Raw genomic sequence first — 72,089 nt, 5'->3', positions numbered from 1 at the left:
TTTAATACAGCTTTTCAAAATTAAATAAGATATTTTGAATGAAGAAAGAAAAGGCAGTGGATGACTGATCAGCTACAATTTTCTAGATCTTAGAGATATGTAATATTTTGTGCTACAGATGGAATGAGAAAAGAGCAACATATGATAACTTAGAGAATATAAAGAAATGAAAAAGTGCTGAGAAAGCAAAAATGGCTATGCCAGGAAGGTTAAATATACAATGGTGTCTAGAAAGTAAGATTATTAATTCTCATAACTCTATGTTCTAGGATCCTCTGCATCTGCAAGTCCCCAATTTTAATGTACATATGAAACAACCAGGAATCTTGTTGAAATGCAGGTTTTGTATGATCTAAGACTCTGCATTTCTAGCAAGATCCCAGGTAATATCAATGCTACAGGCCTATAACCCACAGCTGAAATTGCAAAGTTTTACAGTGGTATCAGTTCAATTCAGTCGCTCAGTCATGTCTGACTCTGCGACCCCATGGACTGCAGCACACCAGGCCTCCCTGTCCATCTCTTTTGTTTCTTTAGGTAGATATACTCCTAAGTATTGTATTCTTTTTGTTGCAATGGTGAATGGTATTGTTTCCTTAATTTCTCTTTCTATTTTTTCATTGTTAGTATATAGGAATGCAAGAGATTTCTGTTGTTAATTTTATATCCTGCAACTTTACTATATTCATTGATTAGCTCTAGTACTTTTCTGGAAGAGTCTTCAGGGTTTTCTGTGTAGAGGATCATGTCATCTGCAAACAGTGAGAGTTTCACTTCTTTTCCAATCTGGATTCCTTTTACTTCCTTTTCTGCTCTGATTGCTGTGGCCAAAACTTCCAACACTATGTTGAATAGTAGTGGTGAGAGTGGGCACCCTTGTCTTGTTCCTGATTTTAGGGGAAATGCTTTCAATTTTTCACCATTGAGGGTGATGCTTGCTATGGGTTTGTCATATATAGCTTTTATTATGTTGAGGTATGTTCCTTCTATTCCTGCTTTCTGGAGAGTTTTAATCATAAATGAGTGTTGAATTTTGTCAAAGGCTTTCTCTGCATCTATTGAGATAATCATATGGGTTTTATCTTTCAATCTGTTAATGTGGTGTATTACATTGATTGATTTGCGGATATTAAAGAATCCTTGCATTCCTGGGATAAAACCCACTTGGTCATGGTGTATGATTTTTTAAATATGTTGTTGGATTCTGTTTGCTAGAATTTTGTTAAGGATTTTTGCATCTATCGTCATCAGTGATATTGGCCTGTAGTTTTCTTTTTTTGTGGCATCTTTGTCTGGTTTTGGAATTAGGGTGATGGTGGCCTCATAGAATGAGTTTGGAAGTTTACCTTCTTCTGCAATTTTCTGGAAGAGTTTGAGTAAGATAGGTGTTAGCTCTTCTCTAAATCTTTGGTAGAATTCAGCTGTGAAGCCATCTGGTCCTGGGCTTTTGTTTGCTGGAAGATTTCTGATTACAGTTTCGATTTCCGTGCTTGTGATGGGTCTGTTAAGATCTTCTATTTCTTCCTGGTTCAGTTTTGGAAAGTTATACTTTTCTAAGAATTTGTCCATTTCTTCCAGGTTGTCCATTTTATTGGCATAGAGCTGCTGGTACTAGTCTCTTATGATCCTTTGTATTTCAGTGTTGTCTGTTGTGATCTCTCCATTTTCTTTCTTTTTTTTTTTTTTTATCTCTCCATTTTCATTTCTAATTTTGTTGATTTGGTTCTTCTCCCTTTGTTTCTTGATGAGTCTGGCTAACGGTTTGTCAATTTTGTTTACCTTTTCAAAAAACCAGCTTTTAGCTTTGTTGATTTTTTCGATGGTCTCTTTTGTTTCTTTTGCATTTATTTCTGCCCTAAGTTTTAAGGTTTCTTTCCTTCTACTAACCCTGGGGTTCTTCATTTCTTCCTTCTCTAGTTGCTTTAGGTGTAGAGTTAGGTTAGTTATTTGACTTTTTTCTTGTTTCTTGAGGTGAGCTTGTAATGCTATGAACCTTCCCCTTAGCACTGCTTTTACAGTGTCCCATAAGTTTTGGGTTGTTGTGTTTTCATTTTCATTCGTTTCTATATCAAGAGCCCTTTTACTTCCTCCCTGCTTTCTGCCATAAGGGTGGTGTCATCTGCATATCTGAGGTTATTGATATTTCTCCCAGCAATCTTGATTCCAGCTTGTGCTTCATCCACCCCAGCAATTCTCATGATGTACTCTCCATATAAGTTAATAAGCACAGTGACAAAATACAGCCTTGACGTAGTCCTTTCCCTATTTGGAACCAGTCTGTTGTTCCATGTGCAGTTCTAACTGTTGCTTCCTGATCTGCATACAGATTTCTCAAGAGGCAGGTCAGGTGGTCTGGTATTCCCATCTCTTTCAGAATTTTCCACAGTTTATTGTTATCCACACAGTCAAAGGCTTTGGCATAGTCAATTACAATGGTGTATGCTACATCATTCATACCTCTGAACAAATTAACATAATTTGGGGTTTTTTGTTGTTGTTGTTTTGTCTTTTGGAAGATAGCTCACATGTGTGCTTGTGGCTTTAAGAGTTCTCAGCTTTTAATATTTGGCAGCACCATGATATGGTATGCTGGTATGCATAGGTCCTGAGTTGTGTCCATCTCTTTGCAACCCCATGGGCTGTAGCCTACCAGGCTTCTCTGTCCAAGGGATTTTCCAGGCAAGAATACTGGAGTGGGTTGCCATTTCCTTCTCCGGTGCGTGAAAGTGAAAAGTGAAAGTGAAGTTGCTCAGTCGTGTCAGGCTCAGCGACCCCATGGACTGCAGCCTACCAGGCTCCTCTGTCCATGGGATTTTCCAGGCAAGAGTACTGGAGTGGGGTGCCATTGCCTTCTCCGAGTACTAAGTGCATTTAGGAGCAATTCATACTTTGAAAAGAGGAAGAAAAAAGACAGTGGGGCAGATGAAAGGGGGGAGAGGAATATATGAAAAAAAGGGAAATCAGGTGATAAGAAACAATGGAGAATATAGCAAGCAAGACAAACATGAGTCTATGAGCACATGTCTTGCCCAAAAAATCTTGAGAAAGCAGCTTCTCTGAGATAACATCTCGATCAATTTCACTGGCAAGATGGTGAGTCTTTCAAGAAGTTCCAGGTAGTCAGCTAGAAGAGAAGGTAGTAAAAAAGAAATTAAGAAATGGAAGGAATGTGCTTTAATCTGAATTTAAATTTGTCTCCATCTCACTTTAAACAGTTAGCCTTTCTGGATCTCCTTTCATTTCAATTATGTTGCCCTGTAACTCTCTCATAAGAGCCTATTCTTTTCCTTCATGGCACTTAACTATAATATGAAATATGTTTGTCTTTCTACTTCTTCAGTATATCTCCCCTATATCTAAGCCTGCAGTCTTTATGACTAGGATTATTTTGTGTAATAGTATCTGTCTAGAACATGTACGTACTTAAATATTGAGTTTAAACAGTAGAAAGTGAACAGGCAGCCTTGAATTGTTAACTCATGGAAGGAGGAAACCATTGCATGAATTTCTTTACAATTCTCTTCAATGTTTAGAGCACAACTGTATTCTTGAAAGTAAGTTGCATTAGGGCAGAATCTCTGTTCTCTGCTTGAACCTAGCACCTAATGTAACTAGATGTGGATCTCATTCTAGGTGCTGAGTGAAGGTTGTTACAAGGAAATTGGACTTACAAGATAAAGTATACTCTACTCCCAGTTTTTACCTTATACATATACAGGGTCTCCACAGTGGTATACATTCTATAAAGATTGACGAATTAAATTCATGAAGGGCCTAAATGAACAATGTCTTCTGTAGATTTCAGATATGCTCTCTTAGGGAGGCCGTGTACCTGATCTACTGTCAGCTCCTCTGGTAGACACTGTGAGCTGTGGGGTCTGCCTGCTCCTCCTGCTAACAGAGCTCTGCTTTTTACAGAGTAGGAACAGGCCAGACAAAAGTGAAACACCAAAGCTGGCATAGACTCTTGGATCCCGACCTGCTGCATATTAGAGTTGTGGAAATGTTTAAAACTCCTGATATCTGCACCCTACTCTAGCCAAATAAATATGAATCTCTGAAGATGGGGCCCAGGTTCTTACAAGCCTCCCAAACCCTAATGGGCAGCATGCTTGGCCTGGTCTCAGCAGGCCATGACAATCCAGCTCTCCTTTGCCTATGTTTGATTGAGGAGTACATATTTGTGTAAACCCAGCTCTAGTCAGTGAGATCTAGAAGGAAGTCTGCTAAGAGATCTCGAGAGAGATTGTCCATCCTGAAAAAAAAAGAAAGTTCATAAGACATACAGGGTCTTTAGCCTTTATATCTTCTTCCTTCTTGGTATGTTGTGATAGGAGATGAGAGCCATGGCTGCTGTGATCATGAAGTAGGATTACCAGAGCCATCAAAGAAAAAGGTAAAGCATGCAATGATATATGTGTATTAAAACATGCAAGCATGTCAAAAAAATATGTATATAAACAGAGTAGGTGCAATTGTTTGAAAATTTAGGGTATTGAATGTAATTTCTTTAATGATTATCCATATGTTACTATTAATCTTTAGAGGTTTCTATTGAATTTTCATCACACAACCATGATCCTTATGGCTTTGCAGATGATTTTAAAATACGTGCAGAGAGATCTGAGAGTTGTTTGGAAGAAATTTTGTATTGTTTTGTTAGAATATATGCATTTGCTATAGTTTAAAAGAACGCTTTATCGTGGGTTGTTTTTCTGGACCAACAGCTCTTATCTTACCTCCCAGTCTTTGCCAAGCTGTAGCTAAGCCAACATTGATCCTCTGCAACTACTTTGAGGTCAGGTTGACCAGTCAATACTGTAGCACTTAGGGAAAGAGAACTTTCTAAAAGGATTTCTACGTAGTGGAATAATACAAAATTTAATCCAAAACACCACCTGCTTTCCTAAGGCAGTTTGTAGGCCCAACCTAAATTTAAATTTGAAAAAAAAAAAAAAATCTTGAAGTGGTTTGTATTAAAATTCACTCATTATAATTTTACTTCGCTTTTTTAAAGCCAAGTTTATTTAGCTACAGCTATAAATGAAATGAACTACATCTAACTTGTGTTCATAAAAATTCATTTCCATATTTGTTTATTCAGGAGGAATAATCTCCTGTAAGATTGCTCAAACCATAAAATTTATCACAGGGAACAGTTCTGAAAGTAGAAGAGAGCAGAGGAACAGCTAAGAGTATAATAGATGAATACTTTAACTTTTACTGATGGAGGCTGAAATTATGTGCCTCTTCCTAGGGCATCATCATTCTAAGAATTGTGATTTCTCTGCTTATTCTCTGGGTCCTTTGTCTTAATAATTTCCTGCCTCTTAGCCTTGTCTTTGTACCATAGATTGTCTTTTCTGCCTGAAAAATTATAGTATTGCATCAGGGGATATAAAATTAATCACAATAATCTAGACATGGATTGTGTCTCTTCCCATATCACAGTAGGATCATTTGGATCCTGAAAGATTATCCATCACAGTCCCCATGCTCTGCAAAGATTAGGCAGATGATTGGTCTAACTGGGCCAATCAGACTCTCCATCTCTGCCAGGAGTGTGAATCTTGGGCAGGCGACACTGCTTGAATGAAGGTACTTAGAGCTAAATCCTCCCTGTTTCACACCAGAAGAGAACACCCATAAATGTCTTCTATAAAGATCTCCAAAGTTGCCCTTGTTTGTGATCTTCCCAAGATGAAGTGCTTCTTTTTTCTTCTGATTTTGTGAATCACCCAATATTCTTCCCATATTGCAGTCGGGGAGTAGTAGGGAGCCCTTAAGTTAGTTGAAGTTAGTTTCTGTAGCTTGCAACCGAAGATCCCCAATTAATGCAAACTAAAATATGTTTATACACAGAATCAAATAAACTGTATAAGACAATAAATGGTATTTGCCAAATGAATGATACAGACAGTGTTGTAATAGCTCAGAGGAGTTAGATGTATCTGTAGTCTGATAAAGTCAAGGAATTGAGACATGCATCATTGAGTTGCTGCCACCCACCCATTGGGCAGCACCCGTGAAGATCAGTTAACAGTGTAACCTGAGCTGAGAGTTCAGACTCTGAAGTTAGCACAGGCCTCACACCCTGCCTCTCTCGGGCTGTCTGATCTTGTGCAGGTAAGTTAGTTCTGGGCCTCAGGATCCTAATTTGTAAAAGGGAAAGAGTAGTGCTTCTCTCATAGGTTCATTGTAAGGATTAAATCAGATGGTGTTTGTAAAATGTTTAGCACGGTGCTAATAAGCATTCAATTTTAAGAAGAAATGGATCAACGACGCATTTCTGAGCAACAGTTGAGCAATCAGACTCTGCTCTCCAGGGTGAGTGGATGAAATGGAGCAACATCCTTGGGCCGAAAGATGACAACACCTCACTGGGGTCCGTTCCTCACCCTGACCCAGTCACCCACCGGGCAGGCGCACCTGCGTTTTCCCAGGACAGAGGAAGTCTCTCCAGGCCTTTGTCTGCGAAGCCATTACCCACAAAGTCCTTAGAAACTTGCTAATGTTGTTTCATTAGCCTTTCCAAATCCTGTGAGGCAAAGCAGAGAAGAAGGCTTCAAGCCTCAACCAGCCTTCTGAGAAATGTTAATAAGGTTAATATCTTAGACATCTTCAACAAATTCTGCTAAATGACCTGGGAAAGAACCTCATTCACTGAACCTGAAAACTAGATATGAACTGGGTCCTGTTTCTTACTCATAACACCAGTAATCTATTCACTAGGTTGGTTTGTCTCATCCTTCATTTTAATCAGACTGCCAACGTTATGTCTTTTTTAATTTAGAATTATGTTACTAATTTTTAAAACATTGACAAATCCAAATGATCAATCAGCGCAGTTCATTTCACTTGAGCACATTAGATAGCAGAGTATGTATTGACTATGCTTTATAACATATCGAAAGTAAGCCGTGAAAATTTTGGGCGTTACTGCTACGAGATCAGATAGTCACGTAAAAACACAAAAGCCTTGATGAATTGCCTTATCATCCAAACTTCTTATTCCGTGATCCCCGGCGCGAGCTCGGGAGCTGCGGCCCCCAGGATCCCAGGCGCGGGCTCGTGAGCTGCGACCCCCGGGCTCCCGGGCGCAGGCTCGGGAGTGGCGGTTCCCAGGCTCCCGGGCGCGGGCTCGGGAGCTGCGGCCCCCGGGCTCCCAGGCTCCAAGGCGCAGTCTCGGGAGCTGCCGCACCCAGGTTCCCAGGCTCACAGGCTCTCAGGCGCGGGCTCGGGAGCTGCGGCCCCCAGCTCCCAGGCTCATAGGCGCCGGCTCGGGAGCTGCCGCCCTCAGGTTCTCATGCTCTCGGGCGCGGGCTCGGGAGCTGCGGCCCCCAAGCTCCCAGGCTCCAAGGGGCAGGCTCGGGAGCTGCGGCCCCCAGGCTCCCAGGCTCAAGGGCGCGGGCTCGGGAGCTGCGCCCCACGGGCCTCCGGGCGCGGGCTTGGAGCTCTTCCACCGGGCGCGGGCTCGGGAGCTGCGGGCCCCAGGCTCACAGGCTCCGAAAGGCAGGCTCGGAATCTGTGGCCCCCAGGCTCCCAGCTTCAAGGGCGCGGGCTCGGGAGCTGCGGACACCAGGCTCCCAGGCTCCAAGACGCGAGATAGGAAGCTACGGCTACCAGGCTCCGAGGGGCAGGCTCGGGAGCTGCCTCTCCCAGGTTCACAGGCTCGCAGGCGCAGGCTCGAGAGCTGCGGCCCCCAGGCTCCGAGGGGAAGGCTCGGGAGCTGCCTCCCCCAGGTTAACAGGCTCGCAGGCGCAGGATCAGGAGCTGCGATACCCAGGCTCCCAGGCTTGGAGGGGCAGGCTCGGGATCTGCGCCCCCAAGCACCCAGGTTAACGGGCCAGGGCTCGGGAATTGTGGACGCCAGGCTGCCAGGCGCGGGCTCGGGAGCTGGGACCCCAAGGCTCACAGGCTACCAGGCGCGGGCTCGGAAGCTGGGGTCCCAGGCTCACAGGCTACCAGGCGCGGGCTCGGGAGCTGGGACCCCAAGGCTCACAGGCTACCAGGCGCGGGCTCGGAAGCTGGGGCCCTTGACTCCCAGGCTCCCAGGCGAAGACAGGAGAGCTGCTGCAAACCAGTCTCCGGGCTCCCGGGCGTTTGCTCGGGAGCTGAGGGCCCCAGGCTCCCAGGCTCCCAGGCGCGGGCTCGGGTGCTGCGGACCCCAGGCTCCCAGGCGCGGGCTCGTGAGCTGCATCTCCCAGGCTCCGAGGGGCAGGCTCCGGAGCTGCCTCCCCCAGGTTCAAAGGCAACCAGGCGCGGGTTCGGGAGCTGCGGACCCCAGGCTCCCAGGCGCGGGCTGGTGAGCTGCATCTCCCAGGCTCCGAGGGGCAGGCTCGGGACCTGCCTCCCCCAGGTTCAAAGGCAACCAGGCGCGGGTTCGGAAGTTGGGGCCACCAGGATCACAGGCTACCAGGCGCGGGCTCGGGAGCTGGGGCCCCAGACTCCCAGGCTACCAGGCGAAGACACGAGAGCTGCTGTAAACCAGTCTCCGGGCTCCCGGGCGTTTGCTCGAGAGCTGAGGGCCCCAGGCTCCCAGGCGCGGGCTCGGGTGCTGTGGACCCCAGGCTCCCAGGCGCGGGCTCGTGAGCTGCATCTCCCAGGCTCCGAGGGGCAGGCTCGGGAGCTGCCTCCCCCAGGTTCAAAGGAAACCAGGCGCGTATTCGGGAGCTGGGGCCCCCAGGCTCACAGGCTCCCAGGCGCGGGCTCGGGAGCTGGGGCCCCAGACTCCCAGGCTCCCAGGCTCCCAGGCGCGGGCTCGGGAGCTGGGGCCAGAGACTCCCAGGCTCCCAGGCGAAGACACGAGAGCTGCTGTAAACCAGTCTCCGGGCTCCCGGGCGTTTGCTCGGGAGCTGAGGGCCCCAGGATCCAAGGCTGACAGGCTCCCAGGCGCGGGCTCGGGTGCTGCTGAAAACCAGTCTCCGGGCTCCGGGCGTTTGCTCGGGAGCTGGGGCCCCAGGCTCCCAGGCGAAGACACGAGAGCTGCTGTAAACCAGTCTCCGGGCTCCCTGGCGTTTGCTCGGGAGCTGAGGGCCCCAGGCTCCCAGGCTCCCAGGCGCGGGCTCGGGTGATGCGGAGCCCAGGCTCCCAGGCGCGGGCTCGTGAGCTGGGACCCCAAGGCTCACAGGCTCCCAGGCGCGGGCTCGGGAGCTGGGACCCCAAGGCTCACAGGCTACCAGGCGCGGGCTCGGGTGCTGCAGACCCCAGGCTCCCAGGTGCGTGCTCGTGAGCTGCATCTCCCAGGCTCCGAGGGGCAGGCTCGGGAGCTGCCTCCCCCAGGTTCAAAGGCAACCAGGCACGGGTTCGGGAGCTGGGGCCCACAGGCTCACAGGCTACCAGGCGCGGGCTCGGGAGCTGGGGCCCCAGACTCCCAGGCTCCCAGGCGAAGACACGAGAGCTGCCGTAAACCAGTCTCCGGGCTCCCGGGCGTTTGCTCGGGAGTTGAGAGCCCCAGGCTGCCAGGCTCCCAGGCTCCCAGGCGCGGGCTCGTGAGCTTCATCTCCCAGGCTGCGTGGGGCAGGCTCGGGAGCTGCCTCCCTCAGGTTCAAAGGCAACCAGGCGCGGGTTCGGGCTCTGGGGCCCCAGACCCCCAGGCTCCCAGGCGCAAACACGAGAGCTGCTGTAAACCAGTCTCCAGGCTCCCGGGCGTTTGCTCGGGAGCTGAGGGACCCAGCCTCCCAGGCTCCCAGGCTCCCAGGCTCCCAGGCGCGGGCTCGGGTGCTGCAGACCCCAGGCTCCCAGGCGCGGGCTCGGGTGCTGGGGACCCCAGGTTCGCAGGCGCGGGCACGTGAGCTGCATCTCCCAGGCTCCGAGGTGCAGGCTCGGGAGCTGCCTCCCCCAGGTTCAAAGGCAACCAGGCGCGGGCTCGGGAGCTGGGCCCCAGGCTCCCAGGCTCCCAGGCTCCAAGGCGCGGGCACGGGAGCTGGGGCCAGAGACTCCCAGGCTCCCATGCGAAGAAAAGAGAGCTGCTGTAAACCAGTCTCCGGGCTCCCTGGCGTTTGCTCGGGAACTGAGGGCCCCAGGATCCAAGGCTCCCAGGCTCCCAGGCGCGGGCTCGGGTGCTGCTGAAAACCAGTCTCCGGGCTCCCGGGCGTTTGCTCGGGAGCTGCGGGCCCCAGGCTCCCAGGCGAAGACACGAGAGCTGCTGTAAACCAGTCTACGGGCTCCCGGGCGTTTGCTCGGGAGCTGAGGGCCCCAGGCTCCCAGGCTCCCAGGCGCGGGCTCGGGTGCTGCGGACCCCATGCTCCCAGGCGCGGGCTCGGGTGCTGCAGACCCCAGGCTCCCAGGCGCGGGCTCGTGAGCTGGGACCCCAAGGCTCACAGGCTACCAGGCGCGGGCTCGGGAGCTGGGGCCACCAGGCTCACAGGCTACTAGGCGCGGGCTCGGGAGCTGCATCTCCCAGGCTGCGTGGGGCAGGCTCGGGAGCTGCCTCCCTCAGGTTCAAAGGCAACCAGGCGCGGGTTCGGGCTCTGGGGCCCCAGACCCCCAGGCTCCCAGGCGCAAACACGAGAGCTGCTGTAAACCAGTCTCCAGGCTCCCGGGCGTTTGCTCGGGAGCTGAGGGACCCAGCCTCCCAGGCTCCCAGGCTCCCAGGCTCCCAGGCTCCCAGGCGCGGGCTCGGGTGCTGCAGACCCCAGGCTCCCAGGCGCGGGCTCGGGTGCTGGGGACCCCAGGTTCGCAGGCGCGGGCACGTGAGCTGCATCTCCCAGGCTCCGAGGTGCAGGCTCGGGAGCTTCCTCCCCCAGGTTCAAAGGCAACCAGGCGCGGGCTCGTGAGCTGCATCTCCCAGGCTCCGAGAGGCATGTTCGGAGGCTGCCTCCCCCAGGTTCAAAGGCAACCCGGCGCGGGCTCGGGAGCTGGGGCCCCAGACTCCCAGGCTCCCAGGCGAAGACACGAGAGCTGCTGTAAACCTGTCTCCGGGCTCCCGGGCGTTTGCTCGTGAGCTGAGGGCCCCAGGCCCCCAGCCTCCCAGGCTGCCAGGCTTCCAGGCACGGGCTCGTGAGCTGCATCTCCCAGGCTCCCAGGGGCAGGCTCGACAGCTGCCTCCCCCAGGTTCAACGGCAACCAGGCGCGGGTTCGGGAGCTGGGGTCCCAGACTCCCAGGCTCCCAGGCGCATACACGAGAGCTGCTGTAAACCAGTTTCCAGGCTCCCGGGCGTTTGCTCGGGAGCTGAGGGACCCAGTCTCCCAGGCTCCCCGGCGCGGGCTCGTAAGCTGCATCTCCCAGGCTCCGAAGGGCAGGCTCGGGAACTGCCTCCCCCAGGTTCAAAGGCAACCACGCGCGTGTTCCGAAGCTGGGGCCCCCAAGCTCACAGGCTCCCAGGCGCGGGCTCCGGAGCTGGGGCTCCCAGGCTCACAGGCTACCAGGCGCGGGTTCGGGAGCTGTGGCCCCAGACTCCCAGGCTCCCAGGCGAAGACACGAGAGCTGCTGTAAACCATCTCCGGGCTCCCGGGCGTTTGCTCGGGAGCTGAGGGTCCCAGGCTCCCAGGCTCCCAGGCGAAGACTCGAGAGCTGCTTTAAACCAGTCTCCGGGCTCTCGGGCGTTTGCTCGGGAGCTGCGGTCCCCAGGCTCCCAGGCTCCCAGGCTCCCAGGCGCGGGCTCGGGTGCTGCGGACCCCAGGCTCCCAGGCGCGGGCTCGTGAGCTGCATCTCCCAGGCTCCGAGGGGCAGGCTCGGGAGCTGCCTCCCCCAGGTTCAAAAGCAACCAGGCGCGGGTTCGGGAGCTGGGGCCCCCAGGCTCACAGGCTACCAGGCGCGGGCTCGGGAGCTGGGGCCCCAGACTCCCAGGCTCCCAGGCGAAGACACGAGAGCTGCTGTAAACCAGTCTCCAGGCTCCCGGGCGTTTGCTCGGGAACTGAGGGCCCCAGGCTCCCAGGCTCCCAGGCGAAGACACGAGAGCTGCTGTAAACCAGTCTCCAGGCTCCCGGGCGTTTGCTCGGGAGCTGAGGGACCCAGGCTCCCAGGCTCCCAGGCTCCCAGGATCCCAGTCACGGGCTCGGGTGCTGCGGACCCCAGGCTCCCAGGCTTCCAGCGAAGACACGAGAGCTGCTGTAAACCAGTCTCCGGGCTCCCGGGCGTTTGCTCGTGAGCTGAGGGCCCAAGGCTCCGAGGCTCCGAGGCTCCCAGGCTCCCAGGCTCCCAGGCGCGGGCTCGGGTGCTGTGGACCCCAGGCTCCCAGGCGCGGACTAATGAGCTGCATCTCCCATGCTGCGAGGAGCAGGCAGGAAGCTGCCTCCCCCAGGTTCAAAGGCAACCAGGCGCGAGTTCGGGAGCTGGTGCCCTCAGCTCCCGAGCAAACGCCCGGGAGCCTGGAAACTGGTTTACAGCAGCTCTCGTGTCTGCGCCTGGGAGCCTGGGAGTCTGGGGCACCAGCTCCCGAACCCGCGCCTGGTTGCCTTTGATCCTGTGGTCGGCAGCTCCCGAGCCTGCCCCTCGGAGCCTGGGAGATGCAGCTCACGAGCCCGCGCCTGGGAGCCCGGGCGCCTGGGAGCCTGGGACCCTCAGTTCCCGAGCAAACGCCCGGGAGCCCGGAGACTGGTTTACAGCAGCTCTCGTGTCTTCGCCTGGGAGCCTGGGAGTCTGGGGCCCCAGCTCCCGAGCCCCCGCCTAGGAGCCTGTGAGCCTGGGGGCCCCAGCTCACGACCCCGCGCCTGGGAGCCTGGGGTGCGCAGCACACGAGCCCGCGCATGGGAGCCTGTGAGGCCCAGCTCCTGAGCCCGCGCCTGGGAGCCTGTGAGCCTTGGGGTCCCAGCTCACGAGCCCGCGCCTGGGAGCCTGGGGTGCGCACCACACGAGCACGCGCCTGGGAGCCTGTGAGTCTGGGGGCACAATCTCCCGAGAACGCACCTGTTAGCCTATTAGCCTTGGGGTCCCAGCTCACGAGCACGCGCTTGGGAACCTGGGGCACGCATCTCCCGAGCAAACGCCCGGGAGGCCGGATACTGGTTTTCAGCAGCTTTCGATCTTTGCCTGGGAGCCTGGGAGCCTGGGAGCCTGGGGTCCTCAGCACCCGAGCACGCGCCTGGGAGCCTGGGAGCCTGGGGCCCCCATCTCCCGAGCAAACGCCCTGGAGCCCGGAGACTGGTTTACAGCAGCTCTTGTGTCTTCGCCTGGGAGCCTGGGAGTCTGGGGCCCAAGCTCCCGATCCCGCGCCTTGTAGCCTGGGAGCCCCAGCTCCCGATCCCGCGCCTGGTAGCCTGTGAGCCAGGGGGCCCCAGCTCCCGAGCCCGCGCCTGGTAGCCTGTGAGCCCCAGCTCCCGAGCCCGCGCCTGGTAGCCTGTGAGCCTGGGGGCCCCAGCTCCCGAGCCCGCACCTGATTGCATTTGAACCTGGTGGAGGCATCTCCCGAGCCTGCCCCTCGGAGCCTGGGAGATGCAGCTCACGAGCCCGTGCCTGGGAGTCTGGGGTCCGCAGCACCCGAGCAAACGCCCGGGAGCCCGTAGACTGGTTTACAGCAGCTCTCGAGTCTTCGCCTGGGAGCCTGGGAGTCTGGGGCACCAGCTCCCGAGCCCGCGCCTGGTAGCCTGTGAGCCCCAGCTCCCGATCCCGCGCCTGGTAGCCTGTGAGCCTGGGGGCCCCAGCTCGCGAGCCCAGGGCTGGTAGCCTCGGAGCTTGGGGTCCGCAGCACCCGAGCCCGCGCCAGGGAGCCTGAGAGCCTGGGTGCATGGGAGCCTGGGGCACACAGCACTCGAGCCCGCGCCTGGGAGCCTGGGAGCCTGGGGTCCGCAGCACCCGAGGCCGCGCCAAAGAGCCTGGGAGCCTGGGACCCTGGGAGCCTGGGGCCCGCAGCTCCCGAGCAAACGCCTGGGAGCCCGGAGACTGGTTAACAGCAGCTCTCGAGTCTTCGCCTGGGAGCCTGGGAGTCTGGGGCCCCAGCACCCGAGCCCGCGCCTAGTAGCCTGTGAGCTCTAGCAACCGAGGCCGCGCCTGGTAGCCTGTGAGTCTGGGGGCCCCAGCTCCCAGCACGCGCCTGGTAGCCTGTGAGCCTGGGGACCCCAGCTTCCGAGGCCGCGCCTGGGAGCCTGGGAGGCTGGGAGACTGGGAGCCTGGGAGCCTGGGGCCGTCAGCTCCCGAGCAAACGCCCGGGAGCCCGGCGACTGGTTTACAGCAGCTCTCGGGTCTTCGCCTGGAAGCCTGGGAGCCTGGGGTCCGCAGCACCCGAGCCCGCGCTTGGGAGCCTGGGAGCCTAACCCTAACCCTAACCCTAACACAAACCCTAACCCTAACCCTAACCCTAACCCTAAACCCTAACCCTAACCCTAACCCTAACCCCTAACCCTAACCCTAACCCTAACCCTAACCCCAAACCCTAAACCCTAAACCTAACCCTAACCCTAACCCTAAACCCTAAACCCTAAACCCTAACCCTTAACCCTAAACCCTAACCCTTAACCCTAACCCTAAACCCTAACCCTAACCCCTAAACCCTAACCCTAACCCTAACCCTAACCCTTCCGCAGGTTCAACTACGGAAAACTTGTCATCTGATCTTTCTATAATTCAGGGATAAAACTATGACAACAGAAAGGAAAGATGACCTGACCTAGGATGGCCATGATATTCTATAGAACCAGGAAAAATTGGTTATAATTTAAAAAAATTTTTTTTCTTGGAAACTGTAAAGCTGGTTCTTTTGCATATGCAATTAAAAACAATTACCTTGTTAAAAAGGCCTGCCTAGGGTAAAGCTTGAAGTTAACCCTTTCCTTGAGAAACACTGCCCACTTTGCCTGAGACCTCAGCCTTGGGCAAATGAGAACTTCAAGCCCCGCCCCCTACTCCCCACTCCCAGCAAAAAGGAGGTCAAAGAGGTATTTTAAATCTTAGGCAGAAGATGCCCTTTCCAGTGCCCTTTTAAGGCTGACGCAGTGCCTTAAGAGGCTAAGGCAGGAGGGTAAAGAAAGTCTCCATAAAACCCAGAGAAGAGATTTTTAGAACTGCTCTCTGAATCCTGTCTGGAGTCACAACTGAACCGGAAGATTTAGATTTAAGTCTTAGCACTTACTAGTATGTGTATAGTTAATACTAAAGTCATTAAATTTAAACTTGACCTTCAAAAAATAAATAAACTTACTGCGATAATTAAAAAAAAAAAAAAAAATCTTAGGCAGAAGACTAGAAGATCTCTGTCTGTCTGTGTGGGTTTATGTATGTCTCAGTGTGAGTCTTCTGTATTTTTATAATATTGCTGAAGAAAAGGAACCCCTTACAAATCAAACAGTTCTAAATACAAGAAAAAGATTCATGAGAGCTGGGAAATAGTCAATATTAAATATCTAGTATTTTTTTTCCGCTACTCTAATCTAGCCATGTCTAAGAGTCATTAACATTAAGCATAAAATTTTCATAGTGCCTAGGTTTATTATAAGTTAAATATTGCTATATTTTTATATTTGTCACAAGCTTGTCAACAAAGAAAGTACCTCTAAAAACAAACAAAAAAACTCCTAAAAATGTAAATGCAATATGAGATTTTAGATAAACTATTAAAAATAATTATACTTTAAAATATCTGTCTATAATAGTCTTGATTGAAGGCAGAGGAGAAGGGGACAACAGAGGATAAGATGGTTGGATGGCATCACTGACTCAATGGACATGAGGTTGAGCAAGCCCCGGGAGTTGGTGATGGGCAGGGAAGCCTGGCATCCTGCAGTCCATGGGGTCGCAGGACATGGAACAACAGACTGGTTCTAAATAGGAAAAGGAATATGTCAAGGCTGTATATTGTCACCCTGCTTATTTAACTTATATGCAGAGTACATCGTGAGAAACGCTGGGTTGGATGAAGCACAAGCTGAAATCAAAACTGCCAGGAGAAATGTCAATAACGTCAGATATGCAGATGACACCACCCTTATGGCAGAAAGGGAAGAGGAACTAAAGAGCCTCTTGATGAAAGTGAAAGCGGAGAGTGTAAAAGCTGCCTTAAAGCTCAGCATTCAGAAAGCTAAGATCACTGTATCTGGCCTCATCACCTCATGGCAAATAGATGGGAAAACAGTAGAAACAGCGGCAGACTTTATTTTGGGGGGCTTAGAAATCACTGCAGATGGTGACTGCAGCCATGAAATTAAAAGATGCTTGCTACTGCTGCTGCTAAGTCACTTCAGTCGTGTCCGATTCTGTGACCCCATAGACAGCAGCCCACCAGGCTCTGCCGTCCCTGGGATTCTCCAGGCAAGAACACTGGAGTAGGATGCCATTTCCTTCTCCAATGCATGAAAATGAAAAGTGAAAGTGAAGTCGCTCAGTCGTGTCCAACTCTTAGTGACCCCATGGACTGCAGCCTACCAGGCTCCTCCGTCCATGGGATTTTCCATGCAAGAGTACTGGAGTGGGTTGGCATTGCCTTCTCCGAAAAGACGCTTACAACTTGGAAAGAAAGTGATGACCAGACTAGACAGCATATTAAAAAGCAGAGACGTTACTGTGCCAACAAAGGTACGTCTAGTCAAAGCTATGGCTTATCCATGTGTCATGTATGGATGTGAAAGTTGGACTATAAAGAAAGTTGACCGCCAAAGATTTGATGCTTTTGAATTGTGGTGTTGGAGAACATGCTCGAAGGTCACTTAGACTACAAAGAGACCCAACCACTCCATCCTAAAGGAAATCAGGCCTGAATATACATTGGAAGGACTAATATGAACCTGAAACTCCAATACTTTGGCCACTTGATTCGAAGAGCTGACTCATTTGGATGTCACTTTGATTTCCCTGTGAGTGTGGGAGCCCGACCTAGGTGCAGGGCCTCAAGGGCTATTGCCACTGAATAATGATGTTAAAGCAAGTGCGTTCCAGCCCTCCGTGACTCTCAGCATGCAAGAGACTGGGAAAGCTATATATCTTGGAGGAAGGAAAGGCAGGCAACAGAATGTGTTTTCAGGGCTCTCTTCGTAGCAGGGGTTTGGCTCCTCAGAGGTCGGACCTCCAAGCCTGCTCCGAGGGCCTCAATTCCCAAGTAAGGGCCATGTGTCACCCTGCACGTTCCCAGCCTTGCAAACACATTTCTAGGTCAGCACAGTACTGCCCATGGAGAAGGAGGCTGTGGGAGTGTGTCTGAGGGGGCCGGGTGCCATGCTGGGGTCACATGGCCGAGGGCACCTGGCACCTCCAACGGGACCCCAGCGAAGAGTGGTGGCCCAGCACCTAGCTTGCAAAAAACTGAAGCAGGTAGCAAAGCTAGCTCTGGCAGAATGAAGCAAACAGCCATGGGAGGCCTTTGCAAGCAGTTGCTGGGTCGCCCTGTGTTAGGGCTCCCCCCTGCCAAAAAAAGCCAGTTTGGGCCCCAGGTCCAGGCTCCGGGTGGGCGCCCAGGGTGTTCTGCCCACAGGAGCTGAGCACAGTGCAGATCGGCCTAGGCTCAAGAGCTCTCTCCTGCAGAGCAAACGTGACGGAAGAGCCGTGTGGAGGTTGGCTGGACGTTACCTGGGACTGTGGGAATCCCCCCTGGGTACGGGGCCCCAGGGGCCAATGCCACCGCAAAATGACTTCCCAGCCAGGGCTTCCTAGCCAGGGGTGACTCTCAGCTGCAGGCGGCTGCGAACACTACCGTCCTTGGAGGCAGGAAAGGCAGCCCCAGAGAGTGGGTTTTCAGGCCTCTATCGCACATCCAGTGTGTGGATCATCAGATGCCAGGCCTCCGGGCCTGCTCCCAGGGCCTCAAATCCAAAGTCAGGCTGGGTGTCTGCCTGCACTCTGCCACCCTAGCAAACACCTTCCTAGGTCAGCGCGGTCCTGCCCATGGGGAAGGAGGCAGCGGGAGTGCATCTGAGGGGGCCGGGTGCCATACTGGGGTCACCTGGCCGAGGGCACCTGGCACCTCCATGGGCCCCCGGTGAAGCGCGGTGGGCCGGCCCCTGGCATGCCCAATGCCGGAGTGGGGAGCAAAGCTAACTCTGCCAGAAGAAGCAAACAGCCACGGGAGACCTTTGGAAGCAGGTGCTGGGACACCCCACATCAGGGCTCCCTGGGCGAAAAATGCCAGTTGGGATCCCTAGGCCTGGGCTCCAGGTAGGCACCCAGGGTGTTAGGAAATGCCAAAGAATGTTCAAGCTCAGTTCAGTGCAGTCGCTCAGTCGTGTCTGACTCTTTGTGGTAGTTTAAGCATTCTTTGGCATTGCCTTTCTTTGGGATTGGAATGAAAACTGACCTTTTCCAGTCCTGTGACCACTGCTGAGTTTTCCAAATTTGCTGACATATTGAGTGCAGCACATTCACAGCATCATCTTTTAGGATTTGAAATAGCTCAACTGGAATCCCATCACAATTGCATTCATTTCACATGCTAGCAAAGTAATGCCCAAAATTCTCTATGCCGGGCTTCAATACTACATGAACCATGAATGTCCAGACGTTCAAGTCCAATTTGGAAAAGGTAGAGGAACCAGAGATCAAATTGCCAACATCTGTTGGATCATCAAAAAAACAATAGAGTTCCAGAAAAGTATCTATAAACAAATGGGAATATCAGACCAACTGACCTGCCTCCTGAGAAATCTGTATGCAGGTCAAGAATCAACAGTTAGAACTAGACATGGAGCAACAGACTGGTTCCAAATCAGGGAAGGAGTATGTCAAGGTTGCATACCGTCACCCAGCTTATTTAACTTATATGCAGAGTACATCATGAGAAACGCTGGGCTGGATGAAGCACAAACTGGAATCAAGATTGCCGGGAGAAATAATAATAACCTCAGATACACAATGACACCAGCATTATGGCAGAAATCAAAGAAAAACTAAAGAGCCTCTTGATGAATGTGAAAGAGGAGAGTGAAAAAGTTGGCTTAAAACTCAACATTCAGAAAAATAAGATCATGTCATCCGGTACCATCACTTCATGGCAAACAGATGGGGAAACAATGGAAACAGTGAGAGACTTTATTTTCTTGGGCTCCAAAATCACTGCACGTGGTGACTGCAGCCATGAAATTCAAAGATGTTTTCTCCTTGGAAGAAAAATTATGACCAACCTAGACAGCATATTAAAAAGCAGAGGCATTGCTTTGCTGACCAAGGTCCATCTAGTCAAAGCTATGGTTTTCCAGTAGTCATGTATGGATGTGAGAGTTGGACTATAAAGAAAACTGAGCACTGAAAAATTGATGCTTTTGAACTAGGGTGTTGGAGAAGACTCTTGAGAGTCCCTTGGACTGCAAGGAGATCCAACCAGTCCATCCTAAAGGAAATCAGTCCTGAATAGTCATTGGAAGGACAGATGCTAAAGCTGAAGTTCCAATACTTTGGCCACCTGTTGCAAAGAACTGACTCATTTGAAAAGGCTCTGATGCTGGGAAAGATTGAAGGTAGGAGGAGAAGGGGATGAGAGGATGAGATGGTTGGATGGCATCACTGACTCGATGGACATGAGTTTGAGCAAGCTCTGGGAGGTGGTGATGGACAGGGAAGCCTGGCGTGCTGCTGTCCATGGGGTCACAAAGTGTTGGACACAACTGAGACTGAACTGAACTGAAGCTTTTCCTAACTAAGGTCTTGATGATGACTCTACCTAAGGCCCAGACACTGTCATTAATAACCTAACTCTTTCCCTATGTAACACCCTAATTGTGGCCCTAACTCATGACCTGACAATGGTCCTATTTCTCTCCTTTTCCTTCATAAGGTCAAGAAGCTCCTCCTCACAAAGGCCCTGACACTGTCAATAATAATGACCTTTTTCCCTAAGTAACACCCTGATTTTGTCACTAACTAATGCCCTGACACTGATTCTAACTACACCCTGATGCTGGTCCTATTGAAAGCCCTGAGATATCCCTAAGGAACAGCCTTACCTGAAGCCTTGACACTGTCCCTAGCTTAGGCCTTGATGCTGTCCCTCAGAGTCGATGCCGTCACTAAATATCCCTCTGATTCTGTCCATAACCAAGGCCCTGAATACGTCCCTAATAAAGTCCCCTAAGTGCCCCTAATGAATGGCCTTAACTGGCTCTTGCTGAGGCCATCAAGCTATCTCTGAGGTCCTGACACTGTCTCTGAGGCCCTGATGCTGGCTCTAACGGCCTGACGCTGACCCTCACTAAGTCCTTGCCCAGGAGTTTTCCCAGGCTGCTGGGCAGCTTTCTTTTCTCCTCATCTCTCACCAGCTGCCAGCCATTGGCCATTCTGAGATTCTGTGAAGCGGTGGTCCCACATGGGTGTGCCTGAGGAGGCTTACCTGCCGGAGGACGGTCACGGACATCCTGAGATTCTGTGATGTTGTGGTCCCACATGGGTGTGCCTGAGGAGGCTTACCTGCCGGAGGACGGTCACGGCCATTCTGAGATTCTGTGATGTGGTGGTCCCGCATAGGGTGTGCCTGAGGAGGCCTACCTGCCGGAGGATGGTCATGGCCATTCCACCCTCTAAGGAACAGTGGCTCAGGGTGGGAACCTCTCAGCCAGGGTATGACCTCAGGTTCTGTGTTGCTATTTGTTGTAAAACCCTTGGAGTTACTTCAGTAACATTTTTAAATGGATCTCCCCCTTGGCATATTTATGAGATAAATTTTTACTGAATTAAAATTCAGGAACAACATTATTAGAATGAGCAGGAAGACACAGGATGCCCCCCAATGATCTATTACTTAGAGGATTTTACAGTTCTCATGAGAAAACACTCTCATCACCCTCTAGGCATCAGTATGAGATAGGAATCATCTGCATTCTTTATTTATCCCTCTGAATCTTTCAGAACCTTTCCATCAGGAGAACTCTCTGGGCTCTTCAGGAACTGTGAGTGGTGATGTCAGGTAAATCTGAGACTGAAAAGCAAGAGGAAAAGAGAAGGTGAGATGAGAATTCTTGATGGAGAAGCAGGGGCATCCACATTCAAAGTCAACCTGAGAGTCTGAATTAGTATCCAGTGAAAGGAAGGGTCACCAGGACCTGGTCCCACTAGCCTTGTCACCTGGTGTGGGGACTGGAGCCACCCAAAGTGCCCTGGCCACTCTCAGAGAAATAAAGAAGGTGGGAGAACACCACGGGAGCCACATTGGAGAAGGTCACTGCTATGACATAAGATGCACTGCTCAAGAAAGTGAAGGATGATCCCTTGGTTCTCAAAGACTTGCAAAGATTCTGTGTTGTTCTGGAGACATGTTGAAGCCTCCAGTCTTTGAGGGCAGTGATGAGAAAGAACTGTGCTCAAAACCATCCAGCACTCACTCCTTGAGGGTGCTGAGGATGACCAGTGTCCAGCCCAAAGGTGTTGCAGGCCTGAAATCCCCTTATCATCTGGGATGGGAGGGGGGGCACCCCACTGGCTCAGTGGGGTCTTGGCTTGTAGGCTACAGACCTTTTTCAGGTACATGATGTGTAAACATCTTGTGCCATTTTGGATGGCAGATCTTTTTCCTTATTCCTTCTGTGCACGACAACTTTTGTTTTGAAAAAGTCTAATCCATCTCTTTTGCCTTTTGTTGTTTGTGGTTTTGGTAGCAGATCTAAGAAATCATGGCCAAATCCAAAGTCATGAAGTTTTTCTCTCATGTTTTCTTCTAAGGGGTGTATAATTTGGTTCTTACATCTAGGCCTTTGATTCATTTTGAGTTGATTTTGAATAGTGAGGGAAGTAGGGGTCCAACTTTATTCTTTTGCATGTGGGATCTGGTTGTCCCAGCACCTGTACTAATTGTTGGGGAAAATATTTGCAAATGATGCCACCAAAAAGGTCTAATTTCCAAAATACACAAACAGCACATGCATCTCAAAAAAATAAATAAAAAATGGGCAGGTCTAAATAGACATCTCGCCAAAGAAGACATACAGATGATCAACAGGCACATAAAAAGACCCTTCACACTGCTAATTATTAAAGCAATGCAAATCAAAACCACAGTGAGGTATCACCTGATAGTCATCAGAACGGCATCGATAAAATGTCTACAAATAACAAATGCTGGTGAGGGGGTGGAGAAAGCGAAATCTCATACACTGTTGGTGGGAATTGATGCAGCCACTGTGGAAAAGAGTATGGAGGATCCTCAAAAAACTAAAACGTTGCCAAATGAATTAGCAATCCCACTCCTGGGCATATATCCAGACAAAGCTATAATTCAAAAAGATGCACTCACCACTGTACTCATAGCAGCACTATTCACTGCAGCAAAGATGTGAGAGCAGCCGACCTGTGCACACTGATGGATGGGCAGGGACGCATGTGTGTGGGTGCGGGGTGTGTGTGTGTGTGTGTGTGTGTGTGTGTGTGTGTATACAGTCCATGGGCTTGCAAAGAGTCGGACACGACTGATGAATGGATAAAGACGCGTGTGTGTGGCTGTGGGGCGTGTGTGTGTGTGTGTGCGTTTATACAGTCCATGGGCTTGCAAAGAGTTGGACACGACTGAGCGACTTCACTTCACTTCATACATATATGTATGTATCTGCCATGCACACATGAGGTACACTCATTGTTTAACTTATTTGTGCAACTATGTGGAAGGAATTAGTATCACAAAACTGCATACTTAAAATGAATTAAGCGGTTAATGTCACGTTTTGTATTTTTAATGAAAATGAGAAAAAAGTGTAGTGGTCATAATTGTTACAACATAAATGAATATTAAAAACACCCTTAGTGAGAAAAGCCATACCATAAAAGGTCACCCAGATCCCATATTCATCTTGTCTGCTTTAAATCCATCAAGGCCATCCAAATGAGGGGAAACTCAGGAATGACTCCAGGAAAAGGAAACCGGATCAGGATGGAAAACGGTATCTTCATACAGTTGGGGCAGCAGGTGAAAGTGGAAGTGGGCCTGTGTATTAAACTATGACACATAAGTCATGATTTCCTCATGGGGGGCTAGGTGTTGGTTCCTCAGGAGAGTGTCACTGTTTTGGGTAAAACACACTGAACATTTTGTGTGAATTGGCAAATATGAGTACTTTTTACCATTATTAAAAGCTTTCTGTACATTTTAAATTAGTGGAAAGTGAGTTACTTTTCAAAACAACCATGACAATACCATTCAAGAAATCAGGTGAGACAGGCATCAGACTTTGTTATAGAAGCCAAGACTTATCAGACCAAGTTCAACCAAAGTTGTGACACTTATTTCCCTTGTAGGAGTCCATATGTTATTAGTATTAAGAGGCATCATGGGAAGAGGGTGTTAGTAGCCACTAAGTCATGGGTCCTATAGATGATCTGGATTGCAAGAGAAACAGTGAGATTTTAGCTTCACAATCTTTCACAGTATTTCAAAAAATATGTTAAAAGATAAATTCAGGAAAAAAAAATGGAATGCACACAAATCAATTTTGTTTCTATACATGAATAACAAACCATCAAAAAGAATTTAAAAAAAACAATCGCAGTCACAATTCAAGGGAAAAAAAACTATCTAGGAATAAATTTAACCAAAGACATAAAAGACCTATAATCAGAAAACTATAGGGCACTGATAAAGATATTGAAAACAGAAAAAAAAAAAAAAATATATATATATATATATATATATATATATCCTATACTCATGCATCAGGAAAAATATTTTAAAAATATTTTCTACTGAGTCCAAGAGCCTAGAAGCCCATTCTCCACAGCAAGAAAGGCCACTTCCAAGGGAAGCCCACATATTGTAACTAGCAGTAACCCCACGACCACAACTAGAAAAAGCCCATGCACAACAAAGACCCAGTGCAGCCAAAAATAAAAAAACAAAAAATAACTTTTAATAAAAGCCTACCAACAAAAGAAAAATAATGTGGACTTTATAAAATTAACCATTTCTACTCTATGGAAGACCTTATTCAGAACACCAAAAGACAAAGCACATACTGTATGTATGCTCAGTTACTTCAGTAATGTCTGATTCTTTGTGACCCTAGGGACTGTAACCTGCTGGGCTCCTCTGTCCGTGGGATTCTCCAGGCAAGAATACTGGAGTGGGTTGCCACACCCTCCTCCGGGGGATCCTCCCAGCCAAGAGATCAAACCCGCACCTCGTATGTCTCCTGTATTTGCAAGTGGGTTCTTTACCACTAGTGCCATTTCCAAAACACATATCTGAAAAAGGATCTGACTCAAATTATACCAAACGACCTCTTTAAAATTTGGTAAAGATTGAAATACACACCTAGCCAAAGAAGATAGATAGTAAATAAGCATATAAGAGTATACTCAAGATGCTGGTGGAATGCATGTACAGTCAACTTTGGGAGACAGTTTGGCATTTTTCTCCAAATCTAAACAGTCTCACCTCAGGATCTAAGAAGTGTATCTCTTGTATTTAGACAACTGCTTTGCAAGACTGTGAAATAAAAACTAGCATCAAGTAATGTACAAGAGCTCTATTTGTAATAGTTAAAAACTTAAAGATATCAGGATGTCCTTCCATAGATGCATTCATAAGTAAATTAGGAAACAGACATGTCAAGGGGAACACAATACATCACACCCAAAATATGCACATTTGACAAAAGGATTATTTTGGACTGATTAATTTTAAAAAACATCAGCACCAGGAGAATCTTTAAAAACCAAGTAGAAATGCCATTTTATGAAGCAGATTTACACTTTTTAAAGATATCTCCAACTGTAAGGGTGTGTCTCTCTCTGGGACAGGAACTGGATGATGATAAATATCAAGAAAATCTTGTCTAAGCTGGATGTTAATCTGCAAAACCACCATACCCTTATTTACTGTGATTCACCTAATAAATTCCCTTAAATGTCTTCTTCCATTCCCTAACCTCCTTCTTTCATTCTTTGTTGATGATAGTGTTTAAGGTAAAGTCTTAGACCATTTCTTAGACCAGTCTTGGAATGCAAAAGTCAGGAGATACCAGGAGTAACAGGCAAACTTGGCCTTGGAGTAAAAATGAAGCAGGGCAAAGGCTAACAGAGTTTTGCCAAGAGAATGCACTGGCCATAGCAAACACTGTCTCGCAACAACACAAGAGAAAACTCTACATATGGACATCTCCAGATGGTCAACACGGAAATCAGATTGATTATATTCTTTGCAGCCAAAGATGGAGAAGCTCTATACAGTCAGCAAAAACAAGAATGGGAGCTGACTGGAGCCCAGATCATGAACTCTTTACTTCAAAATTCAGACTTAAATTGAAGAAAGTAGGGAAAATCACTAGACCATTCAGGTATGACCTACATCAAATCCCTTATAATTATCCAGTGGAAGTGACAAATAGATTTAAGGCATTAGATATGATAGAGTGCCTGAAGAACTATGAATGGAGGTTCATGACATTGTACAGGAGGCAGTGATCAAGACCACCCCCAAGAAGAAGAAATGGAAAAATGCAAAATGGTTGTCTGAGGAGGTCTTAAAATAGCTGAGGAAAGCAGAGAAGCTAAAGGCAAAGGAGAAAGGAAAGATATATGCATTTGAATGCATAGTTCCAAAGAACACCAAAGAAAGATAAGAAAGCCTTCCTCAGTGATCAATGCAAAGAAATAGAGGAAAACAACAGAATGGGAAAGACTAGAGACCTCTTCAAGAAATAAGAGAGAGCAATGGAACATTTTGTGCAAAGATGGGCATAATAAAAGACAGAAATGGTATGAACCTAACAGAAGCAGAAGATATTAAGAAGAGGTGGCAAGAATACACAGAAGAACTATACAAAAAAAGATCTTCATGACCCAGATAACCACGATGGTGTGATCAACTCACCTAGAGCCAGATATCCTGGAATGTGAAGTCAATGGGACCTTAGGAAGCATAACTAAAAACAAATCTACTGGAGGTGATGCAATTCCAATTGAGCTTTTTCAAATCCTAAAAGATGATGCTGTGAAAGTGCTGCACTTTATATGCCAGCAAATTTGGAAAACTCAGCAGTGGCCACAGGACTAAAAAAGGTCAGTTTTCATTCCAATTCCAAAGAAGGGCAATGTCAAACTACCACACAATTGCACTCATCTCACACACTAGCAAAGTAATGCTCAAAATTCTCTAAGCCAGGCTTGAACAGTATGTGAACCATGAACGTACAGATGTTCAAGCTGGATTTAGAAAAGGAAGAGGAACCAGAGATCTAATTGCCAACATCTGCTGGATCATAGAAAAAAATAACAGAATTCCAGAAAAACATCTACTTCTGCTTTATTGATTATGTCAAAGCATTTGACTGTGTAGATCACAACATACTGTGGAAAATTCTTAAAGAGATGGGAATACCAGACCACCTGACCTCCCTCCTGAGAAATCTGTATGGTGGTCAAGAAGCAACAGTTAGAATCAGACAAGGAACAAGGGACTGGTTCCAAATTGAGAAAGGAGTACATCAAGACTGTATATTGCTACCCTGTTTATTTAACTTATATGCAGAGTACATCATGTGAAATACTGGGCTGGATGAAAGATAAGCTGGAATCAAGATTGCTGGGAGAAATATCAATAACCTCAGATACACAGATGACACAACCCTTATGTCAGAAAGTGAAGAGGAACTGAAGAACCTCTTGATGAAAGTGAAAGAGGAGAGTGAAAAAGGCTTAAAACTCAATATTCAAAAAACTAAGATCATGTCATCTGGTCCCATCACTTCATATCAAATAGATGGGGAAACAATGGAAACAGTGAGAGACTTTATTTTGGGGGGCTCCAAAATCACTGCGGATGGTGACTGCACCCATGAAATTCAAAAACACTTGCTCCTTGGAAGAAAAGCTATGACCAACCTAGACAACATATTAAAAAGCAGAGACATTACTTTGCCAACAAAGGTCCATATAGTCAAAGCTATGGTTTTTCCAGTAGTCATGTATGGATGTGAGAGTTGGACTATAAAGAAAACTGAGTGCTGAAGAATTGATTCTTTTGAACTGTAGTGTTGGAGAAGACTCTTGAGAGTCCCTTGGACTGCAAGGAGATCCAACCAGTCCATCCTAAAGGAAATCAGTCCTGAGTATTCATTGGAAGGACAGATGCTAAAGCTGAAACTCCAATACATTGGCCACCTGATGTGAAGAACTGACTCATTTGATAAAACCCTGATGCTGGGAAAGATTGACGGCAGGAGAAGGGGATGATAGAGGATGAGATGGTTGAATGGCATCACTGACTCAGTGGACATTAGTTTGACCAGCTCTGGGAGTTGGTGATGGACAGGGAAGCCTGGTGTGCTGCAGTCCATGGGGTTGTAAACAGTTGGTCTCCACTGAGTGATTGAACTGAACTGAACTTGCACCATTTCAGGAAGTGATTCAGTTTTCCCAGGTATCTTTCAAGTAAACACGAATGCATGGCATATATTAAACCTCTGATTGTTTTTCTCCAGTTCATCTCCCTTTCATTATGAGGATCTCAATAAAGAACATCAAAGGGTAGAGGGAAAATTATCTTTCCTTTCATATAATGCAACACAGTAGTATTTAGACATACAAAGGAATGAACCACCAACCCATTTATTAAAAAAGCATGAATCTAACACTTACATTACTAAGTGAAGGAATCCGGCCTCAAGTGCTACACACTGTACAAACTTATATGACATTCTAGAAAAGGCAAAACAGACATGATAAACAGTTTATGGAATATGTGGCTGAGATATTTCACATGGTATTGTAGTGATGAATACCTGCCACTGTGCATTTGTCTAAGCACATAGATTTTTGTTTTTAGAACCCAACAAGTAAATTATTACCTATTCACATTCATTTATTTATTCCAGTCAAAGACTGGAATGCAGAATTTAACAAAGATCTAACTGATTGAGAAATGTATGTAAAACTTCAGGACTTACCCTGGTGGTCCAGTGGTTAAGACTCACATTGCCAATGCAGGAAAGGTGGGTTCAATTCCTGGTCAAGGATCTAAAATCCCACATGCCATATGCCACAGCCAAGAAATTTTTTAAAAAGAAGAAAAAGAAAAAAACCCACTCTTAGTGGGTAGGACAAAATGAGCTGACCTAAGTTCACTGTGGAAATGAATGGAATCTGCAGACCAAAGGCAAAATGTACCATGCATAAACAATGGACTCTGTAAGTTCTTTCCTATGGGAGGTTGCAGCTAACAGGACTGAAACTACTGTATCAGTCATCGAATGGAACAAGCACTGAATTTCATAAATGACAAGTAGTGGAAGCCAGGTTTCTTACCACTGGAGAAGGAAGTTACAGGCAGACAAAGGGAGAAGGTTACAATACCTATGTCAAAACAGATCAGGTTGGAGACATAACTGTAAACTATCTTTAGCCTAATACAGAAACACATAGCTTCCTGTGAAAATCTTCATAATTGTGTGTATGCATAGTCTGGGATACATGCATATGTATTTTCATGCATTGTCTGCTAAGAATAGTAAGTTCCCATATGCAAGTTTTTATTACCATTCTCTAGTAAAAAGGAATAAGTGTTCTTTAAATATGTGGCTGATACTAGGACTGAGACAGTAAATATGTAAAGCAAGATAATCTTAAAATACAAGAAGAAAGTACCAAAAAACTCCATGAAAGGTGAATTATGTAAAATAAAAACAGGAGAGCATAGGAAAAGCTCTCAATAGCCAAAGCAAGAATAAACTAAACAGCCTAATAAGATAGTGCTGGATTATAACTAAAAGTTTAAAATAATTTTCATGTGTCCAAATTTGTTTTTTAAAAAGTTACATAGGTTTTATGAGTAGTGCTGAATAAAAATCTCTATGCAGGAAGACTCTAAACAATTGATACAGACACTCAGCTGTCCATTAAGTATGTGAAGCTAACTCCCCTCTCCTCAAGTGTGGATCCTGCATTATGACTTCCTCCTTAATAAGGCACACAGGATGGACATGGGGAAAATCAACAATAAAGACAAATAACAAATGTTGGCAAAAATGTACAGAAATTGGAACTCCAGTTTTACTTGTGGAGATGTAAAACAGTGCAATCAATGTATGTAAAACTTCAGCATTTTCTCAAAAATATAGAAATGCAATTATCATATGTTTTGGAAGCTCCACTCCTAGACATACATACAAAGAATTTAAAACAGATGTTCAAATATTAAGTTGTACACCAGTATTCATAGCAGCACTGTTCTTAACAGCCCAAGGTAAAAACAATGAAAATGTCCACCAACAGGTGAATGAATAAGCAAAATAAGGTAGATTCATCCATAAAATGCATTACCCTGCCATATAAAGGCATCCAGTAATATATGCCATATAGTAAAATAGAGCCACAGCTGCAGAAAACAGTAGGGGGCTCCTCAAAAACAAACACAGAGTTAACATAGAACCCATCAATTTCCAGGGAATGCACCCAAAATATTTAAAACCAAGAACTGGAATGTATATTTGTATCCCATATTCATAGAAGCATTATTCACAGTAGCCAAAAGATGGAAGCAACACAAGCGTTCAACAGATAAATGGATAAGCGCAGTGTAGCATAAACACAGTGGAATATGATTCAACCTTCAAAAACAAGATAGCTGTCACACATGCTCTAATGTGAATGAACCTTCAAGTCATTATGTGAAGTGAAACAAGGCTGACACAAAAGGAAAAGTGCTCTATGATTCCACCAGTGCGAGATATCCAAATAAGACAAATTCCAAGTAGAATAAGGTAGCCAGGGATTGAGGGTGGTGAGAGTTTAATGGTTACAGTGTCACTTCGGGAAAAAGAAAAGATTCTGGAGACAAATGGTAAGGATATTTTTACAACCCGAGTGCAGTTAATGCTATAGAAGTATATACTTAAAATGACTCAAATGATAAATACTATATGTTTGTAATCACAATTAAAAAATGATACAGGTTATAACATGGAAAAGCACTGAAAACATCCTCAGTAAAAGAAGCCACACAGAAAAAGCCATGCAGACATAGTCATCTTGTCACTTTAAATCCACGAAAGTTTCTGACATGAGGGAAAGCCCCAGTGGTGTTCCCAGAAAAAGAAAACTGCATTAGAATGGAGAAAGACATTTGACAAAGTTTCGGCAGCTGATGCAAGTTGAAGTGGTCCTATGGATAAGATTGTAATGTGGACACCATAACAATCCCCCATTTGGGGGTTATAGGCTGGTCCCCTGGAAAAGCGACCCTGTTTTGGGTAAAACATTGCATTTTTTGGTGTGAATATAGGAAACTTTGTACCTCTATTGAAACTTGAAGTTTTTGAAATTTTACTAGAAAGTTTCAGTACAACCATGTAAGTCACATGCCAGAAAATCAGAGATGGCATCAGACATTGCAAAAGAGTCCAAGACTTAACCAGACCAAATTCAACTAAAGTAGTGACACTAGTTGCCTTGTAGGAGTCCACGTGGTATCCACACAGCATACCACATTGTACAGTCACCGTAGGAAGAGTAGCCACCATGCCTTGGGTGATGAGGATGACCCTGATGGAACTGAAACTGTGAGATGTCTGAATTCCAGTTTTCCATGTAACACTACACCCAAGCAACTGTCAGAACTATAGAGTGAATTCAGGGACTTCCCTGGCAGTCCAGTGGTGAAGATTCTGCACATCCACTGCAGGGGGGTCTGGGTTTGACCCTCGGTCAGGGAACTAAGATCCAACATGCTGAGTTGCATGGCCAAAAAATTAATCAGTAGAACTGCAAGATCATGTGTGATTCTCTACACTAATAATGAACTACCAGAAAGAGAAATTAAGAAAATAATCCCCTGTCCAATTGCATCCCCTCAAAACTAGAAATTTAACCAAAGACTTGAAAGAGCTGCAAGCTAAAAAACTGCAAGACATAGTGCTCAATTAAACTGAACAGATATGAAAAGACATCCCATGCTCATGGGTGACAATACCATTAAAATCTCCATTCTAACCAAAGTAACGTACACATTCATGCAATCACTACCAACATCTCATTGACATATTTCACAGAAACAAAAATAATGTTAACATCCGTGTGGAACCACAAAGGACCCAGAAGAGCCAAAGTGACCCTGAGAAAAAAGAACAGGCTGGCAGCATCTCCATCCCTGACTTCAATCTGCATTACACACCTAAAGGCACCACAAGACATGTGGAACTGTATCAGAAACAGGCACAGATACCAGAGAGCCCAGAAATAAATCTAGAGGTTCACAGTAATCAATTTACAAGAAAGGAGCTAAGAGCATACATCCAGGAAAGGACAGTCCCCTCAATAAGCCATGCTGGGAAAAATGAACGCCACCACACCAAGGAACAACACTGGACACCATTCTGTACCACAGACAAAAACTGACTAAAAACCCACAACTTTCCACATCAAGCCCTAACTGTCCTGGGTCCTCTGAAGACAGACACTCAGCAACAGCCACACACAGAAAGTTTCTTCCCAATTTTCCTCACATTTTCCTTCAGCAGCACCACCTCCCTGCAGGTCCTGAGGAAACCGGCTCATGTCAAACTGAACTGAACCCCACAATGTCCCAAAGCCAAAGCCCTAATGGGTCCTGAGGGGCCAGACTCCCATCACCCTGGATTGAACCCCAAAATGTATCAAAGCTGAAAACCCAGTGGGTCCCAAGAAGACCAGACTCCCATCAGCTTAAGCTGAACCCCACAACGTCCCAAAGCTGAAGCCCCAGTGGGTCCTCAGTGGCCAGACTCCCAACTCCCTGAACTGAACCCCACAATGTCCCAAAGCTGAAATCCCAGTGGGTCCTGAAAAGACCAGACTCCTGTCAGCCTGAAGTGAACCCCACGAAGTTCCAGAGCTGTATCACCAGCAGGTTCTGAGGAGACCAGACTCCCATCAGTCTGAACTAACCCCACAGTGTCCCAAAGCCAAAGTCATAATGGGTCCTGAGGGACCAGACTCCCATCACCCTGGATTGAACCCCAAAATGTATCAAAGCTGAAACGCCAGTGGGTCCTGAGGAGACCAGACTCCTGTCAGCTTGAACTGAACACCACAATGTCCCAAAGCCGAAGCCCCAGTGGGTCCTCAATGGCCAGATTCCCATATCCCTCAAATGAACCCCATAAAGTCCCAGAGCTGAAGCACCAGCAGGTCCTGAGGAGACCAGACACCCACTCAGGCTGAACTCACCCCACAATGTCCCAAAGCCAAAACACCAGTGGGTCCTGAGGAGACCCATCTCCTGTCAGCTTGAAGTGAACCCCACAATGTCCCAAAGCCAAACCCCGAGCAGGTCCTGAGGAGACCAGACTCCCTGTCTTCCTGAACTAAATCCCACAACGTCCCAAATCTGAAATCCCAGTGGGTCCTGAGGAGACCAGACTCCTGTCAGCAGCCTCACGCAGCCAGGTGCGCAGTCAGAGTGGGATTTCCGCTTGGGGTAGGGGTGGGTCAGGGAGGCGGGCTCTCGCTCCCTGCCAGCCAATGAGAACTGCAGATCAAGCCTCCCTCACTCGCGCAGGCACAGCTAAATGGAGACACCGCCCCTCAGGGCAGTTCTGCTAGGTTCATTAAACTATGGAAATTCAAACTGAAATATTGCCAATACCCAAAACTTCTCCAAAATAGTTAAGGAATAATTAACTCGAAACTGTATAGAATGAAATGTAGTCACCAAATTCACTCAAATTTATTAACAGATATTTAAATTTTGAAACTATCAAAATTGTGGACATAAACGTAGAAAATCTACATGCCCCTGGGTTTGACCTGTATATCATGAGCTTTGAGTTTTAACACACAAGCTGTCAGTCCACAAAAGAAAAATATTGTGGACTTTATAGAAATAAAGATGTCTATTCTGAAAGAACTCATTCAGAAAATCAAAATACAAGCCACAAACTGGAAGAAAAATATTTGAAAATTCATATCTGATACAAGATTTGGACACAAAATAGACAAAGACCTCTTGAACAACCTTATAAACAATAAGTAAAGATCTGAACAGACACCCAGCCAAAAAAAGTTATACAGATAGTACAAAACAGAAACACCCTCAACATCATACACCATTAGGGAATTAAAAATTAATGTCATGAGCTATCACACTATACAGTTGAAGCTTGGAGTCTCCCACAGCCCAAGACCCTTAATGAACATGCCTGTAAAGTTAACATGTTAGTCACTTACTTCTGTCTGACTCTTTGCAACCCCATGGACCACCAGGCTCCTCTGTCCATGGGATCCTCCAGGCAAGAATATGAGAGTGGACTGCCACGCCCTCCTCTGAGGATCTTCCCCACTTAGGGATTGAACCTGGGTCTTCTGCTATGGGCAGACTGTTAACCGTCTGAGCCACCGTGAAAGCCTGAACACGCCTGTACCCATAGATTAAAGCTTCCCCAACTTTGCAGTTTAGAGAGATACTGCTCTGGAAAGCTACGCGGTGTTCTCCATGGTTCTGGAAGTAAATACACTTTTCCTTCCCATGAGCTTTGGCTAGGTTGTATCTTCTGGCTCAACACCCACCAAGAGGTAAACTCACTTTCCTGGTAACATTTCTCCGTCCAGACTCCCAACCACCACTTGATACTAATTTTACAGTCAGTTGTCTTGCTTCCAATACATGGAAATCACGTTATTTTTCTGTGAGCAAATCTAGCTAAGGGCCAGAAACAATGTCCCTAATTTTACCTTGTGAAGCCAGTAGGTGTCAAGCAAACTCAGCTCTGTGGCTCCATCCAGTTCGATGCCTCCTTTTACAGAGAACACGTGCAAGGCTTTGAGGTTTTATTTATACCTCATTTCTGAAGGCCTTTAATACCTACAATAAATATACAAATGACTCATCAGTGCCACTTCTACTTTGAGGTTTAAAATCCTCCGAGTTTTTTCTAACATACTTATTCCATGCCTTGCATTTAAATCTTTGACCATACGTTGTTTATCCTGTGTCTCATCAGAATTTAGTTAATTGCACAATTTTCCCCTGAATAATGCAGTACTCATCACATAGAGTTCTTGCCAAAACTGGATTTGGCAAGGTAGGGCACAGATGGGCCTAGGAGAAAGTCCGGGAACACGACTACAGTCTGGTGGAGCCGAGATTCTAGTTGAGGGCACTGGAAGGAAACATCCAGCCTGAGGACAACCCGCTCACTTGAGGATCCAGGCCTAAGAGGCCATGCCTAAAAACAAGCCAAGAAAACAGCCAAGATGCGCCTGCGCACTGGAGCTACTTGACAGACACGCCCTCAGAGCAGCCAATCCCCGAGCGGTGGGGCGGGGCCTCCATCGCGCTCCGCACCCTCCCAGCGCCTATTGGCCAGACTGCCTCGGTCGCAAGGCCGATTGGTCGCTCGTGCCTGACAGGGTACAGGCGGGCTGCTGATCCTTCACTTCGCCTCAGCGCCGGAGGACTGGACGTCGCTGAGCTACTAGCGCACCCCAGGCCGGGTTGGGCAGCGTCGCAGGACAGCGGGGAGACTGACGGGAACGCACCCTGCACAACACTCATAAACCCTTAGCCTGACGACTTCAAATTCCAGGGTGAGAGGCCCCAAATTCCCTCAGCTTTGAGGAACCTGAGTCCTAATCTGAAGGAAGCTTGCGTCTCGTCAGCTTCAGGGACTACAAGTCCCTTCACCCGCAGAAACACTGAATCCCCTAGTGCTGCGACCCTCAAATACCTAGAGTAACCCCAGTTCTCCTCAGCCTGAGGCACCCTAAAAATAGCATCCGCAGAGACACCAAATTTCCTTAACCTCGGAGACCCTGAATACCTCAGCCTGGGAGTTCTTAAAGCTCCTCGTCCTCAAGACCCCAATTGTCCTGCCTGTCAGAGACCTAAAGCACCTTAGTAAGAAACCCCTGATTTTCTCAGCCTGAAAGATCCCAAGTTTTCTCACCCTGCACATTCTACATCAGCCAAAATATCCCCAGTCCCCTCTGCCTGAGGACCCCAGTTACTTCAGCCCGTGGGACCCAGATCTCCTCAAGCCTATTGACCTGTCCCTTAGATATAGAACCCAACCCACGTTATGCCCAGATATTTCTGAGTTCCCAGGCGGAGAACCTCAAAACCCTTCCTGGAGAAATAATTCCTCTGCTGCACTGGAACAGAGCCCTGATTTCAGCCTGACCCCAGTCCAGCAATTAGGGGCTTCCAGGTCTCCTCAGGAATCCCTCTGTCACCCACAGACACGTCCCTCCCAGTGCCTTTCCTCGGAGGGGCTGAATTGTAGGGGATCCAAAGAAACCAAATCTAGTTCACAATAGGCTGATCTGTCATATCTAGTCAGGATCCGTCCATCCCACCGATACCCTCACCCCGACTTTCCCCTCACCTTCCTGCCTGGGACACTCCACCCAAGGCAAACAGACCAGACACTGGACACTGGTCTGGGCTGTCTCAGCACCTTCTTCTTCCACAGGCACCTTGGCCTTGAGCACTCCAATGGCCATGAGGCCGAACAGGTCTCCAGAGGAGAGCACTGAGGGAGATGCTGGGAGAACAGAGCAGAAGCCCACGGTGAGAGGTGGAGGCGGCAAAGCTGAGCTCTAAGCCAGCTCTATGGGAAGGACATGGCGCTGGTCCCTGAAGCACCACAGACTGCTTGCCTGGGCAGCTGAGTGAACTTCCCTGTGACAGTACACAGGATGGGAATGCCTGGTCCTGTCTGAGATGGTGGGGTGGAGTGGGACAAAACAGGACACTAGATCTGTCAACTGCTTTGTGTCCGGGGAGAGTTAGGAAAATGCTCAGTGTTTGTTCAGTTAAGGAGGACACAGTCGGGAAGGAAAGTCTTCATCCCTGTCTCACAGAGACCATCCAGTAGCTTCAGGCTACTCCCTGCACAAAAGGCGGAGGAGAAGGCCCAGCTCTAATGTTTGACTTAGACTAGTAAATCACTGATGAAATTTGTTATTTTCCTTAGGCCAAAGATGCTTTCAAAGACATCTCCGTATATTTCTCCAAGGAAGAATGGGAAGAGATGGGAGACCGGGAAAAAATCCGTTATAGGAATATGAAAAGAAACTACGAAGTGCTGATTGCTATAGGTAACAGGAAGTGCTGAGTGCCTGTGAGCCTGGGAAACATGAAACAGGTCTTCACCCTCAGTGTTCACTTGGCCCGCTCTTAGGTGGCTTCATCTGCTCACAGTTCCCTTTTGTGTGGAGACTAACCTGGAGGAAATGTTTACAGTTTTGTACCAAAGGGAGGTTGACCCTGCAGTGTAGAGCTCATCTCTTGCCTAAACATTCTTGCCTTGTTCTAGATTCCCCCAGCCCATCCCACTGATTCCCTGACTTTGTGACACTTCCCATTGCTTCCGTGTTTTGTTCCTCCTTCTTAGGACAAATATTTTGCTTCTTTCCAGGTTTCAGAGCCACTCGACCGGATTTCATGCATCACCGCAGGCAGGTCATCAAACCCCAAGTAGATGACACTGAGGATTCTGATGAAGAATGGGCACCAAGGCAGCAAGGTGAGGGGCCAGGAGGATTTAGAGGTGTCTTTCTGAAACCAGCCTAGGCTTAGGTCTCAGCTACATCTCAGCCATTAGCAAAGAAATCATAATTTTCAGCGTTCCAAAGTGGTTGTGGCTGAATATTGACATTAGCCTGAATGAAGATGAATGTATAGGTTTTCCAGTGTAATTCTCAAAAGTTTTATTTTTAAAATTTATAATTCTTTTTAAAAAGAATTATTTTTGCTAAACATTCTTAGTGAAAGGCAGTTAAAGAAACTTCAGAAATAAATTCACCAAAGAGATTTAATACTAATCTCATAATTGGTTATTGGATTAAAACTCTTTGAAGAGGAAATGATTAACATATTATGTCAAGATACATTATTTATGTATGTATATAAAACAACACATGATCTTGTTACCCTAAGGTGAAACTAATTCTTTGTTTTAATTCTGGGAAAGGGTTTGAGAGAGCTATTTTTTCTCCCTGATCTTTCCCACATTTCACTGACCAGAAACAGCATCAGGTAAATAAAATGAAGTACACTCATTATAAAATAGAAGTGAGCAGCTCACTTCCTCTTCTAACTGCTCAGACAGTTTAGACGAGTTAATATTCCTAGATTGGAGAAAACAATTTAGATAACTCTATGATTTTCCATCTATGAATTTCTGTTCTCCCAAATTTTTAAAAATTATTTATTTAGTTTTGGCTGCACTGTGTCTTTGTGGCTGTGTGCAGGCTTTCTCTGGTTGCGGTGAGTGTCTTCTCGTTGCAGAGCATGTGCAGGCTCAGTAGTTTCTGACACACAGGTTTAGTTGCCCTACAGAAAGTGGAATCTTCCTGCACCAGCAATCGAACCTGTGTCCTCTGCATCGGCAGGCAAATTCTCATCCACTGTGCTACCAGGGAGGTCCCTCTGTTCCCTTAGGTTATTAAAATTAGTGAAAGGGGCATGAAAACAAACATTTGATTGTCTGCAAAGGTTTTTACATGAAGAGAGATTCTTCATAGGGAATATATATGTCACGGTTCACCATACCTCTGCACATCTTAATTTACCTTCTTAATAATTTCTGAGTGTATGGTACACTCTTGCTAACTATGTACACATTAGTGTTAGTGGCCATAGTGTTCATCACTCCATCGTGTCCAACTCTTTGTGTACCCATGGACTGTAGCCCGGCAGGCTCCTCTGTCCATGGGAGTCTCCAGGCAAGAATACTGTAGTGGGTTGCCATTTCTTGCTCCAGGTGATCTTCCTAACCCAGGGATCGAAATTGCGTCTGTTGCATCTCCTGCATTACAGGCAATTCTTTACCACTGAGCCACCGGGGATATATATACACATTACTCTACAACAGATCTGCAGAACTTTTCCATCTTGCATAACTGAAGCCCTAACCCACTGAGTAACAATTCTCCAATCCTTCCTCCTCATAGCCCTTGGCAACCACGATTATATTTTCTGTTTCCATGGATCTGATTAATTTAGATACCTCATAGAATTGGAATCAGGTAATATTTGTCTTTTTTGGATTGGTTCATTTCACTTAGCATGTCATCAAGACCCATCCCTGATGTAGCATAGGACAGAATTCTCTTTTGAGGCTTAAAAACATCCCATTGTGTGCATGTGTATACAACAGATATATCTTATATATAATTTTTATCTGTTTATCCAGCAATGAGCATTTAGATTGCTTCCACATCTCGCCAACTGGGAATAATGCTGCAATGACCATAGATGTGCACACTGTTTATTCAAGATCTTGCTTTCAGTTTTTTATGGAAACACACTCTTGAGTTGGATTGCTAGATCATACAGCTGAGGAAACTCCATACTGTTTTCTATAAAGCTTGCAACATTTTACATTTCCAACAATAGTATATAAGGGTTCCAATTTCTCCATATCCTTACCAAACTTGCTACTGTCTTCTTATACATATTGCCCATCAAAGAAGGTTTCAATTTGTATTTCCCTATTGATTAGTAATATTGAGCATCTTTCCATATGTTTGTTGGCCATTTGTGTATCTTCTTTGGAGAAATGTCTATTGAATTCCTTCTTCCACTGTGTTAGTCAGCTCAGACTGCCATAACAAAACAGACTGCATTCCTTAAACCACAGAAATTTGTTTTCTTACAATGCTGGAGCATGGAAGTTTGATATCAGGGTGCCATCATGGTCAATCAGGTTCTCTTCCTGACTTACAGGTAGGCTTCATATTGGTGTATGCTTAACAACCCCTTATCATATACATATTTTACAAATATTTTCTACCGTCATGTAGGTGGCCTTTTCAACTCTGTTCACTGTGTCGTTTGCTGCACAGAGGTTTTAAGATTAATGTAATCTCATTTGTCTATTTTTACTTTGTTACTAATACTTATGCACTTGGTACCATATCTAAGAAATCATTGCTGATTCAGTGTCATGAAGCTTCACCCTTGTTTTCCTCTAAGAGTCTTATCTAGTCTTGCATTTAGGTCTTTAATCCACTCTGAGTTGATTTTTCTTCATGATGTAATATCTTTGTTATTTTGCATACAGATATTTTGTTTCCCCAGCACCATTCATTACAGGGATTAAACTTTCCCCGTTGTCTTGACACTCTTGATGAGCATCAATAGACCATGTATCCAGGAGTGTATTTCTGTTTATTTCTGGCTGTCTATTCTGTTCCATTGATTGGCATGTCTGTCTATATGCCAACGGGCTTCCTCAGTTGCTCAGCAGGTGAAGAATCTGCCTTCAATGCAGGAGACACAGAAGATGCAGGTTCAATCCATGAGTTAAGAAGATGCCCTGGAGAAGGAAATGGCAACCCCGTCCAGTATTCTTGCCTGTGAAATCCCCTGGACAGAGAGGCCTGGTGGGCTACAGTCCACAAGGTCACAAAGAGTCAAGAAGGCTCAGCGACTAAGCACACACTTTATGCCAAAGCCACACTCTTTTGGTTCCTGTACCTTTGTAATATGTTCTGAAAGCAGAGGCCTTCAGCTTTGCTGTTTTTTCTAAGATGGTTTTGCCTATTTGGGGTCCTCTGAGATTTGGTATTAACTGTAGGTTGGATTTTCTGTATCAGAAAAAAATTCCATTGGGGTTTTAATAGGAATTGCATTGAATCTTTAAATTGCTTTGGGTAGTATGAACAGCTTAATAATATTCAGTCTCCAAATCCGTAGATGTGAGACACCTTTCTATTTACTTGTGTCAGATTCCTTTCAGCAATACTTTGTAGTTTTCAGTGTATAAGTCTTTCATCTCCTTAAGTTTACTCCCAATGAGTTCATTCTTTTTGATGCTATTATAAATAAGATTATTGGGACTTCTCTGGGGGTCCAGAGGCTAAGACTCCACACTCCCAATGCAGAGAAATTGGGTTCAGTCCCTGGTCAGGGAACTAGATCCCACATGCCGCAACAAAGACCTGGCACAAATAAATAAATAAAAATAATTTTTTAAATTTAAATTTAGATCTTGACTATAGCTTTAAAAAAATAAAAATAATTAGGATTGTTTTCTTATTTTCCTTTTTGGAATGGTCATTGTTCATGCATGGAAAGGTATTTGATACCGTGCAACTTTCTGTGCAGGTTTTGTGTGTGTGTGTGTAATTTTAAAGATTTTTCTGGACATAAAGTCATGTCCTCTGTGAACAGACATAATTTTACTTCTTTCTTTCCAAATGGAAGCCTTTTGTTTCCTTTTCTAACCTAATGCCCTGGATAGGACTCCTAACATAATGGTGAATAGAAGTGTTGAGAATGGGCACCCTTGCCTTTTTATGGATCTTAGAGAAGTTTTCAACTTTTCACTGATGACTATGATGTTAGAGGTAGACTTTTCATATATGACCTTTATTATATTGAAGTCACTTCCTTCTGTTTCTACTTTGTTGAGTACTTTTGTCATGAAAGGCTAGTAAATTTATTAGATACTTTACGGACAGCAAATGAAGCACAGATGAAGTTTCATATTTCTTTTTAATTCTAAGAAAATTATGTAATGCTCCCAGTGGAAGCATAGAAGTTGATGATACAGAAATCATTTTCCATTCCTCCTTTGATAATCCTTGTCCTTGTCACTCTCTGGCTCAGAATTATGTGTCCTTAATTAGAATGCCCAGAGTTTGGAAATATTTACCTGTGGGACCACAGTGTACAGACACTCAGGACCTCTATCTAAAGGTCAGAGGGGAGGTGGGAACACAGCGTACAGACACTCATGACCTCTATCTAAACACTGATTCTCATCATTTTTTAGGTAAACCTTCTTCAATGGCCTTCAGAGTGGAGCATAGTAAACACCAGAAGGTGAGTATTTCCCAAATCCTGTTGCCAAAATATCCTTCTCATGGATCCAGTCACAGGTGAGAATAGGAGAAAACACAGAGATCCTGGAGACTGCTGCCTTCCTGTCCTGAATCTTTAGCACAATGTCTGATATCATCACCATCTCTACAGTTAGTAAGAACAACAACCATAGTATCCTGTTCTATTGTTACATTATTTTCACAATATTTCAGACTTTAAACATTTTATGTGAATAAACTTAATTAAACCTTAAAACAATCCTACAGTACCTATAAGTAGGTATATAGCTATCACCATTAGAGATCACAAAACTGAGGTTAAAAAAAAAAAAGGTTGATTATATGCCCGAGATCACAGTATCACTAGTAGTGCAATCTAATCAAAAGCACTTTTTCTAAACTCCTTACAAAATGATTAAAGCTTCCATAGTTCTATGAAGTTTATTCATACATCTTTATATCATTCATCTAAGAGATGTTTTCAACCTCAGTTCTTTTGTGCTATGCTAGGGAGGGATATGCTAATACATCTGACTAAGGGAAGCTTAAGGACAGGTTGGGTAGTTTGTAGAGTGGATGGTCAAAGAGGAAGAAGTTTAAGGACATGCTGGGCAGTTTTTAGAGCGGATGGCCCAAGATGAAGAAGCTTAAGGACATGCTGGGCAGTTTTTAGAGCGAATGGCCCAAGATGAAGAAGCTTAAGGACATGCTGGACATTGTGTAAAGTGGACAGTCCAGGATGAAGAAGGCGACAGGATCCCTACCTCAGAGCCTCCCACTCTAATAAGAGGAAGCAACTCGCAACCCTGACAAGCCTCAGGTTTATGACTGAAAAGCAACAAATAAGAAAATAACTGAAGGACTCCACATAGATTACCCACTTTTGAGTAGAAACTCATCATCTGGGCATCATTTCAAATGCTCATTCTTGCAGGAGGGAGTAACAAGTCCTTCTCCTGAGCTCTGATTAGGCAACTCTCCTGTTTGGAATCATGTGTTTAGCCTACCCCTGTGTTGTGAGGTTTGAGAGCCTAGCCTGTACCCATTAATTTTCAGAAGTCCAGACCCAGCTCAAAGCCCCTCAGGGCCCCCTGAATGTTTTGTGAATGAGTGACTCCACATTTAAACTTTCATCTAGGAGGAGGAAGGTCAAAGAATGCTGAAGATAGGATGTGTGAGCCACACCTGAAATATAGTGACAGTTTAGGGAATAAATTGATACCAGGGATGTACGCGTACTTTCTTACTGTATTAAAGAGCTCACACAACAATTTGTTGAAGGTTATTAAATTTCATGTCCACTGTAACATTAAGAATTAGCATGTATACCAGTTTATGGATCAGGAACTGAGGAGAACCAGCTAGTCATGCAGCCTTGTTCTAGCAGAATTGGTGAGACCAGCCACTTTAAGTCCACACATTGTCTCTGAGAGGACATGGCAACCTGCAACTTTCAGCTCATTTTCTTTATTGTCTAAATGCGTTTCTGCTGATTTTTTATTGTCTAAATGTGTTCTGTCTTTTCTCTTCTCAATCTCACTGCTTTGCCACCTTATTTTCCACATGTGTTTTGTCCCCTCTGTAATTTTCAATACTTCCTCATCCACCAAAGGGCCACTAATTAATAGAAAACCCCCTGGATTTCTCTATGAGCCCTTACCCTCTTCTTTCCCTGAACTCCAGCTTTTATCCCTGCCTTGCTCTCACTTTTATGCAGAAAGTTGCAGGGAAAGAACCTTAAGATATGAATTCTAGTTTTGATTCATTACCCACGTAGGTTCTTATTTTACACTCCAGTGTTCAGACCCCACCTCCACCAGGTATTCCCAAGAATTGTCAAAGTATTAACTAAAGTCATGCATGTGAAAACACTTCATAAAGTCCTAAGGAACTAAAGAAATGCATGCTGTCTTTTACTCACATGGAAGAGAATGTCCAGGGCACCATTAAGTAATGAATCTGGTTTGAAGGAATTGCCGGGAGCAGCAAAACCGCTGAAGACAAGTGGCTCCAAGCAGGCTCAGAATCCAGTGCCCCATCACAGAAAAGCAAGGACCCCTGGACAGCTCCCCAGACAAAAAGTCGGTAAGAGAAATTTGGGGAGTTCCTCTAATTAGTTCATCTAATCCCTGTAGAAAAACTAATAAGTATGGCCTAGGTGTGTGGCATGGACTTTGGGTAGGCGGGGTTTAAGCTGGACTGATCTGAGACATGAAGTTAGCACTGGAGCCTTGGGAAAATCTTATACATTTTCTGAGGTCCTGATTGCTATCTGTAAAGTGAGGATAAGGATACATGACTCATACAGTGCTTGAAAGCCTTACATTAAATGCAAAAGTCTAACACCTACAAGTAGTTCAATAAATCCAGCTGTGATAATGGGAACCGTGCTTTGTTAGTGACCTCTGCTCAATGCCTTATGTGTCATGTGCCTTTAACGTATATTTTCTGAGTAGATGCGTCAGTGAACTATTTCCTAAGTAGGAACGTTTGGAAGTTAAACCTACTAACGGGAAGTGCAGGAAGCTATCACTGAACTGGGTACCTGTGGTCAGTGGAGCCTCAGTCTCCTGAACCTGTAGTTAAAGGGAGAAGTAACAAACTATAGAGACGGGACTTCCTGGGGGTGAAGTGGTTAAGACTCCACGCTTCCACTGCAGGAGGTGGGCGTTCCATTCCTGTTCCAGGATCTAAGATCCCACAAGCCATGCAGTGTGACCAAGAAATAAATAATGGAACATTAAAAATAAAATTACAAAAGTAAAAGTTTGCAAAATACATGTAAGAAAGATTTAACAAAGTGTATAGATGGACAGGGAGGAGATCTCACACTTTCCAATAAAACAGGGACTAACTCCCCCACCAGCCTTGCTGAGCTTCTGTTCTCCATCGTAGAACTCAGAAGAAAGGAGACTGGAGTGAAGAGGTACAGTCTACGAGAAAGAAAGGGCCACGTGTACCAAGAGGTCAGCGAGCCCCAGGATGACGACTACCTCGGTGAGTGACCCTGCTGGCCCACTTACGGAGAAGGGGCTATGAGGCCTTGGTCCACTAACCTCACCTCACCATTTGGTCCCCCGGTCATCCCCTTCCTCTATGACTTAGGGTGCAGGATCGAGGCCAATTGCCATGAGTGCCCCAGTTCTTTCTGAAGGTCGTTACGACCAGCAACATCACTATACCTCTTCTCATCCCTGTTCTCACCTCCAGATTGTAAGAAGTGTCAGAACTTCTTCATCGACAGCTGTGCTGCCCATGGGCCCCCAACATTTGTAAAGGACTGTGCAGTGGAAAAGGGGCATGCCAACCGCTCACTCCTCACTCTGCCCCCTGGGTTAAGCATCAGACTGTCGGGCATCCCTGACGCTGGGGCTGGAGTGTGGAACGAGGGATCCGATCTGCCGCTGGGCCTGCACTTTGGACCCTATGAGGGCCAGATCACAGACAATGAGGAGGCCGCCAACAGTGGATATGCCTGGCTGGTGAGAAGCACCCGTTTCCCTGTCCTCTGCCTGTAATTACTTGTACTTGGTGGGGGGGTGCTTCAGGTTAACATGCGAGGACGCAGATGGTGATAACACGGTCGGCAATGACACGGGCAGCCCTGTGTTCTGTGTGCCCTGGTGTGAACACAGGACTTCCATCTAAAGGTCAGAGGAGAGGTGGGACCACAGTGTAAGGACACTCAGGACCTCTATCTAAAGGTCAGAGGAGAGGTGGGAACACAGTGCACAGACACTCAGGACCTCCATCTAAAGGTCAGAGGGGAGGTGGGAACACAGTGTACAGACACTCAGGACCTCCATCTAAAGGTCAGAAGGGAGGTGGGACCACAGTGTAGAGAAACTCAGGACCTCTATCTAAAGGCCAGGGGAGAGGTGGGACCACAGTGTACAGACACTCAGGACTTCCATTTAAAGGTCAGAGGAGAGGTGAGACCACAGTGTACAGACACACAGGACCTCCATATAAAGGTGAGAAGGGAGGTTGGACCACAGTGTACAGACACTCAGGACCTCCATCTAAAGGTCAGAGGGGAGGTGGGACCACAGTGTACAGACACTCAGGACCTCCATTTAAGGTCAGAGGGGAGGTGGGACCACAATGCACAGACACTGAGGACCTCTATCTAAAGGCCAGAGGACAGGTGGGAACACAGTGTACAGACACTCAGGACCTCCATCTAAAGGTCAGAGGGGAGGTGGGACCACAGTGCACAGACACTCAGGACTTACATCTAAAGGTCAGAGGGGAGGTGGGACCACAGTGCACAATCACTCAGGACCTCCATCTAAAGGCCAGAGGACAGGTGGGAACACAGTGTACAGACACTCAGGACCTCTATCTACAGGTCAGAAGGGAGGTGGGACGACAGTGTACAGACACTCAGGACCTCCATCTAAAGGCCAGAGGAGAGGTGGGACCACAGGGTACAGACACTCAGGACTTCCATCTAAAGGTCAGAGGAGAGGTGAGACCACAGTGCACAGACACTCAGGACCTCCATCTGAGGTCAGAGGGGAGGTGGGAACACAGTGTACAGACACTCAGGATCTCCATCTAAAGGTCAGAGGAGAGGTGAGACCAGAGTGTACAGACACACAGGACCTCCATCTAAAGGTCAGAGGGGAGGTGGGACCACAGTGTACAGACACTCAGGACCTCTATCTAAAGGTCAGAGGACATGTGGGAACACAGTGTACAGACACTCAGGACTTACATCTAAAGGTCAGAGGAGAGGTGGGAACACAGTGTACAGACACTCAGGACTTACATCTAAAGGTCAGAGGAGAGGTGGGAACACAGTGTAGAGACACTCAGGACTTCCATCTAAAGGTCAGAGGGGAGGTGGGACCACAGTGTACAGACACTCAGGACCTCCATCTAAAGATCAGAGGGGAGGTGGGACCACAGTGCACAGACACTCAGGACCTGTATCTAAAGGTCAGAGGGTAGGAGGGACCACAGTGTACAGACACTCGGGACCTCCATCTAAAGGTCAGAGGGGAGGTGGGACCACAGTGAACAGACACTCAGGACCTCCATCTAAAGGTCAGAGGAGAAGTGGGAACACAGTGTACAGACACTCAGGACCTGCATCTAAAGGTCAGAGGACATGTGGGAACACAGTGCACAGACACTCAGGACCTCTATCTTAAGGTCAGAGGGGAGGTGGGAGCACAGTGTACAGACACTCAGGACTCTATCTAAAGGTCAGAGGACATGTGGGAACACAGTGTACAGACACTCAGGACTTACATCTAAAGGTCAGAGGAGAGGTGGGAACACAGTGTACAGACACTCAGGACTTACATCTAAAGGTCAGAGGAGAGGTGGGAACACAGTGTAGAGACACTCAGGACTTCCATCTAAAGGTCAGAGGGGAGGTGGGACGACAGTGTACAGACACTCAGGACCTCCATCTAAAGGTCAGAGGGGAGGTGGGACCACAGTGTACAGACACTCAGGACTTCCATCTAAAGGTCAGAGGGGAGGTGGGACCACAGTGTACAGACACTCAGGACTTCCATCTAAAGGTCAGAGGTGAGGTGGGAACACAGTGTACAGACACTCAGGACTTCTATCTAAAGGTCAGAGGAGAGGTGGGAACACAGTGTACAGACACTCAGGATCTCTGTCTAAAGGTCAGAGGAGAGGTGGGAACACAGTGCACAGACACTCAGGACTTACATCTAAAGGTCAGAAGAGAGGTGGGAACACAGTGTACAGACACTCAGGATCTCTGTCTAAAGGTCAGAGGGGAGGTGGGAACACAATGTACAGACACTCAGGACCTCTATCTAAAGGTCAGAGGGGAGGTGGGACCACAGTGTACAAACACTCATGATCTCTGTCTAAAGGTCAGAGGGGAGGTGTGAACACAGTGTACAGACACTCAGGACTTACATCTAAAGGTCAGAGGGGAGGTGGGAACACAGTGTACAGACACTCAGGATCTCTGTCTAAAGGTCAGAGGAGAGGTGGGAACACAGTGTACAGACACTCAGGATCTCTGTCTAAAGGTCAGAGGGGAGGTGGGACCACAGTGTACAGACACTCAGGACCTCCATCTAAAGGTCAGAGGGGAGGTGGGAACACAGTGCACAGACACACAGGACCTCCATCTAAAGGTCAGAGGAGAGGTGGGAACACCGTGTACAGACACTCAGGACCTCTATCTAAAGGTCAGAGGACATGTGGGAACACAGTGTACAGACACTCAGGACTTACATCTAAAGGTCAGAGGAGAGGTGTGAACACAGTGTACAGACACTCAGGACTTACATCGAAAGGTCAGAGGAGAGGTGGGAACACAGTGTACAGACACTCAGGACTTCCATCTAAAGGTCAGAAGGGAGGTGGGACCACAGTGTACAGACACTCAGGACTTCTATCTAAAGGTCAGAGGGGAGGTGGGACCACAGTGTACAGACACTCAGGACTTCCATCTAAAGGTCAGAAGGGAGGTGTGACCACACTGTACAGACACTCAGGACCTCTATCTAAAGGTCAGAGGGGAGGTGGGACCACAGTGCACAGACACTCAGGACATCTATCTAAAGGTCAGAGGGTAGGTGGGACCACAGTGTACAGACACTCAGGACTTCCATCTAAAGGTCAGAGGTGAGGTGGGAACACAGTGTACAGACACTCAGGACTTCTATCTAAAGGTCAGAGGAGAGGTGGGAACACAGTGTACAGACACTCAGGATCTCTGTCTAAAGGTCAGAGGAGAGGTGGGAACACAGTGCACAGACACTCAGGACTTACATCTAAAGGTCAGAGGAGAGGTGGGAACACAGTGTACAGACACTCAGGATCTCTGTCTAAAGGTCAGAGGGGAGGTGGGAACACAATGTACAGACACTCAGGACCTCTATCTAAAGGTCAGAGGGGAGGTGGGACCACAGTGTACAGACACTCAGGACCTCTATCTACAGGTCAGAGGGGAGGTGGGACCACAGTGTACAGACACTCAGGACTTCCATCTAAAGGTCAGAGGTGAGGTGGGAACACAGTGTACAGACACTCAGGACTTCTATCTAAAGGTCAGAGGAGAGGTGGGAACACAGTGTACAGACACTCAGGATCTCTGTCTAAAGGTCAGAGGAGAGGTGCGAACACAGTGCACAGACACTCAGGACTTACATCTAAAGGTCAGAGGAGAGGTGGGAACACAGTGTACAGACACTCAGGATCTCTGTCTAAAGGTCAGAGGGGAGGTGGGAACACAATGTACAGACACTCAGGACCTCTATCTAAAGGTCAGAGGGGAGGTGGGACCACAGTGTACAAACACTCATGATCTCTGTCTAAAGGTCAGAGGGGAGGTGTGAACACAGTGTACAGACACTCAGGACTTACATTTAAAGGTCAGAGGGGAGGTGGGAACACAGTGCACAGACACTCAGGACTTACATCTAAAGGTCAGAGGGGAGGTGGGAACACAGTGTACAGACACTCAGGACCTCCATCTAAATGTCAGAGGGGAGGTGGGCCCACAGTGTACAGACACTCAGGACCTCCATCTGCAGGTCAGAGGGGAGGTGGGACCACAGTGCACAGACACTCAGGACCTCCATCTAAAGGCCAGAGGACAGGTGGGAACACAGTGTACAGACACTCAGGACCTCCATCTAAAGGTCAGAGGGGAGGTGGGACCACAGTGCACAGACACTCAGGACTTACATCTAAAGGTCAGAGGGGAGGTGGGACCACAGTGTACAGACACTCAGGACTTACATCTAAAGGTCAGAGGAGATGTGGGAACACAGTGTACAGACACTCAGGACTTACATCTAAAGGTCAGAGGAGAGGTGGGAACACAGTGTAGAGACACTCAGGACTTCCATCTAAAGGTCAGAGGGGAGGTGGGACCACAGTGTACAGACACTCAGGACCTCCATCTAAAGATCAGAGGGGAGGTGGGACCACAGTGCACAGACACTCAGGACCTGTATCTAAAGGTCAGAGGGTAGGAGGGACCACAGTGTACAGACACTCGGGACCTCCATCTAAAGGTCAGAGGGGAGGTGGGACCACAGTGAACAGACACTCAGGACCTCCATCTAAAGGTCAGAGGAGAAGTGGGAACACAGTGTACAGACACTCAGGACCTGCATCTAAAGGTCAGAGGACATGTGGGAACACAGTGCACAGACACTCAGGACCTCTATCTTAAGGTCAGAGGGGAGGTGGGAGCACAGTGTACAGACACTCAGGACTCTATCTAAAGGTCAGAGGACATGTGGGAACACAGTGTACAGACACTCAGGACTTACATCTAAAGGTCAGAGGAGAGGTGGGAACACAGTGTACAGACACTCAGGACTTACATCTAAAGGTCAGAGGAGAGGTGGGAACACAGTGTAGAGACACTCAGGACTTCCATCTAAAGGTCAGAGGGGAGGTGGGACGACAGTGTACAGACACTCAGGACCTCCATCTAAAGGTCAGAGGGGAGGTGGGACCACAGTGTACAGACACTCAGGACTTCCATCTAAAGGTCAGAGGGGAGGTGGGACCACAGTGTACAGACACTCAGGACTTCCATCTAAAGGTCAGAGGTGAGGTGGGAACACAGTGTACAGACACTCAGGACTTCTATCTAAAGGTCAGAGGAGAGGTGGGAACACAGTGTACAGACACTCAGGATCTCTGTCTAAAGGTCAGAGGAGAGGTGGGAACACAGTGCACAGACACTCAGGACTTACATCTAAAGGTCAGAGGAGAGGTGGGAACACAGTGTACAGACACTCAGGATCTCTGTCTAAAGGTCAGAGGGGAGGTGGGAACACAATGTACAGACACTCAGGACCTCTATCTAAAGGTCAGAGGGGAGGTGGGACCACAGTGTACAAACACTCATGATCTCTGTCTAAAGGTCAGAGGGGAGGTGTGAACACAGTGTACAGACACTCAGGACTTACATCTAAAGGTCAGAGGGGAGGTGGGAACACAGTGTACAGACACTCAGGATCTCTGTCTAAAGGTCAGAGGAGAGGTGGGAACACAGTGTACAGACACTCAGGATCTCTGTCTAAAGGTCAGAGGGGAGGTGGGACCACAGTGTACAGACACTCAGGACCTCCATCTAAAGGTCAGAGGGGAGGTGGGAACACAGTGCACAGACACACAGGACCTCCATCTAAAGGTCAGAGGAGAGGTGGGAACACCGTGTACAGACACTCAGGACCTCTATCTAAAGGTCAGAGGACATGTGGGAACACAGTGTACAGACACTCAGGACTTACATCTAAAGGTCAGAGGAGAGGTGTGAACACAGTGTACAGACACTCAGGACTTACATCGAAAGGTCAGAGGAGAGGTGGGAACACAGTGTACAGACACTCAGGACTTCCATCTAAAGGTCAGAAGGGAGGTGGGACCACAGTGTACAGACACTCAGGACTTCTATCTAAAGGTCAGAGGGGAGGTGGGACCACAGTGTACAGACACTCAGGACTTCCATCTAAAGGTCAGAAGGGAGGTGTGACCACACTGTACAGACACTCAGGACCTCTATCTAAAGGTCAGAGGGGAGGTGGGACCACAGTGCACAGACACTCAGGACCTCTATCTAAAGGTCAGAGGGTAGGTGGGACCACAGTGTACAGACACTCAGGACTTCCATCTAAAGGTCAGAGGTGAGGTGGGAACACAGTGTACAGACACTCAGGACTTCTATCTAAAGGTCAGAGGAGAGGTGGGAACACAGTGTACAGACACTCAGGATCTCTGTCTAAAGGTCAGAGGAGAGGTGGGAACACAGTGCACAGACACTCAGGACTTACATCTAAAGGTCAGAGGAGAGGTGGGAACACAGTGTACAGACACTCAGGATCTCTGTCTAAAGGTCAGAGGGGAGGTGGGAACACAATGTACAGACACTCAGGACCTCTATCTAAAGGTCAGAGGGGAGGTGGGACCACAGTGTACAGACACTCAGGACCTCTATCTACAGGTCAGAGGGGAGGTGGGACCACAGTGTACAGACACTCAGGACTTCCATCTAAAGGTCAGAGGTGAGGTGGGAACACAGTGTACAGACACTCAGGACTTCTATCTAAAGGTCAGAGGAGAGGTGGGAACACAGTGTACAGACACTCAGGATCTCTGTCTAAAGGTCAGAGGAGAGGTGCGAACACAGTGCACAGACACTCAGGACTTACATCTAAAGGTCAGAGGAGAGGTGGGAACACAGTGTACAGACACTCAGGATCTCTGTCTAAAGGTCAGAGGGGAGGTGGGAACACAATGTACAGACACTCAGGACCTCTATCTAAAGGTCAGAGGGGAGGTGGGACCACAGTGTACAAACACTCATGATCTCTGTCTAAAGGTCAGAGGGGAGGTGTGAACACAGTGTACAGACACTCAGGACTTACATTTAAAGGTCAGAGGGGAGGTGGGAACACAGTGCACAGACACTCAGGACTTACATCTAAAGGTCAGAGGGGAGGTGGGAACACAGTGTACAGACACTCAGGACCTCCATCTAAATGTCAGAGGGGAGGTGGGCCCACAGTGTACAGACACTCAGGACCTCCATCTGCAGGTCAGAGGGGAGGTGGGACCACAGTGCACAGACACTCAGGACCTCCATCTAAAGGCCAGAGGACAGGTGGGAACACAGTGTACAGACACTCAGGACCTCCATCTAAAGGTCAGAGGGGAGGTGGGACCACAGTGCACAGACACTCAGGACTTACATCTAAAGGTCAGAGGGGAGGTGGGACCACAGTGCACAATCACTCAGGACCTCCATCTAAAGGCCAGAGGACAGGTGGGAACACAGTGTACAGACACTCAGGACCTCTATCTACAGGTCAGAAGGGAGGTGGGACGACAGTGTACAGACACTCAGGACCTCCATCTAAAGGCCAGAGGAGAGGTGGGACCACAGGGTACAGACACTCAGGACTTCCATCCAAAGGTCAGAGGAGAGGTGAGACCACAGTGCACAGACACTCAGGACCTCCATCTGAGGTCAGAGGGGAGGTGGGAACACAGTGTACAGACACTCAGGATCTCCATCTAAAGGTCAGAGGAGAGGTGAGACCAGAGTGTACAGACACACAGGACCTCCATCTAAAGGTCAGAGGGGAGGTGGGACCACAGTGTACAGACACTCAGGACCTCTATCTAAAGGTCAGAGGACATGTGGGAACACAGTGTACAGACACTCAGGACTTACATCTAAAGGTCAGAGGAGAGGTGGGAACACAGTGTACAGACACTCAGGACTTACATCTAAAGGTCAGAGGAGAGGTGGGAACACAGTGTACAGACACTCAGGACTTCCATCTAAAGGTCAGAGGGGAGGTGGGACCACAGTGTACAGACACTCAGGACCTCCATCTAAAGATCAGAGGGGAGGTGGGACCACACTGCACAGACACTCAGGATCTGTATCTAAAGGTCAGAGGGTAGGAGGGACCACAGTGTACAGACACTCGGGACCTCCATCTAAAGGTCAGAGGGGAGGTGGGACCACAGTGAACAGACACTCAGGACCTCCATCTAAAGGTCAGAGGAGAAGTGGGAACACAGTGTACAGACACTCAGGACCTGCATCTAAAGGTCAGAGGACATGTGGGAACACAGTGCACAGACACTCAGGACCTCTATCTTAAGGTCAGAGGGGAGGTGGGAGCACAGTGTACAGACACTCAGGACTCTATCTAAAGGTCAGAGGACATGTGGGAACACAGTGTACAGACACTCAGGACTTACATCTAAAGGTCAGAGGAGAGGTGGGAACACAGTGTACAGACACTCAGGACTTACATCTAAAGGTCAGAGGAGAGGTGGGAACACAGTGTAGAGACACTCAGGACTTCCATCTAAAGGTCAGAGGGGAGGTGGGACGACAGTGTACAGACACTCAGGACCTCCATCTAAAGGTCAGAGGGGAGGTGGGACCACAGTGTACAGAAACTCAGGACTTCCATCTAAAGGTCAGAGGGGAGGTGGGACCACAGTGTACAGACACTCAGGACTTCCATCTAAAGGTCAGAGGTGAGGTGGGAACACAGTGTACAGACACTCAGGACTTCTATCTAAAGGTCAGAGGAGAGGTGGGAACACAGTGTACAGACACTCAGGATCTCTGTCTAAAGGTCAGAGGAGAGGTGGGAACACAGTGCACAGACACTCAGGACTTACATCTAAAGGTCAGAGGAGAGGTGGGAACACAGTGTACAGACACTCAGGATATCTGTCTAAAGGTCAGAGGGGAGGTGGGAACACAATGTACAGACACTCAGGACCTCTATCTAAAGGTCAGAGGGGAGGTGGGACCACAGTGTACAAACACTCATGATCTCTGTCTAAAGGTCAGAGGGGAGGTGTGAACACAGTGTACAGACACTCAGGACTTACATCTAAAGGTCAGAGGGGAGGTGGGAACACAGTGCACAGACACTCAGGACTTACATCTAAAGGTCAGAGGGGAGGTGGGAACACAGTGTACAGACACTCAGGACCTCCATCTAAATGTCAGAGGGGAGGTGGGCCCACAGTGTACAGACACTCAGGACCTCCATCTGCAGGTCAGAGGGGAGGTGGGACCACAGTGCACAGACACTCAGGACCTCCATCTAAAGGCCAGAAGACAGGTGGGAAGACAGCGTACAGACACTCAGGACCTCCATCTAAAGGTCAGAGGGGAGGTGGAACCACAGTGCACAGACACTCAGGACTTACATCTAAAGATAAGAGGGGAGGTGGGAACACAGTGCACAGACACACAGGACCTCCATCTAAAGGACAGAGGAGAGGTGGGAACACCGTGTTCAGACACTCAGGACCTCTATCTAAAGGTCAGAGGGGAGGTGGGACCACAGTGTACAGACACTCAGGACTTCCATCCAAAGGTCAGAGGGGAGGTGGGAACACAGTGCACAGACACTCAGGACCTCCATCTGATGTCAGAGGGGAGGTGGGAACACAGTGTACAGACACTCAAGACCTCCATCTAAAGATCAGAGGAGAGGTGAGACCAGAGTGTACAGACACACAGGACCTCCATCTAAAGGTCAGTGGGGAGGTGGGACCACAGTGTACAGACACTCAGGACCTCCATCTAAAGGTCAGAGGAGAGGTGGGAACACAGTGTACAGACACTCAGGATCTCTGTCTAAAGGTCAGAGGAGAGGTGGGAACACAGTGCACAGACACTCAGGACTTACATCTAAAGGTCAGAGGAGAGGTGGGAACACAGTGTACAGACACTCAGGATCTCTGTCTAAAGGTCAGAGGGGAGGTGGGAACACAATGTACAGACACTCAGGACCTCTATCTAAAGGTCAGAGGGGAGGTGGGACCACAGTGTACAAACACTCATGATCTCTGTCTAAAGGTCAGAGGGGAGGTGTGAACACAGTGTACAGACACTCAGGACTTACATCTAAAGGTCAGAGGGGAGGTGGGAACACAGTGTACAGACACTCAGGATCTCTGTCTAAAGGTCAGAGGAGAGGTGGGAACACAGTGTACAGACACTCAGGATCTCTGTCTAAAGGTCAGAGGGGAGGTGGGACCACAGTGTACAGACACTCAGGACCTCCATCTAAAGGTCAGAGGGGAGGTGGGAACACAGTGCACAGACACACAGGACCTCCATCTAAAGGTCAGAGGAGAGGTGGGAACACCGTGTACAGACACTCAGGACCTCTATCTAAAGGTCAGAGGACATGTGGGAACACAGTGTACAGACACTCAGGACTTACATCTAAAGGTCAGAGGAGAGGTGTGAACACAGTGTACAGACACTCAGGACTTACATCGAAAGGTCAGAGGAGAGGTGAGACCACAGTGCACAGACACTCAGGACCTCCATCTGAGGTCAGAGGGGAGGTGGGAACACAGTGTACAGACACTCAGGATCTCCATCTAAAGGTCAGAGGGGAGGTGAGACCAGAGTGTACAGACACACAGGACCTCCATCTAAAGGTCAGAGGGGAGGTGGGACCACAGTGTACAGACACTCAGGACCTCTATCTAAAGGTCAGAGGACATGTGGGAACACAGTGTACAGACACTCAGGACTTACATCTAAAGGTCAGAGGAGAGGTGGGAACACAGTGTACAGACACTCAGGACTTACATCTGAAGGTCAGAGGAGAGGTGGGAACACAGTGTACAGACACTCAGGACCTCTATCTAAAGGTCAGACGGGAGGTGGGACCACAGTGTACAGACACTCAGGACTTCCATCTAAAGGTCAGAGGGGAGGTGGTGCCACAGTGTACAGACACTCAGGACCTCCATCTAAAGGTCTGAGGGGAGGTAGGAACACAGTGTACAGACACTCAGGACCTCCATCTAAAAGTCAGAGGGGAGGTGGGAACACTGTGTACAGACACTCAGGACCTCTGTCTAAAAGTCAGAGGGGAGGTGGGAACACAGTGTACAGACACTCAGGACTTACATCTAAAGGTTAGAGGGGAGGTGGGACCACAGTGTACAGACACTCGGAACTTCTATCTAAAGGTCAGAGGGGAGGTGGGACCACAGTGTACAGACACTCAGGACCTCTATCTAAAGGTCAGACGGGAGGTGGGACCACAGTGTACAGACACTCAGGACTTCCATCTAAAGGTCAGAGGGGAGGTGGGACCACAGTGTACAGACACTCAGGACCTCCATCTAGAAGTCAGTGGGGAGGTGGGTACACAGTGTACAGACACTCGGGACCTCCATCTAAAGGTCAGAGGGGAGGTGGGACCACAGTGTACAGACACTCAGGATCTCTGTCTAAAGGTCAGAGGGGAGGTGGGACGACAGTGTACAGACACTCAGGATCTCTGTCTAAACGTCAGAGGGGAGGTGGGACGACAGTGTACAGACACTCAGGACCTCTATCTTAAGTCAGAGGAGAGGTGGAACCATAGTGTACAGACACTCAGGATCTCTGTCTAAAGGTCAGAGGGGAGGTGGTGCCATAGTGTACAGACACTCAGGACCTCCATCTAAAGGTCAGAGGAGAAGTGGGAACACAGTGCACAGACAGTCAGGACTTACATCTAAAAGTCAGAGGGGAGGTGGGAACACAGTGCACAGACCCTCAGGATCTCTGTCTAAAGGTCAGAGGGGAGGTGGGACCACAGTGTACAGACACACAGGACCTATATCTTAGGTCAGAGGACATGTGGGAACACAGTGTACAGACACTCAGGATCTCTGTCTAAAGGTCAGACGGGAGGTGGGAACACAGTGCACAGACACTCAGGACCTCTATCTATAGGTCAGAGGAGAGGTGGGAACACAGTGTACAGACACTCAATACTTATATCTAAAGGTCAGAGGGGAGGTGGGACCACAGTGTACAGACACTCAGGACTTATATCTAAAGGTTAGAGGGGAGGTGGGAACACAGTGTACAGACACACAGAAGTGACTCCTCCCTTGTGGAACCCTCGCCTTCAATGAACCAAGAGACTCAGACTTGGAATGATGAGTAAGGAGCTTACCGTGTGGTCCGACTGGCAGTTGAATCCATGCAGGCTGAAAAGCACCAATGACTACACAGGGAAGTAGCTCTTCTATTGCTTCCTACCAAAAAAAAAAAAAAAACAGAAAAGCAAAGAAAGAGGAAATCTTGTAACTCTTTTTCTGACACTCAGATCACCAAAGGGAGGAACTGCTACGAGTATGTGGATGGAAAGGACCCGTCTTGGGCCAACTGGATGAGGTGAGTGCAGTGAGTCTGCAGTGTGTAGACGTCAATACTCCCTCAATCCCACGCCCTTTCCTTCTCAATCTGGCTCCCTCAGCAGCTTTCACATCTTCTTTTCTCTTTTCCGTCCATATCATGCTCTTTCATTTCAAAAGACACTGGAAAGAAGGAAATAATAACATGGCATGTGCCGTCAAGATACAAGTCTATATGCTGAAGAAAACTGGTGGACTTGAAAACAACTTTTGGAGTCTAGATTCACCAGGGACACTTTAAATCACTTAGTGGACACTTATCACGGCCTTTATGGTTCAGTTTACACAGTGAACATCGGTACTGAAGCAGATCACACAACCCATGTCCTGTTGGAGAACATACTGCAAACAGACATTACCCAATTGATTTTAGGAGCAGTAACCTTATTTTTTCTATCTTTGAGTAACTGCCCACGCCAGGATGACCTAACACAGGAGACCTTGACTCTCTGTGGGCAACATCCTCCTCAGGCTTGGTTCCAGTGAGAAGTGGGCCCTGAGGCCTGGGAAGGAATGGGGGGCAGCATGGCCCTGAGCAGGGCCATTCTCTGAGGGCCTTTCCTTTCATCAGGGCAGGCAGACAGTGAGAAAGTATTATTGTTCCCTGTCTCAAGCTATATCAGAGCTCTGTCCAAGTTTCTGTGGGAGAGGGTGGGCAAGTGAATAGGACCCTGGATACACGTGGGGAGATGGGAGAAAGCCTTGGGAGAGAAGGCAGGCTGGGGTGAGTGCTGAGGGCTGCGTGCTAGCCAAGGAGCACCAAGTCCTGTGGATGAAAGAGAACTTAATTCAGTTTAGAGGAGCTGGAGGTCACCAGCCTCACGGACAGTCCAGGTGGAGACGAGTCTGGAACTGGGCTCCGGAAAATGGCTACTTAGGTAAGGAAGAAAAGCATGGGAATTCACATGGCCTGGTCGAAGGTGTGAACAGAATGTCCACATGAGGGGCGGCCTCAGAGGCGGAAGGCAGGGAGCTGGGCATGGGCGGAGAGTGGAGGGCACGCATCACCTGAGGTTTCTTTCCTTTTCCCGGCCTCGACCCCAGGTATGTGAACTGTGCCCGGGACGACGAGGAGCAGAACCTGGTGGCTTTCCAGTATCACGGGCAGATCTTCTACCGAACCTGCCAGGTGGTCAGGCCGGGCTGTGAGCTGCTGGTCTGGTGTGGGGATGAGTATGGCCAGGACCTTGGCATCAAGCGGAACAGCAGGGGGAAGAGTGAGCTTGTGGCCGGGAGAGGTGAGTGTCCCCCCTCTTCCAGCACCCCTGGGAGCCTCCATGGTCCGATTTCGAAGCAGAGTACAATCCAGTCCAAAGTCAGTTGAGTTGCAATTAAAATGCCTCAGAATTTGATTCTTTTCATATGATTGTTAGGAAAAATTTTTATATTAAAAATGTTAGTTCTAATTTTTAATATTTCATGCAAAAAATATGTAATGTCACCTTCTGCTGAAAGGTTTAGAAGCAAAAAGCAAGTTTTATAGCACCTACCAGCTCTCTGCCCTTTACCTCTTTCTTCCTTATTTCCTCCCATTTTTTTTTTCTTCACTAAAATAAAGACATTTTATTTTAAAATATTTATAGGACAAAGATATTTTAAGAGTCACACTAGGAAATTTATGAATGACATATGCCAAATTAAAGAAAGTAAATGAAATTCCTTAGTCTTCAGTATTTTTTAATTTATTTATTTATTTATTTATTCATTTCTTCTTTATTTTTATTAGTTGGAGGCTAATTAGTTTACAATATTGCAGTGGCTTTTGTCATACATTGACATGAATTAGCCATGGATTTACATGTATTCCCCATCCCGATCCCCCCTCCCACCTCCCTCTCTACCCGATCCCTCTGGGTCTTCCCAGTGCACACGGCCCGAGCACTTATCTCATGCATCCAACCTGGGCTGGTGATCTGTTTCACCCTAGATAATATACATGTTTTGATGCTGTTCTCTTGAAACATCCCACCCTCGCCTTCTCCCACAGAGTCCAAAAGTCTGTTCTGTACATCTGTGTCTCTTTTTCTGTTTTGCATATAGGGTTATCATTGCCATCTTTCTAAATTCCATATATATGTGTTAGTATACTGTAATGGTCTTTATCTTTCTGGCTTACTTCACTCTGTATAATGGGCTCCAGTTTCATCCACCTCATTAGAACTGATTCAAATGAATTCTTTTTAATGGCTGAGTAATATTCCATGGTGTATATGTACCACAGGTTCCTTATCCATTCGTCTGCTGATGGGCATCTAGGTTGCTTCCATGTCCTGACTATTATAAACTGTACTGCGATGAACATTGGGGTGCACACGTGTACAGTGATGCGCATTCATTTACTGCTCCAGTTTGTTGTCATGTGGGTTCACACTCTGTGTCAGACGGGGCTCCATGCACCGAAACAGACAGAACCACTGCCCTGAGGCAGCAGGGGCTTCATACCAGACAGGGGCTGGTGCTCTGAGGAAAACCAGCACAGGGAACGTGCCTCGGGTCAGCGAGAGCAGAGGGTGGGGTGTGGTGCAGGACGGTGCGGCGGGATCTCTGCAGAGATAACACCTGCGGGGAAGGACTCCAGGCAGGGGAGCAGCCAGTGATGCAGCCCAAGGGCCGGGAAAAGAGGCCGTGCCAGGGGTCGCAGGAGGAAGCACAGAGGGAGAGGAAGGAGGCTGGATGGGATACGGAAGCCTCAGGGCCTGTGTCCACGTGCAGGCCCCAGGGGTCCTCCTGGGTGACACAGAACAACCGCGAGGCTTTCAGCTGCAAGCAGAATGTTCTGTGCTAAGACGAGGCTTTGGTTCACTTTTGGGAAGAGACAGCAGCGGGGAGTCCCCTTAGAGGTCAGTTCATTGCCAGACATGAGGGGAGAGTGGGCTGGCTGAAGATGCTTGGGAGTGAGGGTGTGAAGAGTCTGGCTGGAGATGTATTTTTAAACAGGGATTCCTAGTGCATGTTAAATGGACGAAGCCTGAATGAAATAAATGAGATATGAGTACTGGTGAGGCTGGAGAAAGGATATGCCTTTATTTTATGATTTATGGGAAATGGAGAGAGGAGCAATTTGTGAACCAGTTGGGGCAGCAGGAACCAGAGACCTGTAGTCAGTGGGACCTGGGCCGCTCAGTCTCATCCAGTCTCAAACCCATTTCCTGCAGAGATCGGCACAAAGGCTGCTCTTTGAACAAGGAGCCATAAATTCAGCTTTACTCACACCAGCTCTAACCACCCCTGTGCTGCCTCCCATATGCAGAGAGCTCCAGGCCAGGCGCCCCTAACTTAATAGACCCTTTCCCCTCACAGGGAGCCACTCAGGAGATTTCACCTAAGTTATCAAGTCTTATCTCTCAGTAGGGTAAACACCTGTGGCCACTGTGACGTGACTTTTCAGACACTTACACGCAGGGAAAGTCCCTGCAGATCCACCTCTATCAGAAGAGACGCTGCCTCTGGTGCAGCTGGAAGGTCCCTATCTGGGTGATATGTAGAAATGGCCCTTGACACCCGCTTCCTGGATTTCTGTAGATATAGAGAATAAGAGTGGATTGGAAAAGTGGACTGTAAAGACACTTGATGGGAGACAAATCGTGCACTGTCAACAATTAGATGATTAGTGGGGAGGGCCTGACCATGGCAAACCAGCTACCTGACAAAAGCTTCCTCTTTCAGCAGAACCGAAGCCCAAGATCCACCCATGTGCCTCCTGCTCTCTGGCCTTCACCAGTCAGAAATTCCTCAGCCAACACATCCAACGCAGTCACCCCGCTCAGACCCTCCTGAGACCATCTGAAAGAGACCTCCTCCAACCAGAGCATCCCTGCCGAGGCAGTCAAAATCAGCGATACTCAGATCCACACAGCCTGAGCGACAAACCTGAGGGTCAGGAGGCCAAGGACAGGCCCCAACCTTTGCTGAAAAGCATAAGGCTGAAGAGGATTTCAAGGGCCTCTTTCTACTCACCCGGAGGGCAAATGGGGGGTTCTGGGGTGCATGAGAGAATGAAAGACGAGCCCAGCACAAGTCAGAAACTGAATCCAGAGGATACAGGCACATTACTCACGGGGGCAGGGGTATCAGGGATTATGAGAGTCACGTATGGAGAGTGTGGGAAAGGCTCCAAGGACAGGTCAAGTCTCACCACACACGAGAGGACACACACAGGGGAGAAGCCCTATGCTTGCGGGGAGTGTGGGCGAAGCTTCCGTCAGAAGTCAGATTTCATAACACACCAGAGAACACACACAGGGGAGAAGACCTATGTTTGCGGGCAGTGTGGGCGGAGCTTCGGTCGGAAGTTTGCCCTCATCAGACACCAGAGGATACACACAGGGGAGAAGCCTTATGTTTGCGGGCAGTGTGGGCGAAGCTTCGGTCGGAAGTTTGCCCTCATCAGACACCAGAGGATACACACAGGGGAGAAGCCTTATGTTTGCAGGGAGTGTGGGCGAAACTTCAGTGATAAGTCAGTCCTCATCACACACGAGAGGACACACACAGGGGAGAAGCCCTATGTTTGCAGGGAGTGTGGGCAAAGCTTCAGTCAGAAGACCCATCTCAGCTCACACCAGAGGACACACACAGGGGAGAAGCCCTATGTTTGTGGGGAGTGTGGGCGAAGCTTCAGTCAGAAGTCCGTCCTCATCAGACACCAGAGGACACACACAGGGGAGAAGCCCTATGTTTGCCAGGAGTGTGGGCGAAGCTTCAGTGATAAGTCAAATCTCATCTCACACAAGAGGACACACACGGGGGAGAAGCCCTATGTTTGCAGGGAGTGTGGGCAAAGCTTCATTCGGAAGTCTGTCCTCATCAGACACCAGAGGACACACACAGGGGAGTAGCCCTATGTTTGCAGGGAGTGTGAGTGAGTCATGACCAACAAACCACACCTTAGCCACAGGAGGATTTCTGCAGCCACCCCATGCCTCAGCTCTAAGGGCGCCTCAGAGGAGGCCTGTGACCCGTTACTGTCCCCAGGAGTATGGGGAGAGACTTCCCAGGTGGTCCAGGGGTCAAGACTCCAATGCAGAGACCCGCGTTCAATACCTGATTGGGGAACTAGCTCCCACATGCTGCAACTAAGACACAGCCCAGTCGAATAAATAAATATATAATAAATATTTTAAAGAAAGAGTGTGGTAAGCACAGAATTACTTGTTAAATAGACCTTCCACTTTCATGACAGGAGAGGAGGTATATAAACCGCAGAGGCTTTCTTAAGTGTTCTGGAGATGTTCATGCCAATAGCATTCGTGGTTTTTTGTACTCCTCTTCTAATAAATTTTGTCTCCAAACAAATCTGAAGCCCAGACCAGGTACTCATTGCCCCCTTTTGACTGACAGCAGTGGAGTCCATAGCTGAACACCTGGGGAGGCATAATTCTGCCAAATCAGTTAGGTCACTGGACAGTCAGTTCCTGGGCCCAGGGAGAGGAATCTAGGGGTTGAGACAGACTCACCAGGGAAGGGGTTCCCCGGCCTCCTGGGAAGTGGGGCCTATCCTCCTTATAGACCTCGGCTCTGCTTTGGCCTCTCCTGGTGGCCCTGTGGTTTCCTCTGACTTCTGTAGCCACAAAGGTGAAGGCCACATGAACGTGTGTGTGTGTGTGTGTGTGTGTGTGTGTGTGTGTGCGCTCGCGCACACGCGCCTGGCTCAGCATGGGCCATCTGGTCTCTGCCGCTCCCTCGGGGTCATCACAGCATCTGGACTCCAGATACGACCACAGGGGTCCAGGTCTCAGCCCTGCCCCCAGCAGCTCTGTGAACTGGGGCAAGAAGCTCAACTTCTCTGTGTCTCTATTCTCATCTGTGATACGGGGTGGGAGCACCAGCCTTTTGGTCTGATGCGTAAGCACAGGCGGAAACTGGGAAAGGCTGGCTGAGAACGCAAGCCCCACCTTTCCTGTCCTTCGTGCTTTTTTCTTCAATCTTTTTTATTTTTTAATAGAAGGATAATTGCTTTACAGAATTTTGTTTTCTGCATGTCCCTCAGCCCCACACCTTCCAGGTCTTCAGAGCTAGATGAGGAAGGGGCTGTTTAGGCACTGGGCTGCCCTGATGAGGGGGTGTGAGGTCAGGGGTGCTAAGAGAGGGCGACCTCCCTTCGCACCCCTGCCATTCCTGCTGGGCTGGGCAGCCCCAGGGCCCCTCCACAGACAAGCAGTGCCCACAGTCGTCCCCCCTGCCGAGAACAGAGCCTGGAGCCGCGTTTACAGGAAATCCCTGTCCGGCCCCCATCCCACCCCCACACGTAGGGTCCTTGAAGCCCACACAGCGGCTTCTCTATGCATGGGCCTCGTACCTGTGCCCGTGCACTCTGGTCAACGCTGTTGCGACCTTGAAATTGTTAACCATGGAATAGTTCATCCTTACACTTCCCTTTCATGAGTGAAGTCTGATGGGCCCCGGGGTGAGCTGTGAGCAGAGCAGATGCTCACACAGCACGGGTCCCGGGGTGACCAGGTTGCACGAGGGGACAAGGTGGACACAAAGCCCCCCACCCCGGGTGAGTGAGGGTGGGGACAGCCCCAGGGAGCCACGCTTGCTCAGACCCGGAACTGGTCTCCAACACAGAGTGGGGGCAATGGGGTTCTTAAGGTTGACCACACCCTTCCCTCTGTGAATGACTTCTGCCCTGGCCTGGTCCTTACAGAAGGGGCTCAGGAGGCTGAAGTCCGCCCAGCCACCAGAAGACCCCAAGGGGAGAGTGGGCCACGGGGAGGGGTCGGAGGGTGAGAACTCCAGGACTCGGGGCAACGGCCCTCAGTTCCCTCCGTGTCCCAGGCTTGTGAAGCGTCTCTACATGAACTGCGTCAGTGATAACCACCCACTATTATTTTCCTGTTTCTGTCATGCTTTCTTAAAGGAACCCATTTCCCTACAGGAAGGGAAGCCACGCAAACTCCCCATCTTCTGTGTCTTGTGGATGGGGCCACGGAAGGGAGAGTTAGGGGTGGTGCAGGCAGAGGGGCTTCAACTGAAAACGGTGGGGATCCAGAAACCTGCAGGGGCTTCTCACCTGCACCTCCCACCAGAGCTGGGCCTGGAATCCCCTGAAAGGCTGAGTAGGTCAAAGCTTCTCCCTCCCCTCCCCTCCCGTCCCCTCCCCTCAAAAAGCTGGCTCCTGGGCCAGCCCACAACGTCCCCAAATCCCCCATCACCCACAGCCCCGCACAGGCCCTCCCTCACAGAAGTGGGATGACCTGGATGGTGGAACGGATGGTGTGTGACCCCAGAGCTGGGGGTCTCAGCTGACCTTGAGCAAGGGGACTGGTGCTTTACACAGCCTCCCAGTCCAGGAAGCTGCCAGCAGCCACAAGCCACAATCTGAAGCGGAGCTGGGGAATGGGGAGTGGGGATGCAAGCAGTCTGAAGTCCCATCCTGTCCCCACGACAGCAGCCAGGCCTCACGTGACACCGTGACTGCCCTGCACGTGCACACAGGACGCCAGCAGTCACGGGACGGACAGCCAGCTGCCTCTACCGCACGCTCCACCCTGACCACAACGGCGCCATGGCTGTACCAGCCCCGCCTGCGCGCGGCTCTGCTTGGCTGCCGGGGCTCGGGGACCCTGGTTGAGTCGGTGAGGGCAGAGCACCAGAGGCCAAACCTGTTTTCAGCCGCCAGACTCGCCCTGGTCGCCAGACTCATGAGCCCAACCGGTATATGAAGCCTTTGGGAGAATGACACCACAGACACTGACCTCAAATCTCAGACTCCTGAAAACTTACTAAACAGGTTGTTTTTAGTCTTTTTTTAAAATAGGAGGTTGGCAGGAAGTGGGAAAGGGAATTACTTCTTTGGTGGTACAGTGGTTAAGAATCCACCTGCCAATGCAGGAGACACATGTTCAATCCCTGATCTGGGAAGATCCCACATGCCGTGGAGCAACTAAGTCCGTGCACAACTACTGCAGCGATGAAATTAAAAGATGCTTACTCCTTGGAACAAAAGTTATGACCAAACTAGACAGCATATTAAAAAGCAGAGACGTTACTTTGCCAACAAAGGTCCATCTAGTCAAGGATATGGTTTTTCCAGTAGTCATGTATGGATGTGAGAGTTGGACTATAAAAAAAAGATGAGTGCCAAAGAATTGATGCTTTTAAACTGTGGTGTTGGAGAAGACTCTTAAGACTCCCTTGGTCTTCAAGGAGATCGAACCAGTCCCTCCTAAAGGAAATCAGTCCTAAATATTCATTGGAAGGACTGATGCTGAAGCTGAAACTCCAATCCTTTGGTCACCTGATGCAAAGAGCTGACTCATTTGAAAAGACCCTGATGCTGGGAAAGATTAATGGCAGGAGGAGAAGGGGATGACAGAGGATGAGATGACTGGATGGCATCACCGACTCAATGCACATGAGTTTAGGTAAACTCCGGGAGTTGGTGATGGACAGGGAGGCCTGGTGTGCTGCAGTCCACAGGGTTGCAAAGAGTCAGACACTACTGAGTGACTGAACTGAACTGATTCTTAAAGATCTTATTCATAAAATCAAAAGACAAGCCACAATCTGGGAGAGAAGTATTTGCAAAACACATATCTGATAAAGGATTTGGACTCAAAATAAACAAAGACCTCTTGAACAATCCCATAAAAAAATGAGTAAAGATCTGAACAGACACTCAGCCAAAAAAAGCTATACAGATAGTCAAAAACAAAAACATGCTCAACATCATATACCATTAGGGAATTACAAATTAAAATCATGAGATATCACATCACACATATTATTAGGACTGCTAAACTCTAAATACATGACAATACCAATTCCTGGAGGCTGAGGAACAGCAGGGATGTCTCCTCACTGCTGGTGGGACACATGCACAGCCACTTTGTAACACAGTTGGGCAGTTTTCTCTGAAGCTAAACAAACCTCACCTTGGGATCCAACAATCATTATTTCCAGTGTTTAGGAAACTGCTTTGAAAACTCCACACCCAAATGCAAACAAAGATGGGCTTACACACAGCAGCATTATCCATAATAGTTAAAAACTTGGAGGCAATTAGAGTAGGCCACGCCAAAATGTGCCTCTCTGGTGTGAGGATTATTTAAGTTAGCTTCAAAGGGGGGTGGGGGGCGGTGGGGGGGACTCTCAGTAAACTAAGTAGCAATTGCTTCTTGTGAAGGACATTTACAACAGAGAAATCTCTGCATTTAAAGGTTGCCTCTGTTTGCACCAGAAATAGAAGGATAATTAACTCAAGTAACTCATCAATGGAGAGGTCCTGTGTTAAATCTACCAACAATCATACCCTTCTTTACTGTGTCTTGCATGATGATCTTCCATAATTGGCTTCTCCTCTTCCCCAAGGTCTTACTTCTGTCTTCAGCTGAGGATGGTATTTAAGGTGATGGCTTAGGATATTTCAGGGAGTGACTCAGTTCTCTTTGGTAGCTCCCCTGTATACAACAGGCATTTGTTGCTTTAGTCACTGAGTCATGTTCAACCCTGGGACCCCATGAACTGTAGCCCCCCAGGCTCCTCTGTCCACGGGATTCCCCAGGAAAGAATACTGTAGTGGGTTGCCAACTTCTTTTCCAGGGGATCTTCACAACCCAGGGATCAAGCCCATCTCTCCTGTTTTGCAGGCAGATTCTTTACCACTAAGCCACCAGGGAAGCATAGAGGAAGTATGTTTCTGTTTTTTCTCCTGGTGATTTCCCTTTTACTATGGAAGCGCAGAGTGAAAATTGTTTTTCCTCCCATACACATGCAATGGAGTATTACTCATCAGTAGAAAGGAATGAACTACCAACCCTCAAATGGCATGGTTAAATCTCATGTGCATATTACAGTGAAAGAACACAGTCTGAAGAGATGCCACACAGTATGACCTCATTTATGAGGGGTGGGCTTGGTTCGGTGGGTCCTCCTGTTTCCTGGATCTCAGAGGGAGCAGGCTCCAGGGAGCCGTGGAGCAGATACGTAGAGTTCTACTGCAGATAAGAAATTTAAACTGAAATGGAGATGAATATCTTATGATTCTTCTCCAAAATAGTTACAGAACAATCAACTGGAAACCATATGAAATGAAATGACTGCAAACACAAACTGTAAAACTTACACCAAATTCATTCAGATTTATTAACAGACATTTAAAATGCAAAACAATCAAAATTACATGTATATATTAAAAAATATACATGACCTTGGCTTTGGTCTGCAGATCATGAGCTTTGAGTTTTAACACAGAAAAAACCAATATACAAAAGAAAAAAAATACTGTGGACTTTATAAAGTTAAAGATTTCTCCCCTGAAAGACCTTATTCAGAAAGTCTAAAGACAAGCCATAAACTGGGAGAAAAATATTTGCAAACACATATCTAATGAAGGATTTGGACCTAAAATAGACAAAGACCTCTAAAACAGCCCCAGCTTAAAAAAAAAAAAAAATGGGTAAGGAGCTAACAGAAACACCTGACCAAAGGAGACATGCAGATGCTAAATATTATACAACAAGTATACAAAAGTATCTTACTACTAGGGGATAACAATTAAAATCATGAGATAGCACACCTCACCTATTAGCACTGCTGTGCTCCAAATATATGACAACAGCGATTGCTGGAAGCTGAGGAACAACAGAAACTCTCCTTCATTGCTGGTGGTGTTGCAGGAAGGGGGACCGCTTCCAGGGCCGAAACTGGGCTCTTGTCTAACACTCAGAAACAAATCATCTGAGGAGACACGTGTGCTGACAAAGAAAGATGTTTTATTGGGAAAGAGCGCCCAGGCAGAGAGCAGTAGGGGAAGGGAACCCAGGAGAACAGCTCTGTCACGTGGCTTGCAGCCTCGGGTTTTATGGTGATGCGGTTAGTTTCCGGGTTGCCTTTAGCCAATCATTCTGACTCAGAGTCCTTCCTGGTGGTGCTGAAGGAGGGAAGTAGGCTGAACGGATCCCATCTTGAAAATCCTTCTCCATCTTGAAACCACTGTGAACTTTGGACTATATGCCTGGGTGCTCACCTGATGGACACTAAATTATGTGCTAAATATCCATGGAGATGACATACCAATTGGAAAACCGACCCCTGGATAAAAGGCCTCCAGGACTCCTACCGAGACATCCCGTCACCAAGGGAGTGTACTAATTTACCCCAAAGCAAAATAAATTATCTGTACAATACCTATGGATATATGTTACCCTGTTTATCCAACTAAGACTTACTGCATATAAATCATAGCTAGCCTTGATTGTATCTGTCCTTTACACTATCCAGACTAGTTTCAAGGACTCTGGGAATGTGGGCTTGGGCACACACACCTATGGTATATAAGGTTGTCACAAAAAGTGGTAGGGGTTCTTGGCTAAGAGGAGACTCTGCCTTGGGCCCGCCGGTGTAATAAATTGCACTCCACTATTTGCATTGTCCTTCTGAGTGAGTTTGCTTCCTGGAGAGCGTGGCTACAACAGTACATACCCTGTTCAGCCAAGATGGATGCCAGCGAGGATTCTGGGAGGTGATCAGACATGTGGTGTCTCCTTTTGACCTTTCCTGAACTCTTCCGGTTGGTGGTGGCTTATGAGTTCCGTGTTCCTTACCAGGAACTTCTGTCGAAAAACAACTCATGCAAATGGTTACCATGATGCCTGGCCAGGGTGGGTGGTTTTGGTCAGTGTGCTTCCCCTAACAGTGGGATGCATGTACAGCCACTTTATAAGACGGCTGGGCAGTTTTCTCCAAAGCTAAACAAGTCTCACGTTGGGATGCTCAGTATTAGTCAACTGCTTTGAAAATCTATCTCCAAATTCAAACAAGGATGAAATTATGCACAGCAGCACTGTTCATAATAGCTAAAAACTTGAACAAATCAGGATATCCTTCAGTAGATGAATGCACAAGCAAAGTGGGATACATCCATGTCAGGGCAAATAGAATATACCACCCCAAAATATGCCTTTCGGGCATAAGGAATATTTGTCTCATTTAAAAAAAAAAACAAACTGGAATCTCAGAAAACTGTATGGAGATTCCTCAGTTGTGAAGGACATTTACAATAGAGAAATCTCCATATTTAAGGGCTGTCCCTCTTTGCACCAGAAATAGAAGGATGATTAAACCTCAAGTAACTTTTCTCAATGGAGGAGCCCTGACTTAAATCTGCAAAACAATCACAGACTTCTTTACTGTGTTTTGGTGATAACCTGCCAAAACTGGCTTCCCCTCCCTCAAGGACTTTCTCCTATTGTTTTTATCTGAAGATAGTATTTTAAATGATGGCCTTGGACGTTAATGGGACGTCACTTTCTCTGGGTAGCTCCTGTACATACAGGAGGTATGTACTTAGTCGCCCAGTCATGTCCAACTCTTTGCGACCCATGGACTGTAACCCGCCAGGCTCCTCTGCCCATGGGATTCTCCAGGCAAGAATACTACAGTGCATTGTCATTCTCTCCTCCAGGGGATCTTCCCAACCCAGGGATCGAACCCAGGTCTCCCGCATTGCAGGTGGATTCTTTACAATCAGAGTCACGAGGAAAACCCATACAGGAGGTATACAGGTTATTAAACTTCTGTTTTTCTCCTGGTAATCTGTTTTTTTCTTTTTTACAGGGGAAGTCTCTACCAGGAATCTGGAAGAGTAGAAGTGTTACAGCCACGCTTTCCAGGAAACAAACTCACTCAGAAGGACAATACAGATAGTGGAGTGCAGTTTATTACACCGGCGGGCCCAAGGCAGAGTCTCCTCTTAGCCAAGGACCCTGACCAGCATTTGTGAAAATCTTTTATACCCCATGTGTACGTGTCCAAACCCACCACCCCAATTCCCTTGAGACTTACATAAACAAAGGTAGGGTAAATACAACTACAATAACCCCATAATTCACGTGTTATGTGTTCAGTCAACAATCAATAAGGCCGCAGTTACATTCCAAACAGTTAATAATCAATAAGTTTGTGGTCACGTTCCAACCAGTTAATAATTGATAAGCCTGTGTTAGGTAGTTAGAATAGGAAAAGAATCCAAAATGGCGGTGGCTAAAAGACCTGGAAGGGAAAGCCCGCGAAAATAGAACAAGGGAAGGTCCGAGGACCGGAGTGAGAACCTCAGGTAAAACAAACAACCCTCCTGCCTAAGCCCAATTTACATAAGGCAGGCCCGGGGACAGAGAAACATATAAAAAGAGGAGCCAAAGCCCTCTTCTCCCTTTTTTGCTCTTTCTCTCTCCCCTGCAAGATGGGGTGATCTTCTCTTCGCGTCTCTGGATCAACGTGCCCTCACGCCTCAAAGATGGATTTTCCTGCTGTTATCTAAATAAATAGAGCTGTAACACTGAGCTGTAACGCTGATTTATTTAAGGGCTATAACACGGTTCGTTCGAGACCTGAGAGCTATAACACGGTCTGTCCTCCGAGAGCTGTGACCCGCCAAGGGGCTTCAATGTCCGTCACTCCAAATTTCTGTTGTGACGAGACAAAGAACCGAGGAGCATACACTCGCCTGACACCTGTGATTACATCCTGATAGATACGGAAAAAGTTTATGACCTGTCTGGAGACAGGGGTGATTATGGTATGTTTCCTCTTAGGCAATGAGTAACCTGGATGTGATCTTCAAGATTCCCCCGTCTGGAGGGGGTCTTATCCTTCCATTGTTGTTCCCACAGGCACTAAGCAGAGAGTTCAGAGTCCACTGGAGAGGCAGCCGAGCATGACCAGCACAGACAGGCCTGAGATGGAGTCCAGGCCCTATGAATTCCTTCTTCAGAAGGAAAATTGTTTTTCTTTACAAGCATATACAATGGAACACTGCTCAGCAATAGAAAGGAATGAACCATCAACCCATAATTGTTTTTTTTTTTCTTTTTTTTTTATTAGTTGGACGCTAATTATTTCACAACATTTCAGTGGGTTTTGTCATACATTGACATGAATCAGCCATGGAGTTACATGTGTTCCCCATCCTGATCCATAATTGTTAAGTGAAAGAATCCAGTCTAAAGAAGCTGCACATACTATTGATCTCAACGAGGCAGCAGTTGTAACCAGGAAGGGTTAATTTTAAATTTACACTGGATCTGCTTCTGTGACTTTAACCTTTTTTTGTTATTATAAATATACACAATGGTCTGCTTCTGGGAGACAACCTGAGACTCCGGCCTGTGAAGGACTGTAAGGAAGTGAGATAACACATCCCCCTGCCTGAGGCTTGCCATTCTAGGAGATATCTGCAAGCACTGAAAAGTCTTTTTGCTTTGTTTCCTCACCTCCTCCCATTTCCGATCCATAAAAGAGCCTGGCACCAGGCCCTGACAAAATGGGTATTTGAGGCACGAGCCTGTCTTCTCAGTCAGCTGGCTCCCCAGTTAGAGTCTCTCCCTTGCCTCAACACCTCTTCTCTCAGGGTCATTGGCCTGTTGTGCGATGAGCAGAGTGAGCTTGGACATGGTAACAGAGCGAGCAGGGGCATGAAGTGGGATCTTAATTCCCTGCCCAGGAACTGAACCTGGCCAGCCTGGATTAAAACCAGGAATCCTAGACACCAGGTCAGCAAGGGCTAGAAGCTAGAGGAAATTTTCCCTTGACTGTTTGTCCCAGGGAAAAATGCATTCATCACGGAGGCAGAAACTGTAAACCAAGTATATAATTCATTATTATAGAAATAGCATAACAACAAGTGGGAGAGCACATGGAAAAACAATTTGTTGAGTTGAGACAGAAGCAAGGCAGAGACACACACCTGGAGAGAAAGTGTGTGGGCAGCCCCCTGGTGAGGAGGAGCGCAGCAAAGAGGGGGTTAAGTCATTCATACAGGCCAGTTCTTCCGGGTCCTTCTCTCCCTTCGGCCAGTTATGTGGTTTCTTTTTCAACCTGATCTACGCTGGGAGCCTCCCCTTGGTGTGCACACACCCCTCAGCCAAGATGGATCTCGACGTGAAGGTTTCTGGGAGGAGGAAGGCTCATTATGGCTTGGCATTGTCCCCAGACTTTTAACCCACAAAAAACCTTCCTGTGCATGTTTAGTGTCTCCTTTGTCCCAAAAGAGGGGGAGCAGCAATCCCTGAATCCTTTTCCCACACAGGGTTTTGCCCCTCTTTGTCCTTGCCTTGACTATTACCTTGACTATTGCCATGACTGTTACTTTAAGGTGTTTACAAGAGACAAACCCTGGCTATTTACCCTGTTTCTGCTGTTATTTTCATTTCAGAGGGCAAACAGGAGGCTGATTGTAAATGCCTTAACCAGAGTCCAGCTATCTCTTGTCTCAGGAAATGCTAACAGTTGTGAGTATCCAGCTGAAGCCCACTTCTTCATGCCCCGTGAAATGCAAACAGGAGGCCAGTTGCTAGTGTCTAACCTGGAGCCCAGCTATCTCCTATGTGATTATGGCCCCATTTATGACATCCTGGATGAGGCAAAGCTACACAGATAATAAGCACATCATGGGGTGGGGGTTTAAAGGATTCCAAGTGATACTTTAGAATGGATACCTGTCACTATGCATTTGTCTAAGCCCGCAGATTTGTATAGCCCAAGGGGTCAATCATATCTATTTGATTTTAGTTATTTTGGGTATAGGAGTGGAACACACAATGTGGCGTTGCATCTAACGGTAATAGAAATACAAAGAAAACCTCACTGTACAGGACGAGGCAAAAGGTGCCGACAACTTTGGAAAGGAACAGAATCTGTAGACTAGAGGCAAACTGAGCATCCATAAACAGTGGGCTTGACTCTACAGAGGTCTTTCCAGGGCGTGGTAGCTAAGAGTGCTCAAACCTCTGAACACGTCCTGGGAAGGAGCAACACACAGAGAGACAGCGGGTGGCAGGCGCCGAGATCC

General features: G+C 47.8%; 1 protein-coding gene and 1 non-coding gene across 2 annotated transcripts; both read left to right on the top strand.

Moving 5' to 3' along the window:
* The first annotated feature begins 14,849 nt into the window (after positions 1 to 14,849).
* LOC136168128 (small nucleolar RNA SNORA26) lies at positions 14,850 to 14,972 on the top strand. The gene has a single exon (XR_010663277.1). It is a non-coding gene; the product is annotated as a small nucleolar RNA SNORA26 (small nucleolar RNA).
* A 20,274-nt stretch (positions 14,973 to 35,246) lies between these two features.
* LOC136167886 (histone-lysine N-methyltransferase PRDM9-like) lies at positions 35,247 to 61,134 on the top strand. The gene is made up of 10 exons (XM_065935463.1): positions 35,247 to 35,315; positions 35,722 to 35,845; positions 36,166 to 36,273; positions 40,531 to 40,580; positions 42,508 to 42,664; positions 43,475 to 43,576; positions 43,790 to 44,061; positions 56,209 to 56,276; positions 57,341 to 57,534; positions 59,966 to 61,134. Exons 1-10 carry the CDS (start codon positions 35,247 to 35,249, stop codon positions 61,132 to 61,134), a joined length of 2,313 nt encoding a protein of 770 aa, XP_065791535.1.
* Positions 61,135 to 72,089: the final 10,955 nt, after the last annotated feature.

This window comes from Muntiacus reevesi, chromosome 4 (genome assembly GCF_963930625.1).
Source record: "Muntiacus reevesi chromosome 4, mMunRee1.1, whole genome shotgun sequence".
In the NCBI taxonomy this organism is placed as follows: domain Eukaryota; kingdom Metazoa; phylum Chordata; class Mammalia; order Artiodactyla; family Cervidae; genus Muntiacus; species Muntiacus reevesi.
This window is presented reverse-complemented; position numbering and strand designations above follow the sequence as displayed.

Coding starts and splice junctions, on each gene's coding strand:
- LOC136167886 (XM_065935463.1), top strand. CDS start 35,247: ATGAGGCCGAACAGGTCTCCAGAGGAGAGCACTGAGGGAGATGCTGGG. Junction 35,846..36,165: donor CGAAGTGCTGATTGCTATAG/GTAACAGGAAGT, acceptor GCTTCTTTCCAG/GTTTCAGAGCCACTCGACCG. Junction 40,581..42,507: donor AGCATAGTAAACACCAGAAG/GTGAGTATTTCC, acceptor CTCACATGGAAG/AGAATGTCCAGGGCACCATT.